The sequence below is a fragment of the Podarcis filfolensis genome, assembly GCF_964270895.1.
Source record: "Podarcis filfolensis genome assembly, chromosome: 3".
In the NCBI taxonomy this organism is placed as follows: domain Eukaryota; kingdom Metazoa; phylum Chordata; class Lepidosauria; order Squamata; family Lacertidae; genus Podarcis; species Podarcis filfolensis.
In genome coordinates, this window is record NC_139606.1 from 100444357 (window position 1) to 100516445 (window position 72089).

Sequence of the window (72089 nt, forward strand, 5' to 3'; positions counted from 1 at the left end):
CTTCACTCTGCCTCATGGGTAGTCCTTCCAGAATCCAGCTTCCAAGCCATTTTGTGACTGGAAAATGCACCCTCATTCAACACACATTTAAAGCACATGACTTCCCCAAAGACTCCTGGGAACTGCAGTCTTTCCCTTACAGAGCCACACTTCCCAGCATCCTTAGCAAACTAGAGTTTGTAGTTTTCTCTGAGCGAAGCCATGTGCATTAAATGTGCTCTGCACATATGGTGCAACCAAACGGAAAGAAGGTGGATGTAGAGAAAAGATTGATCCCAATAATTTTTCAAGTATGGACCAGATACATATGGTGGAGGCATGGGGGTTCAAAGTTCAGCAGGACTGGAAAACTGCTTTTATTGTCTATTCAGGTTGTTCCTTAGAAAACGTAGGGCATGGTCATTCCCTCTGTGGGTACAGCTGTGCCCGCAGGAGGGGTTGGCACTGGCTTGGAAGAGGAACCTGGAGAGGCAAGCAAGTCGCTGCGACTCTGTGATTCCTGTGATTTGGGTGGGCCCCTGGCACCCACCCTTGGTCCAAACTACCTGGCGGCTTCCGCCATTGAACAAAACCTGCACCTTTCAAATGGGGGGTCTGTGAGGTTTCTATTTATTTTCACATCTTGTTTTGAAATCCTCGAGTGAACAGGACCAGAGAATTGCAAGTTAGAAATGAAGTCTATCTTTCACACTCTCCTATTTGCTCAAATAACACATTCGCCTCGAGTGCTGGCCTGGAGTGTTCTTTCAGCAAGCTCCATTACATTTTAATTGCCTTTTTCCACTATGCATAATGAACATGCTGGTTTTGAGGCCAGGGTTTTTAAACAAGGCGTGTGTTTTTACAGCGCACCTTTAAATATAAATATTTGGCCTGGGTTCCTTCTTCAGTTGTCTCTTATTCTGTGCGGAATAACATCGGGCATGTGTTTTCACCTTTCTGTGTCTGGTAAATGTTAGACGTGAGCCCTGTTTGGCCATCCTGCTCATGAGTAAAGCCAGCAGATGAGCAGGGGTGGCAGGAATAAGGCACAAAGCTCTGTCCTTTCCTGCCACCTTCTAACTCCTGGAGGGCAAAGTTCTGAAGCAAGGAACCTTCACTACTTGTAGAGTGAGGCGGGTTTCCCCCAGTAAATTTAGGTTTACCTGTTATGGGAATAACCCAATAAATGGGGGAAATCAGTCTCCAAACCACTGCATTTGGAGTCACAAACAATCCATTTCTGTCTTTTTGGGTGGATGGATCAATGGCCACTTTCTGCTACTCCTCTTTCCATGCCCATTACTTTGTCAATGGTTTCTTTTATTTTCCATCTGTACTCATTACTATTTCTGGGGCACTCCCAAATGGAGGACTTGCTTTTTCTTTTGATCCCTCAGATTTGCACAAAACTAGAAACTACCCAAGCAAACTACATAAAAAAACTCTATACCAGAAATCTTTGACAGAAATCTGAAAAGTGTGTGTGCTAAAAATATACAATTGCTTTCATTTCTTTTCCAGGAAGGAAGTATCACGAGCTTAGCCTATATATCTATATCTATCTACAGGTATATTTATATCTATATCTATATATCCTTTGATCGCTCAGATTTGCAGAAAACCAGGAAACTGAACAAGCAAAATTACAATTGCTTGACTGTGTGGTTTTGTGATTATTATTTTTTTAGAAAAACAAGGTGCATGTACACATGCCACATCAGTAGTTAATTGACATAATAGAATTGACAAACACAAAAGGGAACACCTACTGGTATGAACAGGAAAGACTGAAATTGTTCCTCATATATGTTCCTCAAATATGTTCTGGTGTGGAGAGCTAAATAATGCTCATATGTGGGCAAGCCCCTAATGACTTCTCTGCAGAACATTCTGGATCAGGCCAATGGCCCATCTAGTCCATCTAGCTCTCACAGTGGCCAACTAGATGCTTGTGGAAAACCCACAAGCAGACCCCCTCCTAGGATTAGGAGTTTCCTGTGTCAACAGCAGGTTCTTGCATGCCTTAACAGACTAATCATTTCTGCTTTCTGTTAACTCTTTTCCCAGCACTTTCAATCCCAATGGAATAAGTGGGATTGATCCAGCTCCTTCCCCCCTTGCTTTCTGAATAGTTCAATGGGCCTCCAAATGCCTCAACTCAGTCGTCTTTTCATTTATGGCGTGTCAGGCGAACTAATGCCAGTGTACTGGAAGAAGCAAAGATCATCAGTGTCGAAGCAATGATTCTTCAATATCAGCTTCACTGGACTGGTCATATTGTGCAGATGCCTGATTATCATCTTCCAAAGCAACTACTCTATTCCAAACTTAAAAATGGAAAGTGTAATGTTGGTGGTCAACAAAAGAGGTTCAAAGACTCTCTCACGGCAAATCTTAAAAAATTGTAGTATAAACACCAACAACTGGAAAACACTGGCCTGCGAGCGCTCCAGTTGGAGAACAGCCTTTACCAAAGGTGTTGTGGGTTTTGAAGATGGTCAAACTTAGGACGCAAGGGAGAAACGCACTAAGAGGAAGGCATACTTGGCAAACCTTTGTCCCCACTGTGGAAGGACGTGTGGATCCAAAACCGGCCTCCACAGACACTTATGGACTCACTTTTGAAAACCGTGTTTATGGAAGACATTCTTATTCGGTTACAAGTGATCGCCAAAGAAGAAGAAGAATTCTGTTGGGAAACATTTTTAAAAACAAGCTTTGTGGTTTTGAAAAGAGAGAGAATGAGAATATATGTGGTGAGCTTCCCTGCTGTGTTAAGAACATGAGGAGAGCATTGCTGGATTAGGCCAGTGGCCCATCTAGTCCCGCATCCTGTTCTCACAGTGGCCAACGAGATGCCTGTGGGAAGCCCTCAAGCCGGGACTTGAATGCAGCAACCCTTCCCCACTTCTGATCCCCAGCATTCTTCAGTCTCTTATAACTTCTCTTTAAGACCCTGGTTTCCCAAGCCCATCTGGGCTTGTGGAAAAAAGAGTGTCAACAGATGTGCCATTGTCTTCCTCCTAAAACCTTCATAAAGCCCAAGCTAAAAAACAATGGAGCCAAGAAGTGTAAACAAGTCCCATTCAGCTTTATGGGGGAGCAGTTAGCTTTGAAGCTCAATTACAATCCCCCTTTAAAACAACATTGTTAATGATTCCAGCACTTGCGGTCCCACTAAAAACTCAGAAGTAATGAACTTACTTCAGGTGGGGTGTTTTGTGTTCCTCCACTCCTGATTTACTGCTTCAGAAACAGGGCAGGGTGTGAATATTCTGTGACTTTTGATGGCTGGGGCGTTGCCTCTTGTTTGTCTGAACCAGGGTGGAAAAAAAGGGGGGCTGGGAGGTTTATTAGGATGAGCTAACGAACTACTGTTAGAACTTTCTGCCTTGGGTAAAACCGGTGACATTGCTTTAATGTGGGTCAGTGTGCAGATGAAAGTTTGATCGACCAATAAACATCCTTGAACAAACATCCTTGGGGGTTTTTACAACCAAGATTTTATTAATGGGACTGAGAATTTACACTTAAGGCTTGTGAGTATACAATCCAAGCCTCTTGCACTTATGCTGGTTTCGTAGGAAGGGAGTGGTTAGGAAGAAAATCAGACAACCAGTTAAGCCAGAGAACTAGTTAAAATGCCCCTTTTATTAATTTGTGGCTGAAACGACCAAAATTTCAACAGGCCATATATTAGTATTGAGAGATTAGGGTTCAAAAGCATTGATCTTTAAATACAATTACTTGGAAGCCTGTTATAAACTGCAGGCTTAGAGGGCAGCATCACTCACTGGTCTTTATTAAGGTATTCCCATTCTATTTTTTTATTTCATTTTATTTCGAAGGTTACATTGGGGAGAATTTGTTTGTCACTATGTTATGTATTTTTCTGATTTTATATCGTAAACTACCTTGTGATGAAGCGCAATATGGAAATTTAACAAATAATAGGATAATAGTAATAAACCAACGGAGGAAGGAACAGGCTAATTTCTCACAGAAATTTGAGGGGGGAAAGTGTCATCCAGAGCTGCTGCTAAGGAAACGCTTATTCTGGAGCATCCTTTTCTTCCTTAATTTTTTATTTTACTTACTGAGAACTTTTTATATTCCACCTTTCTTCCAAGGAGCTCGAGGTGGGTTTCCCTACCCACATCCACACCCACACAATTTATCCTCCTAACTAACAACCCTGTGTTAGTTTGCAGGAGAATCACTGGCCAATCAGCTTCCTGGTTCAGCCACTATTTGAACCTGGGTGACTGAATCTCCCATCATCCCTGACCGTTGGCCATAGTGGCTGAGACTGGTTGGAGCTGGGAGCTCAGAAACATCTCTAGCCCCTGCTCTCCAACCACACCACCATACTTGTTCTCTCAACTCCCTTTTATTTATTTATTTTTTAGATTCCAGAGGCAGCAGCAAAAGCCGGAGGACACGTATTAAAATTCGGCACATCTTTGCTGCGTTCCTTGCCCCGTGTTAGCCTCGCCTCTGTGCCTTGCCTCTTCTTCAGTGGGTTAGAGGAAACCCTCCTTGACAGCTGGCTGCGAAGTTAATATGAAGCTCTTGCCAAAGGTGTCATAATCTGTAGTTATGTTGCAGGCATCAGCCTGTTGGAACCTGGCATGCTGACGTCGGCAGGTCTGTCAAAGGCTTTGCTTAACACTCATTTCTCTCAGTCTGCTTCAACGCAGAAATGCTGGCAATGAAAACCTAGCCGGTCTTTTTTTAATCTCTCCGCCCTGCCCCCCCCCACTACCCCCACCGACTCACCACCCACCCATCTCTCCAGTCTCAGTTGCAACACATAAGAAGAGCTCTCAGCTGCTCAAACAGACATTCAGGAATTGCCTTCATTCAGAAGACGGATGAGAAGCGCATTGGATGGGGGAAACTTGGATTAGATGACAACAGTTTTAAAGTTATCTTCACTTAATTGAATTCTTTCTTCTTTTTTTGCCTGCTTTCCTGATTCATAGATAAGGTTGGGTTTAGGGGAAACAGTTAGGATTGTTTTTTAAAGGTAATGAAATCATTGCTCAGCAATTTTGTACTTAAAAATCACAGTGATGACAAATACAGCCTTCCAAGGGCAAGCACAATGGGTTCTTCACTTACAGGGTGAACCTAGTTTTCCAATTTGCCCTAGATATTAAAAGCTTGGTTGATGATGCAGAAATCTTTTGCTACCAGTTTTACGAATCAATAAATTGAATGATTGATTGATTGATTGATCAAATTAATAGTGAGCTGACCAGATATACCCAAAGCACCCCCTGTGTATTCTGAATGCGGGGTGATGAAACAGTGCCTATGCTTTTTGCAACTGCATGCAAACAATTTCTGGAATACAAGTGCACTTACAGAATTTAAGGCTTTGAATTTAAGGCAGGTCTGGACTTTAAAGCTCCGTGTCAGAGCAGGGTTTTTTCATGTCCCAGCACTTTCCCCAGGAAAACCCACATTTTACCACTGAATTGGAGCAAACCGCAATTCGCAGAAAACCCAATTGCCATCTGCTCCGATTCAGCAGTAAAATGCAGGTTTACATTGGGAAAGTGCTGGAACAAAAAACCCCACTCAGACACGGAACTATAAAGCCCAGACCTGTGCCTAGAAATGAGACTGAGATGAGCCCACTGTTAAGCTCAGACTATTATTGTGACCTTTCTTTGCAATTCTGGCCTGTATAGATTCTTTCAGCTGCTTCCTAGATTGCTCTGGCAATTTCCTTCTCTCTGGTCCATCTCTCTACTTTAAAAACCAGCTCTTATCATGTTAATCTTCCCTTTCCAAACAGCATTGCCTTTATATTTTTGTCTTTTCTTTCACCCCTAAGTTGCGGAGGGGAGGGGTGATGACCATGACTGGGGGTGTACTGAGTGGGAATAACTCTCTCACACACACAATGAGGGCTGGGGAAATGGGGAACGGCCCATTTGGCTCCAAAGTGCTAGAAGTCTGAAAGTAGAGTTGCTATGGTGGAAGCAGAACAACAGTGACTGGGTGCTACTAAATTGCCCCTGTCTGGAAGAACCCTTTGTAGAAAGTTTCCCTTGTAGTAAACCAGGGGTCAGCAATATGGTGCGCACAAATGCCAGTGTGCCTGCCACTACTCTTTCTGGAGCCTGTGAAAGCTCTCAGTAAAAGTCTCCTCAAAATTAAACAGCACAGGAAAGACTTTGCTCCTCCTTGCTCAGTTCCTGTTTCCACTGACTCAGCCTCTCCTACACTGAATACTCCCCTTTAAACATGCCCACATTTTACTGGATGGCAAAACTGGGCATCCATCTCTGAAAGAACATCTCTCTGTGAACAAGCACAGCAATGGCTGATGCTGGTGCATTTTGCCCATTGATGAGCAGGGTGTGAGGGATGCCAACATCATTTTGTGGTCTTTTTTGTCTCTTTCCTGCTATTTTAGATGTGGCCGCCATTTTGTATTGTGCCGCACATCCCCCCCACAGTGGCCATTTTGTGACTGGCGCCCATGCACTAAACTATTATCCATACTGCAGAAATGGTTCAGAGCTCCCATAATCCTTCTGTTCAGAGAAATAGCATTTCATGACGTCATGAACCCAGTTTGGCCAAGCACTCTGCATCCCAGACTTCTAGCAATCGGAAAACGGGAAAGACTCTGCAAGCAAATTTCACCCTACTTGCTTCAATAGCAAGGCACTGTGTGGAAGCTCTCAGCTGGGACCTATTATCCCAAGAAAAACTCTTAACTCCATGATAGCAAACTTTAAAGCCATCTGTTGCTCCAGTGTTGCGTCAATGAAGCAGGAATTACATGCCAGACTGCTCTGATAAAATATTTCCCTCTGTGAATCTGAGTCAGTCCCTCTTATCGCACACACAGCCCTAAAGTACAAAAACAACAACAACAACAAAAACCTCACATAAAGTTTAACGCCAGTGACCAGCAGGGACATTGCAGAAACTTGCTAACGAGTAGGCTAACAATATCTATGAGGTTATGGCCCCATGACAAAAAACATGAAACAACAACAAGGGGTGAGTCATCTGCTACTTGAGCCTGAGTTCAGGCTCAGGCAGTGTTTATTTTTCAGTTCAGCATCCTGTTTCTTATGTTTCTTTTGTTTCTAAGGAAGGTTTCTAGACCTCATGGCTGCAAAGAGAGGTCAGAAAGTATGGAGTCTCAAACTAGATGAGATGATGGGGATGAGATGATCACTTGTCTCTTTACATTTTGGCAGCAAGTAGATACCATACATTTTAAACACTTATACAGTGGTACTTCGGGTTAAGTACTTAATTCGTTCTGGAGGTCTGTTCTTAACCTGAAACTGTTCTTAACCTGAAGCACCACTTTAGCTAATGGGGCCTCCCGCTGCCGCTGCACCGCTGGAGCACAATTTCTGTTCTCATCCTGAAGCAAAGTTCTTAACCCAAGGTACTATTTCTGGGTTAGTGGAGTCTGTAACCTGAAGCATATGTAACCCGAGGTACCACTGTACCACTTTAGTAGGCACGGATCCCCCCCCCCGCAAAGAATCCTGGGAACTGTAGTTCGCAGAGCTACAATTCCCAGCACCCATAACAAACTACAGTTCCCAGGATTCTTTGGGGGTAAGCCATGACTGTTCAAGTGGTTAAGTAGTACTTTAAGTGTATAGTGTGAGTGCAGATAAAGCACATTGTGGGGAGGGCAGAGTGCAAAAGGTAAAAGAAACAAGAGATCCAATCCTATAGACCTCTGTCATCTCATCTAGTGTGGCCCTCAGAGGTGGTTCTGAATATAATTTTTCATTTATTGTTGGGAAAGCGGGGTGGGGGGGGAGAGAGAATCCAATTTCCTATATAGCTTCTGTGCTGCTCCTCATAATTAGCAGATGAAGAGCTTATAAGGGTTGCCATCAAGGCAGATCTTTGGGGCAAAATGAGAAGGAGAACACACACACACACACACACACACATTCATTCATAGGGCTTTCAGGTCAGAAGCATCCTATGTCGTGTGGTTTCAGGACCCAGTCCGGAGACCTAGGAGCAGACCACAGTCACTGAGAGCAAAACTAAAAAAAAGGTCTACCAAATGAGCAAGCAGGAGGACACTGGTTGGAAATTAAGACAGAAACCTTAGCTAAAAGGGGTGTTCATTGGCCTAACTGAAGTGAGGACCTCATACCTTCTCACCTGTTTAGGCAGCATGGGTAGGGAAGGTGCTTTTGCCTACTTGGAGATTCCAGCCCCTCCACCTGCCACCAGGGATGGGGGAAGGCAAGCCTGGAGACTTGAGGTCAGTCCTTGGAGTCTGGCAACCTACACAATTCTAGCAAGTCTGGCATGCCACATATTGAAGCAAGCAAAGTCAAGAGGTTGGGGGTGGGTGATTATAAGACTTCCACAGAGTCTGAAATGACCTCACTGCACCTCTGTGACTGATGATGCAGAAGAAGTAAACAGAATAAACCATCCTTCGTTTGAATCTACTGATATGGTAATGTTCCACATGTCCACGGCATCTGCTTTTTAGGTTGCCTTTCCCCTCCTGAAACGCTACACTGGGGTGGGCAGAATTGGTGCTGTCAGAAAGCCGAGAGGCAGAGGAAAGTGACAGGCTGCAGGGTTTTTTGTGCATCCGTGACCTTTTCATTGGGGAGAGGCCCCCGAATGCCCTGTCTCCCAAGGAACGGCTGATTCCGAAGCTTACCTAGTGATCAACAGGATGCAATGTAGTCTAAGGTCAATTATGCCGTTGTCACGGCACCGCTGAAACATAAGGAGAGGGGTTTAAGCATCATTTTAAAAAACATTGAACGGACAAAGCTCCAATGTGCCTAGGAAGCAGGCAGAACATTTCATATGGAAAGCAGCCAGTGACCTGGCAAAGAAGTTATTGGGGACCAGAGGTTAGGAGAACAGAAGCCCAAACAAGATCTCCAGGGGTGGACCAACCTCAGCACTGTAGGACCCACTTCTTCTTTAAAAAAAAACAACCAATACTCCATGGTCCACCAACCAGAGCCTGTCAACATGCAGAGGGCCGGGAGGCCAGCTGATAAGCGCCAGCTGTGCCGTCTCCTTCCATCGCCCGGTGCTCTGATGTAAATCAGCGACCCGGACTTCAGAAGCCAGGGCACGCTATTAGCAGAGTGTATTGCGCACACAGAATAGGTGTGAGGCTTGTGAAGTCATACTATTACTACAGATTTATTAAACCTAAATCAGAACAAAGAAACATGTCGTCTCTCTCTCATGTCTTCTCAGAGAGAACAGTAAAAGCAAAAGCTATACACAAATGGAAGTTCCCAGCATACTGTGCTGGAATGTAAACAGACATGTGACACACAACAATTCCACATGCCTGTTCCTTAAGGTAGAATGGAAATGTCAACAGAGCCAGGATCAAATTGTCCTTGGAAGGGGTGGAGCTTGATGCAAAATGGTGACTAAGGCGGTGGAGCCAATTGTTTACCATGATCCATACATTGGATAATGTTGTTGTGTGTTTAAGTCGCTAGGTGGCACTGGAGTTGGGTTTGAGACAAACTGACTACCTTACCTGGGTACAATTTGTACTTTCTTGGGCTCCATGATCACTGCAGATGGTGACAGCAGTCACGAAATTAAAAGACGCCTGCTTCTTGGGAGAAAAGCAATGACAAACCTAGACAGCATCTTAAAAAGCAGAGACATCACCTTGCCAACAAAGGTCCGTATAGTTAAAGCTATGGTTTTCCCAGTAGTGATGTATGGAAGTGAAAGCTGGACCATAAAGAAGGCTGATCGCCGAAGAATTTATGCTTTTGAATTATGGTGCTGGAGGAGAGTCCCATGGATTGCAGGAAGATCAAACCTATCCATTCTTAAGAAAATCAGCCCTGAGTGCTCACTGAAAGGACAGATCCTGAAGCTGAGGCTCCAATACTTTGGCCACCTCATGAGAAGAGAAGACTCCCTGGAAAAGACCCTGATGTTGGGAAAGATTGAGGGCACAAGGAGAAGGGGACAACAGAGGACGAGGTGGTTGGACAGTGTTCTCGAAGCTACCAGCATGAGTTTGACCAAACTGCGGGAGGCAGTGGAAGACAGGAGTGCCTGGCATGCTCTGGTCCATGGGGTCATGAAGAGTCAGACACGACTAAACGACTAAACAACAACAACCCTCACCTGGTTTAGCTGGCCAGTCAAAGCCGTTTCCTGGGGTGTGGCCGCTGTCACATGCTGACAGCTTCTAGGAGCCACAGGTGAGAGCTGAGTTCTGGGTGAGGACCAAAGGTGGACAATCTAGCCCAGAAGGAGCATGATATGTCCACCATCAGAGGTACTACTCCTGCCCTAACACCCCATACACCCCAAATCCACTATTATTGTGTCAATGAAATGTTACAGAAGACACTTACAAAAAACAACAACAACAACACACCAGTCTGGAGGGGCTCTCAGTGCAAGAAAGTGGGAACTGGATTGCCCCCAGTGTCTCCCCACATGTCAGGATTCTATCCAGACATTCCCAGATCATAATATGCCAAAGTGATTAATCCCATGTGTGTTCACTTCCACCTGACAAACTGCTGCAAACTTTTCTTCAAGCTCTCCCCCAGGGGGGAGTAGAACTCCGAGGAGAGATGTTGCTTTTGAATCGGGATCCCAGTGAAAATGATGGCCAAACTGTGCCTGAATTGCAATTCATGCATGCATGTTAGCAAAGGATGGCTCTCCTGACTGCTGAAAGCACAGGCATGGATTTTTTTGCAAAGAGCAGGGTGTTCCAGGGCTAGCTATGTGAGTGTCTTGTATGGCACTAAAACAAATGTTTTAAGATTTTTCTTTCAACAGCTTCCTGCTTGTGTTGAAAGTGAAGGGGAGAGGGGAGAATCCTCTTCTAGCAGAAACACAGCCTGGAAGTTTTTCTTAGAACAACTAGGCTGTGCAAGTTTACATTGAACTGCATTTGCCATGTTTTTGACCCATTCACTAAGTCTGGAAATATCCTTTCCATCTCCCCAGCAAATTTGTCTACTTCACTGCTCATGCCTAACTCTCAATCACTTGTGAAGAAATTTGCAAAAACAGATTACAAAAATGTATGTGGAGATGTTTCGTTTCTCGCCTCCCCATCCCAGTGCCACAGCTCCCATCTGAATCGCTGCTTTTATCATATCCTTCATTTTATAAAAACAAATGTATTTTAGCCAGAGTGGTGCTGTTTGGTTTTATTTTAGGATTATGGCTGCAGTTTTGTTTAATGGTTCAGATTGTTTAATGGCAGGACTATTTACTTGATTATTTTTTTTAAAAGTTTATATTTCACTGTTTTATTGTTCAGTTGGCTGTTTTAACTGGACAGATGTGTAAACTACCCTGTGGGGGTGTGCTTTTTGAAGGGTAGCTAAACATCACGTAAACAAATAAAAGATTCTTGCAGAGCAGGGGGAAATAAACGTCACAGCCCTTTAGATATCTGAAGATGGCTATCATCACTGCTTTTTTTCCTGGGGGGACACATACCCCTAAACATTTTGTGAATCTAAGTTTGGCCTCATTGAGGGGCAGTATTTCAATATGAATAGGAAAATGAGAGTACACATAAACATTTCTTTTAAGAAAAAAATCACTAGTTATCATATCCCCTCTCAGTCTCCTCTTTTCCAGGCTAAAGATATACAACTTCAGAAGTGCCAACTTGGCCCCACAACCATGGGTGCCCTGGGCCATGAGTGCCATGCAGCGTGAATGGCCCTGGCACCGAAATTTGTGGGTGCCCGGCCCCTTCATGGGGAATTTTGTGGGTGCTCCAGGGCCCCAGGGAGTTGGCACCTATGCTCACCTCTTTCAACCTTTCTCCATCAGGCCTTGTTTCCTTAATCATCTTGGTTGCCCTCCTCTGCACACTACACTTCCAATGATGATGCAGCCTACAATAGCATTAGCTGTTTTTGCCGCTGCATCACACAGTTGACTCGTGTTAAGCTTGTGTTCCGCTACGACCCCTTAGATCTTTTTCACATGTACTGCTGGCAAGCCAGGTGTCCCCCATCTCATATTTGTGCAGCTGGTGTTTCCTGTCTCAGGGCAGAGCCTTACATTTGCTCCTATTGAAATTCATTTCATTAAATAACTAAATAATAAATATACAGCGCCCAGACTTCCTTTTCTTGAAGGTGCTTTTGCTTTCCAGGAATGGTGAACTTGTAGAATGAGCTGTTGACCTTGGCTTGAGTGCAAATAAAGGGTTTAAATATAAAACACTCAAGGACCGTGGCTATCAGCCAATCCGCAGAGATCATTTGCTCACCCTGGTCCCAGTCATTGTCTATTCAACTGAAGCATCCTTTGGCTCCTTTGTCTCTGAAGGACCTTGGTCTTAGGGTGGGAACATTTCCCTTTTTTCATTCCCTAAATGGCCCCATTGTTTTTTCATGAGATTAGTGAACCTGCGGTGGAGGAAGAACGCTCAGAATATTTTATTGGTGTGAAATACTTGTAAACTGAGATCAACCTTTGCTATAACAACCCCTGTATGGCGGCAGTTAAACATGTGAAGCAATCTCCTCTGTGTTAAGCATAATTTGTGCTTTCTCTATCAGCCCTGAATAAACCACATTTTGCCTGAGTAAATGGTGCCACCTTTATCTTTACCCAGCTTCCAGCCCTTACTTGCCTAGCTACTGATTCACAAGGACTTGCACATACCTGTCAACTTTACCTAGTTAATAGTTACAATGTCTGTTTCCTCATTAAGTGTATGCATTGTTGGCATGGGCTCAATTTACACCTAGCGCTGGAGCTTACATGATGACTGTATCTATTTTGGCTCCTGTGTTGCTGCCCATTTATTTATTTATTCATAGAGTCGTAGAGTTGGAAGGGACTCCAAGGTTCATCTAGTCCACTTTTATTAAAAGCAGTTCCCCAGAGCTTGTAGAAACAAATAGTTCTTCACCTGCCAGTGGAAGGACAACAAGGAGAGTCTAACTTCTCCAAAGTCTGGGAGCAGCTATCTAGTATTATTAGTTCTAGTTACAGGTAGGTAGCCGTGTTGGTCTGCCGTAGTCGAAACAAAATAAAATAAATAAAATAAATTCCAGTAACACCTTAGAGACCAACTAAGTTAGTTATTGGTATGAGCTTTCGTGTGCATGTCTATGTTCTCTGTGGCATGCACCATGTCATTCATTTTATTTGTTTATATATTAAATTTATATCCCACCTATCCTCCTCAGATGTCCCCTTCTGGCTTTTCCTTTTTCTTTTTCGGGTCCTGCATTAGATTTATTTTTCCTGACATTGGAGATAGAAGCCATTGTGACCAGGGCTGGATTCACTAACATCACCCTTAATATTCATCCTAAGGTGTCGGTCCATTCTACTAAATTTTACTTAAATGCAGTAGTTAAAATGGCATTTCTCCATGGCCTGGCCTAAGGTACATGGTTCTTATAATATGATTTTGTTTTTGATGGTGCTGGTGCTGAGGGCAGGAAAGCAGAAATCGATTATGAAGTGGTCTGCCAGAAGCCCCTGGCAATTTCCAAGTGGTCCATGGTGATGGGAGTATGAGAATTGCCGGACTATAGGAGGACTGTGCCTCTGCCTTTATCCACGGCAAGAAGCCATTGAAGCGCCATGTTTGTTTTACGGATGATAGTTAGAGAGCTGGCGGTGATCAAAGGCTAGGGCAGGAGTATGCACAAAGGGAAATGGTTGGTTGGACTGTGTGTTCTTTTTAACAATGCCCTGTTTTGTTGTGTTAGGCAGCGTTCCACAAATTGTGAACCTGTCAGGCAAACAGCTTCTTCCTTTTTCAGTTCCCTTTATGTCAGAAACCAGGGGAGCTGGAACCCTCGGAAGGCAATTTTCAAACTGTAGGCAGACACACACACACGCACACACTTCCTCACATTCTTTGTGTGAGACAGCGGACAATATTGGAACAGCTCTGTTGACAGAAGCATTAATTTTAGACCTATTATTCTCTCACCTCGTGTGCTCGCCGAGTTTTATATTTGTCATAAGGCACATCTTTGCTTCATAAGCACTCCTGTCTTCCTGTTTCTCGTTTCCCTCGCTTGAAATTGTGCTGAACCAGAAATGCCTCTGTGGTGACTTTGGCCTTTTTTTTTTTTTTTTTTTTTTGAGGAGAGGAAGCAGTTCAGAGTTTGACCTGCTGAAGGAGGATGCTAGACGTTTAGGGCGCTACCCGCTTCCCCTTCCCCATCACAGTTCACTGTTGGGCACATGTGGAGAGGGTGTCTTCAGGCTCAGTGGAGGCCACCTCCTTCCATCCCTGTCCTTAGTTGGCCTCAGCTGAACATCATGTGCACTGTGGTTCTTGCATGTGTACCTGCCAATTGGTACAAATGTGACTGCATTCAGGTCCCATTTGCAAGCTTCCCGTGCTCAACTGCAGACCTTCCAAGTCTCCATACAACTGCAGACCTTCCATCGGAGAATTGTCAGAGGATATGGAGTTATGTGACCCCCGCCCCAGGAAATAAGTAACTACAGTGGCACCTCGGGTTAAGTACTTAATTTGCTCCGGAGGTCTGTTCTTAACCTGAAACTGTTCTTAACCTGAAGCACCACTTTAGCTAATGGGGCCTCCCGCTGCTGCCGCGCCGCCGGAGCACAATTTCTGTTCTCATCCTGAAGCAAAGTTCTTAACCTGAGGCAATATTTCTGGGTTAGCGGAGTCTGTAACCTGAAGCGTATGTAAGCTAAAGCGTATGTAACCCAAGGTACCACTGTATACAATCTTTAGAAGACATCTGAAGGCAGCCCTGTATAGGGAGGATTTTAATGTTTAATGTTTTATTACTTTTTAAATATATGTTGGAAGCTGTCCAGAGGGGCTGGGGCAACCCTGTCAGATGGACAGGGTATAAATAACAAAATTACTATTAGTATTATGGAATAGGACATCCTTTAAAACCACTTAAAAACATAAGAGAGCCAGGGCTCTTCTTGTGATATGTGCTTGCAATATATAGGTATATCCTGCCATCCCTCTCCCAAGAGGAGCCCTGATGGATCAGGCCAGAGGCCCATCTAGACCATCTGATCCCCTCTAAGACCTTTAAGTTACTCATTTTCCAAAGAGGACCAATCTGCAGGTGATGGGTCTAGAGAAGAGAAGAATGGCTGGATGCATGTCCAACCACAAATGTGGCCACAGCCAGATCCTGGTGACAGTATGTTTGCTAGTAGACATGCTGTTACCAATTGCATGGCTGCTGGCTGACCAGACCCAGACCTTCTTAGCTTCAGCAGGGTGGTGGCCTGATGTGCCTTCAGACGATATTATGGCTCATGGGGTCTCCCAAACACCTTGAACACTGTATGTGAGAAGTTTCATAGGAATGTACCTAATGTTATTTCACTTTCTGGAAGTTGCAAAAATGATCCCTATCCGTTCTTCTGGGAGTCAATTGAAATTGAGTGTGTGTGTGTGTGTGTGTGTGTGTAAGACAAAGTGTGCCTCCAGTTTTAATCCAGGAAAAAAAGCATACCCTCAGGGTTGCATAAATTTGGGGAACACAGCATATCAGGATCAAGTCATCTGTCTATAAAATTTGCTATAACTTGGGTTGTTTTTTTAAAAAAAAAAAGGTTCACAATACTGTTGATTCACAACAGCCATTGTTTTGGCTTTTGGGCATAGCCCAAACACTGGTGCTGTAATGAGGTGAAAAGGACAATGAAAGAAAACTAGAAGTTAAAGGTTTCTGTCATCAACCTAAAGCTGGTACTGACCAGACCCTGGACTTCCTCCCCCACCACATGATAAGCTCTTCCAGATCACCATTGTGTGCCACAACGCTACCATATTTATCATGATTTGAAGGGTGTGCGTGTATGCGTCTTCTTTTTTTCAACTGCTGATAAAGGTTTAGTGAAGTCCTGGAGAACTTTATTTGCTTAACTTTTAACTCTCTGGAAAAGCAGTTGGTTGCTTTGAACCTTTGAGCCTCTTGCTCTTAAAAAAAGTGTTGAAAGGAATGACTTTAAATCAGAGCTTTTATTGCAATTTTAAAAAATACAAATAGATGCCCTGGTTCTCAAGGTATCAACATCAAAGGGGCCAGAGAGTCTGGACTTTGTTATCTCTGAATTGGCCATTCACCATTAATCAGCTTATAAATCCCTCTGTATTAAGTAGGCTGTTTTACTGCTGAGACGGATGTTCGCTCAGCAGGCTGTTCGATAAACATAGAGCTGATGATAGCTCTGGTTGGCTTCAGCTGGAGCTACGGTCATCTAACTGGGAGAATATATGCGTGTCATCATCCCATCCCCCTCCTTGTTTTGGTTAACAGTTGACATGCTTTGCTATGTAATGTTTTGCTCCTGTGTGCAAATACATAGCTTGGTTTTCGTCTACGATCTTTTAAGGTGAATGTTCAGTACAAATGCACGGGCATCAGTTCATGATCTTATTTGTGAGAGCAGCAATTGTTGGACGCTTTCTGTGGAATTGTTCCACTGATTCAGATTCCTAGCGCAAGATGGCAGTTGCTGTGCCTCTATCCTTCGCTTGATGTTCTGAAAGTGGGTTTATAAAGGGACCCATTGGGTCCATTAATGCAGCGAGAGGTGGCTGCTTCTGGGAGATGGTTTTGAGTGGCTAGTTATTTAATTTATTGTTGTTGCCTTTTTACTTCCAGGGAAGGGGGAAGAAGCGATGGTGGGATTTTCTGCTTCAGCTGGCAAAATATCTTGGTTGGCCCTCACTGCTTTGAACTTGGGGCACTTCCAGAACTGTAGCAATCTCTGCATGGAATTCAATCACATACTGGAAATTCAAGTGGTGTAAATATAGTTGACTGGGAGGTCTTGCACAACAAATTCACTTTCCCCTAAAGATTGGATTTTTTGCATTCCCTTGAGTACCCCCTGAAAGAAAGAAAAGGCGCTAGGTATGCTATATGCAAATGTGGCCAGTGTGTCAAATCCATATTTGCAAGCTGTGCCTCATAGAGGGGTAGAAAGCCAGGATCGACTGTCACTACACTTGGAAACGGGGGTTTGCTGCTGTGCCCTGTCTGAAATGGCCCTCATTTGGATTTGCACACCTTTAATACAGGTGTCCTTTTCGCTGGGCTCTGTATCCTTTCATTTGATATTGATCAGGGGTGTCAACTTGAATAAAATATTGGGTGGGGGCAGGTAAGCCCCGCCCTGCATAATTGATCACATGACATGGGGCATGCACAAACCATTTGAATGGCAATGGTCATCAACTTTGGGTGGCCCCAGCCCCCTCAAATATTTTATTGGGGGTCCGAACCCCCCATGGCCCCTAGGAGTTGGCTGCTAAGGCATTGATGTCCTTATATAGTGTTGCTCGTGCGCATGGAAAGCCTTCATTGTTTAAAGTGCTGCTGAACTGACTGCAAGCAATAGGAGAAACGGCTGTGGGAAAACAGTGCTCCCATTTCTAAACAGGAACAAGGTTGAACAACAGCCTTCCTGCTTGCTATTGTTAGCGAGACCATTAGAAATATGGAAAGCAAAGCACCGTCCAGGCCCAAAAAATAAAATGAAAATGTGTTGCAGGATTAGCTTCTTTTTCATCGTCCACCTTGCCAACTGTTATTACAGGAACTATTAAACCAGATTCGGGAGTCTTTTAAAAGTCAAAATTACATGTTGCTTTACAGTTTTATGTATCCACTTATCACACTAGCTGCAGGCCCCCTCTGGATGCAAGGCTTTTTTCCTACATGGGCTTAGCTTCCGTGAAGGAAAATGAATATGCGCCATAATCCAGGGGTAGCCAACGTGGTTTCCTCCAGATGTTCTTGGACTACGATCAGTGCTATTTTTCTAGAAAAAGAGGTGCCGGAACTCTCCATGAACGCCTCCCTCGTTCTCTTAGAAAAACAATGGCACCCGCCTGAGAGGTGCCAGAACTGAGTCCCGGCGAGTTCCAGCTAAAAAAAGAGAGCCGTGACTACAACTCCGATCAGCCCTGGTAAAGTTGGTCAGTGGTTGGGGGTTTTGGTCATTTCACACCCAGTAGATCTTATGGACCATCTCTTCTCATATGTACCTGCCCATGGTAAAAAAGGTAAAGGACCCCTGGACAGTTAAGTCCAGTGAAAGGTGACTATGGGGTTGCGGTGCTCATCTCATTTCAGGTCGAGAGAGCCGGCGTTTGTCCGCAGACAACTTTCTGAGTCATGTGGCCAGCTGACTAAATTGCTTCTGGCGCAACGGGACACCGTGATGGAAACCAGAGTGCACAGAAAAGCCATTTACCTTCCCGCCACAGCCATACCTATTTATCTACTTGCACTGGTGTGCTTTCGAACTGCTAGGTCGGCAGGAGCTGGGACAGAGCAACGGGAGCTCACCCCGTAGTGTTGTTTCGAACCGCCGACCTTCTGATCAGCAAGCCCAAGAGGCTCAGTGGTTTAGACCACAGCGCCACCCGCTCCCACCTGCCCATGGAAGCCCTTCTGTGTGTGCCCTTTGCATGCTTTGATAAGGCCACAAGGGGTTGTGTCTTCTTAGCAGTGGCCCCTTGCCAAGTCAACAGCTTCTTTAGAGTCTGTCAGTCCTCTGTCTCCAGTTCCGTCTGAGATTCAAAGAACCCTTTTTCTTGGATAAGGCACACTTACAAATCTCAACCTGGATATTGATTTAGAAAACATCTGGCAGAGAATCACATGGTTTGCTATTTGGATCATGTTACCTAAAGGTGGGGGAAGGAGGATACTGAGCACGTAAAACAGGCTTGGAAACCCTGACTTCATTTAAATATATAGACATTTGGTCTTATCTTGGCTTTGGCGGATTAAAGATTTAACCCAAAGTGTTAGACTTTGAGCTACATCTAAGGTGACTTTCCTTTCAAACCATACCTGAGCAGGAAGGATTTGCCCATTTGCGTAGCAAGTACACATTGGGAAGAACTGGCCAAATATCGTGAGTCATTTATCATCTCTTAACTTGTGTTAAGAAGGCCCAATGAAATAATTGTTATTTAGCCTCCCTTGGTAGTTGTTGTAGTGGGAGTTCACTGTACATAAGCCCATCTTAAAAGCACAAACCAGTTGGTAGCAGTTTCTGCATGCCATGAAAAAGCTAGAATGGAAACAACAGCAGCGGATTCCCGCTGCAAATAGTACATTTCTGAACGTGAAAACTCAGTGCAAGAGACACAGCTGCAACCCCAATTTCACTTTAGCATTACAGGCAACTCCTCATTTCTACAGAGCTTATGTTCCGAGTGACCACTCATTTAAATGAAATCATGTATATTTGAAGCACCATTGGAAAAGTCAGCAAACACCCTCCAAACCTCTGGAAACCCTTTAAAAAACCAGCAGCATTTACCAGGTGCCAAACTCCACCAGAATCGCTCTATCCAAAACCTCCTTGCTCAAACTCCAACTCTCCACAAGCCTCAACTGTCAGTGCAAGGGCTCCTGGAATTGCATTTGCAAAGGCTTGTGGGATTCCTGAGCTCTCTTTTTTGTGCCTTTTTGCCCTTCCTGGGCTCTTTCAGGGCCATTTTTGCCATTTTTAAAGTCACTGCCATGCCGCTGCAAGCAACACGGAACACAACCGAGCAAGCGCTGGATCCTCTAATCTCTCATAATGCCAAGGAAAAGAAATAAGTACCGGTATATAAATAAAGCACCTACCCGCGTGATGCTGACACAAAACCCTACACGAACACTATGCAATAGAATGAAAGAACATTACCCCATGTCTCCCCCCGCAGCCGCCTTCCCTCTCTCTTTACCCCCAGCCACATGATGTCTTCGACGATACTGTCTCATACCGAACGTAAATGAACTGTGAAAAAGACTCTATGAATCGAAAATGGAGACCCTATATGTACTTTTCCTTGTTTTCTCATATGTTTTGTAGCACAAGAAAATCTTCAATAAAAACTAATTTAAAACAACAACAGCACAGTAATAGCAGAGCTATTTTGGTACTCAGAGGCTACCAAGAGGTGGCTTTCCCCAGCATTCATCATCTCCTGAAGCCATTCTGGACATGGTACTCATTAAACTTTTTCCACGCATGAACTCCAGTCCATAACATCATGCAGCAGCGTGCATTCAAAAGAGCAGAAGAACAGCAAGATTAGTCCGAAAGCCTGTCTAGTCCAGTGTCCTGTTTTCCCACAAACCGGAGGCTTCTGGAAAGCACAGGACATGCGCATAACAGCCCTCTTCTGCTGTTGTCCCCCAGCGACGAATATTTAGAGACATCACTGCTTTTGACCAGGAAGGTAACATACAGCCAGCATGACTTGTAGCCATTGATAGACTTCTTCTCCAAGCATTTCCCTAATCCCTTTTAATGCTGTGTGTACAAGCACTGATCACATCTTGTGGCGGTTAATTCCATAAATTAACTAAGCACTGTGTGAACACGGTCTGTCCTGAAGCTCCCAGAATTAAAATTCATCAGATGATCCAGGGATCTGGTGTTTGAGAGAGACAGGCAGGCAGAGATAGAGACCTTCTCCTTCTGGCTGAGAGTGAATCCTCAACTTGTATGGGTACAATTCCGCTTTTCTATTAAAAGAATACTCAAAATAGCCCACACACTTAGCACGCACACACAAATGCAATATAAAAACACTAGAATTTTATATTGACTACAACAATATAGCAATATAGCAAGAACAACAATGTGTTCCACAGCTGCTGCTTCTTTTACTGTACAGTGGACACTCAGGTTGCGAATGTAATCTGTGTGGGATGCACGTCCGCAACCCACAGCGCCCGCAACCTGCTGTGGCATGTCTGCGCACACGCAGGTTGTGATTCGGTGCTTCTACACATGCGCAAAGTGCGATTTAGCGCTTCTGCGCATGCATGACTGCCGAAACCCGGAAGTAACCCATTCCGGTACTTCTGGGTTTCAGCGGTCTGCAACCCGAAAAAAAGCAACCTGAAGTGTCTGTAACCCAAGGTATGACTGTATCCAGCCCTGAAACATTTCTGGAACTAGGATTTTCCAAAGGATCTCCACAAAAGAGTGTGTTCCTTTTGCAGTCATCTAAAGGCAATTACTCTACAGTGACATTGCAAGGGGAAAGCACTTTGCCACATCAGAGAGAGAGAGAGAGAGAGATCACTTTTGGATTTCCACGCTCAGTGGACAATTTGATTTCAATACATAATGATAACAATAGTAGCAGCAACCACAGGACTTTGATGCACACTCTTTGGATGCTTCATGATTCAACATCAAATAGTTTAACTTAATTTTACATTTCTATCCCACTTTTCCACCAATGTGCTGAAGGCGGCATACATAGTTCTCCTCTTCCCAACTTGATTCACACAACAATCCTGCGAAGTAGGTTAGGCTGAGAGTAAATGACTGGCCCTCAGTCACACATTGAGCTTCCTGGCTGAGAGAAGATATGAACCGTGGTTTCCCAAATCTTAGTCTAGCACTCTAATCACTACACCACACTCATACAATGGATATAAGAAATGCACAATGGGAATAAAGAAAATGGACTAGACTTCACAAAGGAAGAGAGTTTGCCATTCATTCCCCCATTCCAAGAAGATGCTTATCTATAAAAACAGTAGGTATGCCTCTCTGCCTGTTTGACCACTCATGGTGATATTTACAGAAGCACAAATGCACCAATTAAGCTTGTCAAAGGGACATTTTGCTGTTTTCCAAGGTATGAAGTCATACCTTTTGAACAGGGAGAAACGTTAGAGCAAATAATAATTACACTGCCAGGAAGGGAGTTTAGCTTAATGAGCCATGGATAACCCTTAGGCAACATTCTTCAGAAGGACCCCAAATAAAAGGGACTGCGAGACATTGCTGCAGAACGGTTTGTACATTTCTATTACTTGCTGTTGGACAATAAACTTGAAACAACCCTCATGCGCAGGAATGGTTTAGCTCCTCTGAATGCTGCACTCAAAGACCCTGTGCCCTTTCACCTTCCGGCATTCCCTGCTGGTTGAAACTAAGTCCACTGTAACACTCCGCAAGGAAGGCAGCATGAGGATTTCCATCACAAGGCTGCCATATCTCAAATTCCAAGGGTGGGTTGCCGACGTTGGCAGAAGGCACACCAGCAAACCTCAGGCTTGCAGGATTTCCTTTGCTTTTTGCCAAATGAGCCAGGTACAAAACTTAGAATTAAAAAAGAAGAAGAGTTTGGATTTGATATCCTGCTTTATCACTACCCTAAGGAGTCTCAAAGCGGCTAACAATCTCCTTTCCCTTCCTCCCCCACAACAAACACTCTGTGAGGTGAGTGGGGCTGAGAGACTTCAAAGAAGTGTGACTAGCCCAAGGTCACCCAGCAGCTGCATGTGGAGGAGCAGGGAATCAAACCCAGTTCACCAGATTATGAGTCTACCGCTCTTAACCACTACACCACACTGGCTCCAAGAACTCCAAGCCCGGGAAATTTGTTTTGAGTAGCATAACTCCTCTTCCACAACCCGGCTTGCCCATATTACTAGGCCGTGGTTGGTTTAAGACAAGGCAGATTTAAAAACACTACAAGTTTCCCCCCACAGATGATCATACAAACCATGGCTAATATTTCCAAAGTTTGGTTTGTTTGCCAGCTGCTCTTGCCTCATTCCTTTGTAGAATCCAGGGTGGGGCTGGACTCCCAAGGGACACCAGGCCACAGTTAAACAACAACAGTTACAACAACAAACCATGGCTTCAGATCATGGTTTGGTTGGCAGTAAACAAACCATTGTTAAGCCACTAGTTTGCACATTACCATACCATATGCTGTGGCTTAGTGTCATTTGCGAATCAGGCAAAATCAGAATCAGGCCTTGGCTTTCTTCATTTCAGTTGTATAATTGGGGAGGGAAGGAATCATTTTATCATGGCCATTTGTTCCAACAATTGAATGGATGTCAGAAATCCTTGTTGATCTACAGCAAATAACTCATAGAACTATCAGTACATCTCGATCTACTTCCTGCCTATCCCTGAAATATAGTGTTTTAAAAAGTAAAGAAGCCAGAACACATAAAAGTTAAGCTCTAACATGCAACTGTTAAAGCATAAAGTTCAACTACAAAATCAAAATTTGAGAGAAGGCAAGTCGGATCAGCACCTCGAGGGCATCATTTCAGCTCATAGGATGGGTTGTCTCTTCTTTGAGAAAGAGAAAAATCCTACACAAGCAGCATATGCAGGTTTCCCTGTGTCTGCATCCAGTCTTATGCATATTTACTGGGAAGTAAATTCCACTGAGTTGAATGGGACTTAAAGGTAAAGGTAAAGGGACCCCTGACCATTAGGTCCAGTCGCAGACGACTCTGGGGTTGCAGCGCTCATCTCGTTTTATTGGCTGAGGGAGCCGGCGTACAGCTTCCGGGTCATGTGGCCAGCATGACTAAGCCGCTTCTGGCGAACCAGAGCAGCGCACGGAAGCGCGGTTAACCTTCCCGCCGGAGCGGTACCTATGTATCTACTTGCACTTTTGATGTGCTTTCGAACTGCTAGGTTGGCAGGAGCAGAGACCGAGCAACGGGAGCTCACCCCATCGCGGGGATTTGAACCGCCGACCTTCTGATCGGCAAGTCCTAGGCTCTGTGGTTTAGACCACAGCACCACCCGCGTCCCTTACCCCTAGGTAAATGCCCATAGAGTTGCAAACACAGAGCTGTAGAATATCACACCCAAACTAAATGCAAAGCCACTCATACAATAAGCAATTGCATGAAACGCTCTAAAGAAATAAATAGCAGCCACAGGGGGGAAGGATCAGGACCCCAGCATGGGCAATAGATGTCTTTAACCCTTTGGCCCCCCCACTGAAGTCGCAATTCAGATTAGTCCCTCCCACACCTGCTATTTGTTTTGGAAATAACGCTCCTACTGATGCAAATAGGAGATGCAACACACACACCCCTCACCCTGGATCAGGACCATGATAGGATCAAAGGGTTAAAGTCCCCCCTCTTCAGCTCTGTGTCTGGGTTACTGTTCAGATCTCCCTCCCTTTTACACCTGCTAGGAACTTTTCCCAAAACCATTCAGGCAACTAGCAATTAACATCTCATTCAGTCGCAGCCCTCAGGGAGAAGGCTATGTGGCCTCCCTGACATGCTAGATTTTTGCGTGCAGGGATTTTTATGTTGCACAAAGAGGTATTCCATCGTGTCAGCTCCCATTTATAATGTCAAGGGGCATAGCAGACACAGGTTTACCACCTCAGAGTTAGGCCTCTACTAATATTATTTCATTTATTTATTCATTACATTTAACCTTTATCTGTTAAGGATCTCAAGATTGAATGCATGGTTCTCCTCCTCCCCATTTCATCCTCAGAACAACCCTGTGAGGTAGGTTAGGCTAGGAGACAGTGAGTGGCCCAAGCTCACCCAGTGAGCTTCATGGCTGCGTTGGGATTCGAACCCTGCTCTCCCAGGAATATTGTGTGTTTAAGCACCACAGTCTGCTGAGGCCTTTAAGAAGCTTACAAAATGACTGAGGAGGTGATTATTATTTTATTATTTTATTTTTTTAAAAAAAAATACAATGAAGGCTGTGTTGTGCTCTAAATGATACGATCTGAAATGTGGTTCAATTGCTTGTTCAGACCAGGTCTAGGCTAAGATTCAATTTCCTACCAACTTTGGCTCAGATCTTATCCTAGTAGTAACACCACTGAGTTCTAAGTGGCCATCCACACATTGCTGGAGGAATCAGTTCAGCAGCAACAGTATTGATTTCTTTAACAAGGTGGCAAAAAGAAAATACTGTTTCAGACCCTCCAAGTGTCCCTGTTTTCCAGGGACAGTCCTGGATTTACAATAGCTGACCCAGTTTCTGATTTGATCCCAGAATGCCGCATTTTTCCTTAGCATGTCCCTATTTTTACCCGAGAAATGTTGGAGGGTATAGAGTTCTGCGACGCCCGAGCCAAGGAGATAAGTAACTATACAACATTTAGATGACATCTGAAGGCAGCTCTGTAGAGCAGCGGTTCTCAACCTGTGGGTCCCCAGATGTTGTTGGACTACAACTCCCATCATCCCTGAGCTCTGGCCTTGCTAGCTAGGGATGATAGGAGTTGTAGTTCAACAACATCTGGGGACCCACAGGTTGAGAAAGGCTGCTGTAGAGGGAAGGGGTTTTTTTAATGCTTCATGTTTTATTGTGGTTTTTATATATGTTAGAAGCTGCCCAGAGTGGCTGAAGCAACCCAGTCAGATGGGTGGGGTAATGGTGGTGGTGAATAGGGCATCCCTCTTTTCATCAGGCAAACGTTGGCGGGTATGCAAATATCTGTGTGGATCAGAATGTTCTTCATGAAAGTTATTAATGGGAAGACAAATGCTCCTCACCAGGGAGAGCATTGCATAAGTAGGGAAGCCCCATTGAGGAGGCCTTGTCATTAATCAACAGTGGCTGGTCAGCCACCCTCAGCACAAACAGGGCCTCCTCTGCAGATAATAGGGCCTGAAATGATTGATAAAGGACAGTCCTCTATAAAGGTACACATGGCCACTGTACTCAAATTGCCCAAGTTTCTCCATGTACAGTCATACCTCATGTTACGTTTGCTTCATGTTACGTTTTTTCAGGTTGCATCCCACGGTGACTAGAAGGGTTACTTCTAGGTTTTGCTGCTTGCGCATGTGCACAAGCGCCAAATCACACCGCAAACCTGCGCAGATACGGCGCTTCAGGTTGCGGGCTTTTCATGTTGCGAACGGGCCTCCGGAATGGATCCTGTTCGCAACCAGAGGTACCACTGTGTTGTTGTTGTTGTTAGAATTTATATACCACGCTATACCCAGGGGTGTCAGAGCAGTTCACAAAATAAAATCAAGCTATAAAACCACAAAATACAGAGCACGTGGCTGGTTGGCTGTGAAACAAAACACTGGGATGTTTCAGCAAGTCACACTTGGCTCGATTCTTTGTAGAAGTTGTTTTATAGGCGGCCTACTCTTTGAAAAGCCATTTTAATGACTCACAGCCGTTGCCATTAGAGGTGACTTTGGGCACTTTTCAAAAGATAAACATTTCCAAGCATTTTCTTGGGACGCATTTTTGAGAACTGCACATGCAGGTACCGAGATTCTTCTTTCTCACCATCTGTCTGCAGTCAAAGTGAGAAGAGAGAGGCGAAGAACGAGAACTTTTTGCAATCAGAGTTTGGAATTTTTTTAAATGATGGTGTTGTGTGTGTGTGTGTGGTTTTTCTCCCAACAACAACCCTTTCTTTAGAAATTGGTCTTCAAGCAAGGAAGCCTGACACTCCCTGTGTGACAGATTTTGCCTAGCCTGCAGGCACTTTTGACTTTTCCATGAATGCTGCTAATATTCTACAGACATCCCCATCCAGAGGGACTTTTTTGGCAGAGCTGGCAAAGGAGAAGCAACTCTTGGGGATGAAACTGAAAAAGAAAGCAATGTTTTAATGAAGGGAAATGAGGCTACTTGCAAGGAAATAATGTCACCTTCTTAAAAAGTAGGGATACCCTAACAGCCTGCAACTCTCATAATTTAAACCCTGTTTTCCCCCACCCCACAAAAAACATTTTTTTTGCCAAGAAATGATTTGAGTAAAAACAGAAAAACAGTCAAAACAGGCAGAAGAGGGAATGACTAATAACCTCTTCTCTGAGGATTCAAATCATGCTTACTCTGAGGCAAGACTCTTAATCCATGCCTGGAGGGGAAGCCCGGCTTAGCATATGAAAGGGTTAACCAGATAGCAATTTGTCCATTGCCTCTCTATTAATATCAGTCACCAACTTAGCACTCAGCACCTTTTCCAAGCAGTCACCCTCCAGCTACAAGTGGCGCCATCAACAAACCAGATGGGATCTCCCCTCTGTTTTCTTTTCATAAACTCTTGAAAATTCATTGCAAAGCCCCCCTACCCTTAGTAATGAATTTTCGAGAGTTTATTAAAAAGTCTCTTCCTTCTCCCTGCCACCACTTCACCCCAAAGGAAGAAGGGAAAGAAGGCAAATGTTTATTTTGTAAAAAAATAAAAAATAAAAAAATGACAGTGCTTAAAGGGGTTGAAAGATGGTGTTTCCATCTGGATTTCTGGAGGTCGTGTATTTTTGTTAATAACAACCAAATCTACTACAGAAAGGGCTAGGAGAAAATGAATTTGACTTGTCTAAAGGACAAGAGTTGAACTGAATAAGAAGTACACAGAAGCTGATGTGGTGGTGATGGGGAGAAACAAACTAAATTGTAGATCTCTAGGTAAAGGTAAAGGATAAAGGGACCCTTGACCATTAGGTCCAGTCGTGACCGACTCTGGTGTTGCGGCACTCATCTCGCTTTATTGGCCGAGGGAGCCGGCGTTTGTCCACAGACAGCTTCCGGGTCATGTGGCCAGCATGACTAAGCCGCTTCTGGCGAATCAGAGCAGTGCACGGAAACGCCGTTTACCTTCCCGCTGGAGTGGTACCTGTTTATCTACTTGCACTTTGACGTGCTTTTGAACTGCTAGGTGGGCAGAAGCTGGGACAGAGCAACGGGAGCTCACCCCGTCACGGGGATTCGAACCACCAACCTTCTTATCGGCAAGTCCTAGGCTCTGTGGTTTAACCCACAGCGCCACCCGCGTCCAAAATAAGCAGCTGTCCCATATGGGGATTGAACCTGCAACCTTGACGCTATCAGCACCACGTTCTGGCCAACTGAGCTATCCAGGTGTGATTAAATGTCTCTCAGTCTTAACCATCTTCCATTTGTAATATGGGCATAAATAATACAGCTCTACGACACTGAGTTGTAGTATGAGTTACCAAGGTATTGTATGTGATGGCCTGAACAGAAATGTAAGGAAGATCCACACCAGACGTTCAAAGCGCATTCAACGCACATTTTAATCGCATCATTTCTCTCCAACAATCCTGGGACCTGAAGTTTCCCCCTCACAGAGCCACGATTTGCAGCACTCTTAAACTACAGGTCCCAGGATTAGTTAGCGGTAGTCACATGTCCATCAAATTTGCTTTAAATCTATGGCGTGGACTATTGGCAGCTCAATAAGCTTCTTGTTTTTGCAGCTTGCAAACAGTCTGGTGCAAAGCTAGTGGACTGCATTCAGCTTGATGGGTGTACCTGCAGTCTCAGAGGAAGCAGGAGAAGTAATCTACTGTTATACACAAGCATGTCTATATAGCTGTCAGATAACCTCCCCACCCGCCTTGAGTATACAATCTGGACCAGACCTCAAGAATTCACTGGCAGGAAACATCATTTCTGGTAAGAGGTCACATTTCCAGCCTGGGTCCACTAGGCTACCATTGATAAAGATGACTGCTTCAGGATGTGAAGGTTATTTTTTTCTTACCTCTCTCCCTGCCTGTCAACCTGGAATCTCCCTGATTCCTACCATAACATGTGAAATTGAAGCAGCCTGGACAGCAGTGGGCTTCGTGCTGGACCAGATGTTTGCAAGGCCTAGAATCACATAGGCCAAACACTCCAGGTGATTATTCACGCCCAGTTGTTGCCAGTGTGGGATAGTGGTTAGAGCATCAGACTAGGACCTGGGAAAGCAGGGCTCAAATCCTCTTTCAGTCATGAATCTCACATTGGGGCCCTCACTGCCTCTCGGCATAACCTGCCTCACAGGGTTGTTGTGGGGATTAAATGAGGGGACGCAGAACCATGTTGCGCTACCCTGAGCTTGTTGGATAAAAGGTGGGAGAGAAATGGAATAAATAAACACATTATTCCCTTCTGGGTGATGATCAGTGGCAAGGACGTCTACCTTTTACTCCTCCCGTGCAATTCCAAAACCTCTAAACCAACTTTTGCCAGTCTGGTGCCTTCTAGGTGTTTGGACAACAGGCCCAGCCAACTGCATTTCCACTGTGGCATAAGAAGCAACTTACCATGGCAAACAGACCCTCCAAGTGTCCCTATTTTCCAGGGACAGCCCCAGCTTTATAGAAGCCATCCTGGTTTCTGATTTGATCAAGGAATGTCCCATTTTCCCTTAAAAGGTAAAGGGACCCCTGACCATTAGGTCCAGTCATGACCAACTCTGGGGTTGCAGTGCTCATCTTGCTTTATTGGCCAAGGGAGCCGGCGTACAGCTTCCGGGTCATGTGGCCAGCATGACTAAGCCGCTTCTGGCGAACCAGAGCAGCGCACGGAAATGCCGTTTACCTTCCCTCCGGAGCAGTACTTATTTATCTACTTGCACTTTGACATGCTTTCGAACTGCTAGGTTGGCAGGAGCAGGGACCGAGCAATGGGAACTCACCCCGTCGCGGGGATTCGAGTTGCCGACCTTCTGATCGGCAAGTCCTAGGCTCTGTGGTTTAACCCACAGCGCCACCCGCGTCCCTGCGCCATCTGCCATTTTCCCTTAGGCATTCCTATTTTCATCAGAGAAATGACGGAGGGTATGGAGTTATGCAACCCCCAAGTCAAGGAGATAAGTAACTGTATAAGCTTTAGAAGACATCTGTATATGGAAGTTTTTAAATGTTTAATGTTTTATTATGTCTTTATATATGTTGGAAGCTGCCCAGTGTGGCTGGGGCAACCCAGTCAGATGGGCGGGGTATAAATAATAAAATTCTTGTTGTTGTTGTTTGTTTGTTTGTTGTTGTTGTTGTTGTTGTTAAGAATATCCCTATTTTCACTGGAGAAATGTTGGAGGGCATGATGGTAATGAAGATGGGAGCACTTGAAGCAGAACGAACAAACTATACAGCATTTTGAACACTAGCTGCCCAATGAACTCACAATCTCACTTGTTCCATTTTGCTTTAATGTTATAGTTGGCCTTCTAACAGTTGAAGAACATCCTGGCTCCTTATCTTCAGATCCTTGTGCTGCAAAAAGTGTGTTAAACAACTTCCCGCGTTTCCTTCTATAGGCATTTACATTTGGCCAATCAATCTGATTAGAACAGAAACAGAGGAAACCAATTTATGTGGGTGGCTTTGTTCCTTCAAGTTATGGCCTATTATCTCCCCCAGCCTGTGTTTACGGAATGCCATGGTTAACGTTGCCCAGATGCTCTATCTGTGGGAAACCTAGAAACCACACAATACTGGCCTACGGTGTTTTCCAAACTCGGAGCCGCCTTATCCTACGCTTGCTGGGCTCTGTTTGTGTAGACTTGGGCTTTTCCCACAGAAAAGGGTGTGCTGTCAGTTAGGCCTGGGCCGAGATATCATTGCTACAGATGTTTGTATGTCTTGCTTGGGGCCTCTTAGCAGCCTCTCAGCAAACATATTGGAACAAAATGATATTGGGGTGAGAGATGGGGTGGGTGTGTTGGCAGCCCTTCTGCCAAAATGTAGTTAAAGCGAGAAGCTGGGGAATGAAGAGCCAGAATAAGTGACAAAGCCAGACAGGAGCAGTTTTTCCCAGCACCCTGAGCAAGCTACAGTTCCCAGGATTCTTTAAGAGGAAAAGAAAAATGCTTTAAACACGTGGTGTGTGCACAGATTAGTTCACTGGCTTCACTGGGTCTGATGAAAGGTCTCATTTTTTTCCTGGTGTGCAACAGGTGTGCTACTTGTGAAGGCTTTTATGTGATGTGAAGACTGCAATGTGCCAATGAAAGGCTTTGTCATTAGAATTTCTACCTGCCGTATAGCACAGGAGGCCTGTCAAAGAAAAGGTAGTTGCGGGGATATGTTTATCCCCCTCCCACCGCTGTATCAGCGTCTACAGAGTTTCATTTGCACAGAAAGCAGCATTTCATACCTAAAAGTCATACAAAAGAGCTGGTGAGGTTCAATTCCCAAAATAACAAGGTCCTTGTATTCCCTTCCCGGAGCTACAATTTCCAGAGTTCCTTGTGATGAGGGATTGTTAAACAACTCTGGAAAATGTGGCTCTCGGAGGGCAATAAGGGTCACCTAAAAACTCTCCGCCCCCTTAACCAGTGTTGTTGTTTTTTAAGGGAAAAAAGGTGCCGGGACTCACCATAAAGTTGTTAAAGTGGCACACTTCTAAAATTTGGGGGGGCAGGGTGCTGGTACGATATGATACGATACTATACAATAATCTTTATTGTCATTGTCCCATACAGAACAACGAAATTGAAGATCTACATCAGACATTCAGAAACCAACAAGCCTGCTATCCCAGCTATCCCAGCCTGGTTAGCCCCCTAAAAGCTCTGATACCCCATAATTAAATACAATATACTCCAACTGAGACTACCTTACACTGCGTTTAAAACCAAAATCACATTTGAATAGAAACTGTTTCTCAGGCAGCTAGTCCTAGTCTTTATAACCCTGTACCTTGTTCCAGAAGGCAGAAGCTGAAAGAGACCATTTCCGGAGTATCCCCAGGGGGGAAAAGCCTTTCCCTTAACAAACTACATGACCCAGAATTCTTTGGGGGAAGCCATGACTGTTTAAAGTGGTATCATGGTTCTTTGAAAGTGTGGTGTACATGTGACCTAGATAGCAAAAAGCAGAGAAATAATTGTGTATGGTATGTGCAATAATTGTGGGTGCATGTGGGTGCGTGTAATAACTACTACAACCTCAGGCTTCTTATGTGGTATGCAAGGGGACTGCATTTAAGACCTGGGTGTTAGATGCTGCACCAAGAAGCCACCTGTTCCCAGTCTGGAAGAGGACCACAGCATGGAAGTCGCTCTCCCTTACCCTCATCCTGCTCACACCGCCGCCACATTTTCCTTGCTGGATCACAAAAAGCAGCATTTAGCTCATACTGCCATTTCTCTAGCGAGTGTTGTCCTTTCTGAATGTATCAAAGAGCCAGCACCCGTGCTAATTTATAGGAAGCACAAAAATCCTTTTTGCCCTGAACATTTTAATTTTGTTACCCTTGACATCTGTGGTGGCAACTTTTGCACTGTAGGGTTGTTTCTGCTTCAGTGTTTCGAGTTGATTTGGCTGAGCGAGTGAAAGAAAAGAAACCACCACGTTGCAAACTTTGAGGTTTGGTGCTTATTGTTCAGCTTCTACACTCATGTCTTTTCTAGGGTGACTAGCTTGCAACCAAGAAAAGCGGTGTGCTAATTTGCTTGAGTCAGTAACAAGATGTGACTGTCCTATTAACTGTTTCCGATAATTTGACACTATATTTAACTATAATTAAATATCATTTTTTCCAAAAAGAGTGAAAACCGCTTAAAACAACTTCTTTTTGGAACACAGCCATCCCTTTGAAAAAGAATCTGCCGGCCTTCGTAAATTTAGTGTGTGTGTGTGTGTGTGTGTGTGTGTGTGAGTGAAATGTGTTAGGGGAAAAAATGCAGAATATGCAAAAGCTGTTATGCATTTTGGGGGCAATCCATGGTGAATTAAATGCTTAACTCTTGCTGACATCAGTGGGACTCTGAGCACTTAACTGCTTTGGGTCATTGTCTTCTTTGATTATTAACCTCCAGGACAAAGAGTTCTCAAGCTCTGGTATTCAAAGGAGGTTATGGGGCTAAGCACTGGCTCACAGCAAGCTCTTTGCTGGGCTTATTCAGGGAATCCAATGTGGTTCTTTTAGTTCCTTAAAAGGAGCAGCTTCCTCTACCACATGGGGTGTGTGGTATTCATATATTTATAAAAACCTGAGTCACGTTTAGCTAGTACAGTGCTAAAAGAGCCATACAAATTAAGGATTTATTTATTTATTTTTTAAAAGCATCATTACTAAACAAATATCAAATTAAGCAAAACAGTCTGCAAAATCATATCGGTCAAAAGTTAACCTAAGCCTACACTAATTCAAGATATGTGACGCAGCAACTTTAATAATAATAATAATTGTTGTTGTTGTTGTTGTTTTAGTTGTACCCCACCTATCTGACTGGGTTGCCCTAGCCGCTCTGGGCAGCTTCCAGCATATACAAAAACATAATAAAACATTAAACATTTCCCCTTTGTTGTAACTTTGCTGAAGCTAATCAGGTCTAGTAGGCCAAGTCATTGTTTGTCTGAGAAAGCACATACATAGGAGCTGAATCAGTAAAGTGCCTTGAATTTTATGATGGGCCGGGGGGAAGTGGAGCTATAAACACTATTGCATATCCTAGGAACAGCGGCGCAGAAAACCTAGCAGCATGGGGATTTCAGGCTTCCTAGAGAAGAGTAGTAACAACAACAACAACAACAACAACAACAACAACAACAACAACAACAACATCTAGCTGGGTTTCCCCAGCCGATGTTTTCACACGGCACAGAAAAGTTTTTCGTAAGTCTCAAATTGATGGACAATGACTGAAACTGAACATTGCAAGATTCAGGACAGCAGGCAGTGATGTCCACTAGATGACTATAAAGATGATAAAGCTATCAGCTACTGGCGATGATGACAAAGCTTTGGAAACTGCAGGGCGAGTGTTCTTGTATTCAAATCCTACTTGCGGGTTTCCCACAAGCATCTGGTTGGCCACTGTGAGAACAGTCCGCTGGACTAGATGGGCCATTGGCCTGGCTCACCTTATATTATTGTGGTCTTATGACCTAGAGAGCAGAGACGTGCACTGGTAGCTCTTCGGGGAGTGAGTGGGTGCCACCACTGGGAAGTCCCTGGCTGGTTCCTATTCCGGCATTTATTCTATATGTCAGGGGTCAGCAAACTTTTTCAGCAGGGGGCCGGTCCACTGTCCCTTAGACCTTGTGGGGGGGGGCGGACTATATTTTGGGGGGGAAATATATGACTGAATTCATATGCCCCACAAATAACCCAGAGATGCATTTTAAATAAAAGGACACATTCTACTCATGTAAAAACACGCTGATTCCCGGACCATCCGTGGGCCAGATTTAGAAGGCGATCGGGCCGGATCCTTAGTTTGCCTGCCTACGCTATATGTGGAGGAGGCTGCTCACACCATTCTTCTTGAGTTGAGGGGGAAGATCTAGAGAGGGGTGTTGTAATCATGTTTGTTTGTTTTTTTAATGACAATGTTTATTGTTTGGCCATAAAAAATGTTACTTGACGAAACCTTTAAAAAGCAAGCAAACAAAACCGGACAACTAAATTTCTTAGCACAGTCAAAAAACAACAACAACTCCCCCCCCCAAAAAAATAGTTATTCTCTCATTTCTCCATCTTCTTCTTCTTCTTCCACACCCCTTATATAAAGGACATTATTGCACCTTATCAGAACTTCACCAAGGTGTCCAGATAATGCACCATCAATATATTCTTCTGTATTTGCAAGCTGCATGTTCATGTAGCCATCCACGGAGACGAGGTAGCCTTTGTATTCCATCCCCCACTTCAGCTTCACCATCACTGGCTTCCCAGTCAGCCCGTTTAGGAAGGGCTTGGGATTGAGAGGCAGACTCATAACAACCAGACCAACCTAAGGGCGGCTGCGGCAACAAAAAAATTACTCGCAGGCCGTGTTGTAATCATGTTGAGCTGAACATGTTTTCAGCCTTCCTTGTGACTGGGGGATCTTGTGCTATCAAAATGGGGACTATATCTACCTTGAGCTATGTGGTGTACTGGTTGGTGTTAGACTAGGACCTGGGAAGCCAGGGTTCATATCCCCACACAGCTGTTAAGTTCACTGGGTGATCTTGGCCACTGTCTCCCAGCCTAAGCTACCCCACAGGGTGGCTGAGAAGATAAAATGAGGAGTGGGTTTGAGCTTCTTGAAGGAAAATGGGATACAAATGGAAAAGGTGGTGATGAAGATGAGGATGATGTGTAGTGATATGTCATTTTGTCAAGATATTCTTCTTGCCTGAGCATCGTATGTACTATTATTTATTAAATAATATTTGTGTCCCATCCTTCCAGCAGAAAATTCAGGGAATTTGTCCCTCCCTACTCTCCTGTTTGGACGCCGGTGGCACTGTGGATTAAACCACAGAGCCTAGGACTTGCCGATCAGAAGGTCGGCGGTTCAAATCCCTGTGACGGGGTGAGCTCCTGTTGCTCTGTCCCTGCTCCTGCCAATTTAGCAGTTTGAAAGCACGTCAAAGTGCAAGTAGATAAATAGGTACCACTCCGGCGGGAAGGTAAACGGCATTTCCGTGCGCTGCTCCGGTTCGCCAGAAGCGGCTTAGTCATGCTGGTCACATGACCCAGAAGGCTCCCTCGGCCAATAAAGCGAGATGAGCGCCGGCCTTTCTCCTGGGCATGGTAGGCCAATTGGTGTCAAGGAAAGATAGGACGTTCCTTATGTATGCTACAACAGCAGCAAGAGTTCTTTTAGCAAAGTATTGGAAGACACAAGAACTACCCACGCTGGAAGAGTGGCAGACGAAGGTGATAGACTATATGGGACTGGCTGAGATGACTGGCAGAATCCGTGACCAAGGAAAAGAGACGGTGGAAGAAGATTGGAAGAAATTTAAAATTTATCTTAAGAACTGTTGTAAAATTGATGAGTGCTAAAATGTTATGGGTAATGTAAAACAGAATTGCAGTGATAAATAATTGGGTAAGAGAAAAGGATTAAAGAAAGTGAATCATAAGTAATTGAAATTAGGGGTTGCTGGAAAAGTTTAAAACAGGGATGCAGAAAAGGGAGGTACGGGGAAGTCGTTGAAATAAGGTTTAAGAAAAAGAGGTTATGAAATTATATGTGTTTGTATGTTTGTTTGTTTGTGTATTGTCAGTTGTGTTGTGTTTTAATATATGTTGGAAAATTAATAAAAAATTTATTCAGAAAAAAAAATAAAAAAAAAATAAAGCGAGATGAGCGCTGCAACCCCAGAGTCGGTCACGACTGGACCTAATGGTCAGGGGTCCCTTTACCTTTACTCCCATTTATCCTCACCAGATCCTTGTGAGATGGTCTAGGAGGGAGACAGTAATGGATACAACGTCACCGTCGTGACTGAGGAAGAATTTGAAGAGAGGTCTCACCAGGCTACGTCCAGCATGTTATCCGTCTTAACACCTGTCGCAAACTGGTAACTAAAAATGTCTTCCTAGGAGGGCCAGCAACCCATGTGTTTTTAATACAGTCCTTGAGGAAGGGAGCCCTGGCCAATTGCTTATTCTCTGGCACATGGACACATTTTTCACATCAATGTTCCCTCTTTCAAGGCAATTGCTTCTCTCTCCTTTACATAATGGTTCCTGCCATGTGAACTGCACATGCATGGTAAATATGGGAAACCACCGCATGGTAGAATTTCCTGTTTTGGCAAGGCTGCATGACTAACACAAGTAAGTTGAACAGTTTGCATTAAGCCACAGGTCATGGCATCACAATGTTCTGGGGCGGGGAGATGCTAAACTTAACAAAAATCCAAACAGATGAAATGCACTTGGTAGACAGTGCTAAGGTTTTGTCTTTAGATTCCAAAAGTGTTCTGAGTTGATTTAGAATTATAGCAATATTCCACCCACCCACCCAATTGCCCAGTCAAACCATTTTTAATTTGTCTTGTCTGCTAGCAAGTATCTCAGTGTCTGATGAGTGGGAAGGAATGAGAGATCCTGTCCAAGTTCTGAGCCAACAGATGGTTGCTTCACCGGGCATATATGTTACATCAGTGTATTAGGTAGCAAGGAAGATATTCCACTCTGCCTGGCCACAGAGGCAGATCTGAGATGTTGTGATTGACTTTTAAAATCTCTGTAGATATTCCTATACTCCTTTTGTGGCAGCAGTGGTGGGACAGAGAATGTAGAATCATTTAAAGTTGTACCATTTCACTTCAGTGATGAAAACCACAGTCATTCAACCTGGCCAGCTTGTGATAAACACTAAAATATTGCTTGGTTTTGGGAGTGGGTCAATGAACCAACAGCAGGAAGGGATTTTTAAAATAAAACCGCAAGAATCCTGTTCAGGAGGTTGCATCTTTAAAACTGCCCACAGATATCTGAGAGGCAGGCAATATCGTTAGGTGGCATCCAAGCACAATTCAAAGTGTTGGTCTGAGCTTTAAAGCCCTAAACGGCCTCAGTCCAGTATACCTGAAGGAGCATCTCCACCCCCATCGTTCAGCCCGGACACTAAGGTCCAGCACCGAGGGCCTTCTGGCGGTTCCCTCACTGCAAGAAGCGAAGTTACAGGGAACCAGGCAGAGGGCCTTCTCGGTAGTGGCACCCGCCCTGTGGAAAGCCCTCCCACCAGATGTCAAAGAGAACAACAACTACCAGACTTTTAGATGACATCTGTAGGCAGCCCTGTTTAGGGAAGCTTTTAATGTTTGATGGACTACAGTATTTCAATATTTTGTTGGAAGATGCCCAGAGTGGCTGGGGAAACCCAGCCAGATGGGTGGGGTATAAATGAGTTGTTGTTGTTGTTGTTGACAGTCAGTATGGTTAGAGTGCCAGACTAGGGCCTGGGAGACCAGAGTTCAAATCACCACTCAGCCATTAAGCTTACTGGCTGACCTTGAGCCAGTCACTGTCTCTCAGCCTAAACTACCTCACAGGGTTGTTGTGGGGATTTAATGAGGAGGGGGAGGAAAAAAACCATGAATGCAACCTTGATCTCCTTGGAGAAAATGGTGAGATTTAATTTCAATAATTAAAATAAGTGTGCATGCACACGAAAGCTCATACCAGTAACTAACTTAGTTGGTCTCTAAGGCGGTACTGGAAGGATTTATTATTATTATTATTATTATTTGTTTTGTTTTGTTTTGTTTTGTTTTAAAATAATACATATTTCCCTTGCCATCCTATTATTGCATCCTGGGTCTGCCCCCTGGCGTGCTAGCTCCTTCCATACTATTTGTTAGTTGATCTATCACAATGGTCAATCTGTTACAATTCAGGAAACACAGGCCATTTCCACACCTTAAGCAGTTCTTGTTCCAATGAGCTTTGCAATGCAAATGCAAAACCCACATTGGCTAGAGTGTTCATTTGCATTACAAACATTCCTCCTCCACTTTTGCCTATGTGTGAATAATCATAAGTGGTGAATGTAGGCAGCCACAGAGAAAAGCAGCTTAGAGTTTTTGCGCCCCTCTGCTGAAAATGGCTTCAGGGCGAGTGACTTCTGTTGTGCTTTAGCAGCCACTTATCCAAGTATTCATAAGCCTAGAGGCTTCTCAGCTTTAACATGTTATTACCAGGCACTTCCACACAGGGAAGTTTATTGCGGACTTGGCAATAAACTTGGATTGCTTGTACAGTACACCCAAATTTTGCTTTAGCATCCACACAATATTGTCCTTTCAAAATGTCTGTTGTTGTTGTTGTTGTTTAGTCGTTTAGTCGTGTCCAACTCTTCGTGACCCCATGGACCAGAGCATGCCAGGCACTCCTGTCTTCCACTGCCTCCCGCAGTTTGGTCAAACTCATGCTGGTAGCTTCGAGAACGCTGTCCAACCATCTCGTCCTCTGTCGTCCCCTTCTCTTTGTGCCCTCCATCTTTCCCAGCATCAGGGTCTTTTCCAGGGAGTCTTCTCTTCCCATGAGGTGGCCAAAGTATTGGAGCCTCAGCTTCACGATCTGTCCTTCCAGTGAGCACTCAGGGCTGATTTCCTTCAGAATGGATACGTTTGATCTTCTTGCAGTCCATGGGACTCTCAAGAGTCTCCTCCAGCACCATAATTCAAAAGCACCAATTCTTCAGCGATCAGCCTTCTTTATGGTCCAGCTCTCACTTCCATACATCACTACTGGGAAAACCATAGCTTTTACTATATGGACCTTTGTTGGCAAGGTGATGTCTCTACTTTTTAAGATGCTACAAATGCTCTAAGTAAGCAAGTAAATAAGAAAGTAAATAAAGGCCAACTTTCTCCATGTTCTCTCAAACTAACAAGCACACTTTAAAATAATTGCATCTAATCCTCACACCTATTATCTTAAGTGGAGCTGTCACTTTCCTTGTCACTGATTATTTAATCAAACAATTAAATTTAAATACATTTGCATATTTCCAAAACCTCAATTTGAAATGTCTACTTTGGAAATCAAAGGGAGGGTTTTTTTAAGGTATTCTTCCCCAACCTGGTGCCCTCCAGATGTGTTGCAATACAGTACCCCTAGGCCCCAGACGGCATAGCTGTCGTCCAAAACATCTGGAGGGCACTAGGCTGGGCATAGTGTGGCATGTCAAGACTGTGGCTGTGACATTGCTGAAAAGGTGAAAGGGGTTATTTAGCTGTGATTCCTGCGTTGCAGGGAGTTAGACATGGGACTCAGCTATACAGCTGCAAATAAAACATTTTAAATGTGTTGTAAAGTGCAATATAGGGATGCGGGTGGCACTGTGGGTTAAACCACAGAGCCTAGGACTTGCCGATCAGAAGGTCGGTGGTTCGAATCCCCGTGACGGGGTGAGCTCCCATTGCTTGGTCCCTGCTCCTGCCAACCTAGCAGTTCGAAAGCATGTCAAAGTGCAAGTAGATAAATAGGTACCGCTCCGGCGGGAAGGTAAACAGCATTTCCGTGCGCTGCTCTGGTTCACCAGAAGCGGCTTAGTCATGCTGGTCAAATGACCCGGAAGCTGTACGCCGGCTCCCTCGGCCAGTAAAGCGAGATGAGCGCCAAAATCCCAGCTTCGGTCGCGGCTGGACCTAATGGTCAGGGGTCCCTTTATGTGACACTAGATGGTGAAACTGAACTATGTAAAATTCAATGTATTTTTCAAAACTTTTTTATATTTAAAAAAGAGCATTTTCACAGTGTTTTTTATAAAGTATGTGTGCAGATTCCACCCTAGATGACCCTCAGGATATCTTAGAATCATAGAATCATAGAGTTGGAAGAGACCACTAGGGCCATCGAGTCCAACCCCCTGCCAAGCAGGAAACACCATCACAGCACTCCTGACATATGGTTGTCAAGCCTCTGCTTAAAGACCTCCAAAGAAGGAGACTCCACCACACTCCTTGGCAGCAAATTCCACTGTCGAACAGCTCTTACTGTCAGGAAGTTCTTCCTAATGTTTAGGTGGAATCTTCTTTCTTGTAGTTTGGATCCATTGCTCCGTGTCCGCTTCTCTGGAGCAACAGAAAACAACCTTTCTCCCTCCTCTATGTGACATCCTTTTATATATTTGAACATGGCTATCATATCACCCCTTAACCTCCTCTTCTCCAGGCTAAACATGCCCAGCTCCCTTAGCCATTCCTCATAAGGCATCGTTTCCAGGCCTTTGACCATTTTGGTTGCCCTCCTCTGGACACGTTCCAGTTTGTCAGTGTCCTTCTTGAACTGTGGTGCCCAGAACTGGACACAGTACTCCAGGTGAGGTCTGACCAGAGCAGAATACAGTGGCACTATTACTTCCCTTGATCTAGATGCTATACTCCTATTGATGCAGCCCAGAATTGCATTGGCTTTTTTAGCTGCCGCGTCACACTGTTGGCTCATGTCAAGTTTGTGGTCAACCAAGACTCCTAGATCCTTTTCACATGTACTGCTCTCAAGCCAGGTGTCACCCATCTTGTATTTGTGCCTCTCATTTTTTTTGCCCACGTGCAATACTTTACATTTCTCCCTGTTAAAATTCATCTTGTTTGTTTTGGCCCAGTTCTCTAATCTGTCAAGGTCGTTTTGAAGTGTGATCCTGTCCTCTTGGGTGTTAGCCACCCCTCCCAGTTTGGTGTCATCTGCAAATTTGATCAGGATGCCCTTGAGTCCATCATCCAAGTCGTTGATAAAGATGTTGAATAAGACCGGGCCCAAGACAGAACCCTGTGACACCCCACTAGTCACTCTTCTCCAGGATGAAGAGGAACCATTGATGAGCACCCTTTGGGTTCGGTCAGTCAGCCAGTTACAAATCCACAGAGTGGTACCATAGTCAAGACCGCATTTTACCAGCTTCTTTACAAGAATATCATGGGGCACCTATCTTCCAACTCTACAATTCTGATTCTAGAAGGCTTCCCTTCTGCAATCCTATACATTCCTTCCTATTACTTTGGAATAAGAATCGCTCAACTCGGTGGGACTTGCTTCCATGTGAACACTCGCCATTCATTAATTCACGGATTAATCCAGTTTGCAGGAACAGGGCTGGTATGTCATGTCACCACCCGTCGAAAGGATGCTTTGTTTTTTTGAAATGTACAAAAAAGAAAAGCCACGCTGCACAGAGAAACATTTTTTGCCCGGCACATACTAAATAGAAACGCCACATCGTTAGAGATGCTTTCATATATTTCAGGTATTCCTGTTCCTGCGCAGGGGGAAAGGTGAGCCCATTAACACCTTGGATCAAAACACACTCGCTTCCTTCCAACACAGAATACGCTATTTTCCATGTGGGCCCTTAATGCCTCTGCTGTGTTCACACTTCTGCGTTTTCATACTCTGCAGCACAGATCACCCTTTATGAATGACTGCCTAGGCCATGTGGATGAGGTCACGAGTCTCTGTTTAAAATTCCCTTCCCTCGTCCTGCCGTCCATCGCATTTTACCACCCTGCCTGACAAATTCTGCAGATGCCGCCAGGGCAGTGAGACCTCCTTCTTCTTGCTGGCCTGGTGAAAGAGGGCTTTTCTTCCTTCCTTTTAAATCACCCGTGTGTGTGTGTGTGTGTGTGTGTGTGTGTGTGTGTGTGTGCTGCCTACAGCTCCGAGAACATTTGGCAACACCTTATAAATGCTAATATTTCACAGCTGGGATCTCAGCTCTCCCTATGGGAAACGATATTATTGTTGTTGTTGTTGTTGTTTTTAAATACTAGCAGGGTCATTTAGAGCATCCAGGCAGGCAGAATGGAAGGAGAACTATCTGGGAAGGGCTGCCACTACGTGGTATGAGCCTCTGCTTTCCAAGCATGCAGGCCAAGGTTCTAGCAGAAATCTCCAGGTGGATTTGTGAGAGACCCCTTGTCTGATATCCTGGAGAGCAACCACCAAGCAGTGTCAGCAATACTGAGGCAGATGTGTCTGATTTTATCTAACACATCTCCCAAGGTTCTCTAGCTATGCAGAAAGGGCCAGTTTCTGAACTTTTCCAGAGTATTGCTCCTGAAGAATATTGAAGGCAGCTCTGGGCAATGTGGACATGGTCCTATTATTATTATTATTATTATTATTATTATTATTAGACACGGGTGGCGCTGTGGTCTAAACCACCGAGCCTCTTGGGCTTCCTGATCAGAAGGTCGGTGGTTTGAATCCCCGCAATGGGTTGAGCTGCCATCTCCTGCCAACCTAGCAGTTTGAAAGCATGCTAGTACAAGTAGATAAATAGGTACCGCTGTGGCGGGAACGTAAATGGCGTTTTCGGTTTTGTCATACTAGCCACGTGACCCAGAAAGCTATCTGTGGACAAATGCCAGCTCCCTCAAAATCTGAAAGCGAGATGAGTGCCGCAACCCCATAGTCGCCTTTGACTGGAAGTAACCATCCGGGGTCCTTTACCTTTTTTTACATTATTATTATTATTATTATTATTATTATTATTATTATTATTATTTTCTTGGTTTACAAAAGTACATGCCTTGTCTCTTTTTTCAGGTTGTACAGTCTTTCTTACAAATCAGTTACATTTGTTGTGAGGCAGTCTAAGGTTGGGGGGAAAGAGTGGGGAGAGGAGGGGTGGGGTGGCGAGGTTTATATTCTTTTATATAGTGTACGTGTGGGGTTTTGTGTCAGGATGTGGTCCTTTTCGCTGGTGTTGTGGGATTCCTTCCTTGCTGAAATGCAAGAGGCCCATTCATACGGACATGCCCCTGGCTTCTGAAGAAGTACCTGTTTACGCAGGAATTGCCTTGCTCCCTCGACCCTAGTCGCCTGCTTTAATTGGTGCACTGTTTTCATGGGATTGTTTTATTGTATATTTTAATGCTGCAATGAGATTGCTTCCTTGTACATTTTAATCATTGTGTTTCTGTTACGGCGTTGCCTTTAATTATTTTGTATTTTCATGTTTTGCAGTCGGTTTTTATGTTTTGTAAATTGCTTAGAACTCATCTGAACTTTAAGCAGTGTGTGTGTGTGTGTGTGTGTGTGTGTGTGTGTGTACCGTATTTTTCGCTCCATAGGGCGCACCTAGTTTTTAGGGGGGGTAATAAAGGGGGGGAATTATTTTTCCCCCCCAGCCCCAAAGAGCAAAGAAGCCAAGACAGCGAGCAGCATCCATACACACACACATACACATATTTATTACAAAGCTCATCATTGCAAGAGACAGCTCTAAGCTAGATGAACCAGCAGCATGACTCAGGTCAGATAACGTTTGATTGCATTCAGCCACAGGGCATTGCAACTATTCAGCCTACCGAGTGATGATGAAAGCAGCGAGTAATTACAGAGTTAAACATTATCTCCCATTTTTATGGGTTGCAAGGAAGATGCCATCTTTTAGCTGTGTGTGTGTGTAATTTCCACCCTCCCTTCCCTACAGGTGGGCGGGGTTTGTGGCACTGAGAAGGGGTTCACCTGGACGGGTGCCTGCCACCTGCTTGGGTTGGCCTTTGACCTGCCCTCGGCCAGGGAGGACAATGGACGGCCGGCTGCAGGGGGGCTAAGGCCAAGAAAAGAGGCTGACCCTTTTGACCAAGCCTCACCTGGTTTTCTTCCTTCCAGGATCACCCACCCACCCTCCCTCAAATTAATAATTTCTTGCCTCCAAATAATTTCATCCTAGGTCAGCGGTCATCAAGTTAACAATACTTTGTCCTTACAGACTAATATTTTGTATTCCAGGTCAGCGGGCGCTGCTGCGGTCGTAAGATGGTTGCTGTATTCAGAACTGGGAAGGAATTCCCTGTAGCATTTCGTCACAACTTTTAGGCCTTGGCAAGGTATCCTTTAGTCTATCATCAAGTTGCGGGGGATGCATTCATGCTCCCCTCCCAAGCGGCGGCACTTGCAGGGCCTGTTAAAGGGCAAAAAACGGGAGTCCCTGGCCCTAGAGCAGTGGCATGTAGGTCAAACTCCCGGGACGAGGTTAGTGGAAGGGCATGATGTAAGTTTGTGCTTTACAGTCCCTTTTCACTGGACTTCATCTGCCTGCATATCCTCAGTTACCTGCCAAGGCCTGTGCCAAGTTTCCCATTTCTGAAGCTCAATAAAGTTGTGGCCAATTTGAACCCATACTCTGGTCTCTTGTCTCATTCATTGGGGAAAAGGGTAGGCACCACAGAGAGGGTTTAGCACATGTGCCCGCAATTTTTATTCTCCTGTGTAGTTTTGCCTGTTAGCCTCTATATCAGCAACCAGCCTCTTGTTCTAAGCCTACAGAGTAACCTTGCCTTATATTAAATAAGAACTTAACAGGGGCACCAACAAAAATATGATCATGTCAGCCCCTGAAAAAACTGAGGAATTTAATCCTTAAACAGAATAATGGCAGAAATATGTGGGAAAACTGGGGCCCCTTTTCCTTGCTAATGAAATAACTGAGGGTGATGAAAAGCAAAATTTCTCAGTGTTTTTTGGCGGTAAAACTTACTCCCCTTTTAAGAAGTTTAGTGCAACCACAGAAGCCAGGAATTTGGCCGAGTTGCAAAAGATCTTGTCTGACCACCCTATTCCAAGGCCAAGCATAATTGTGGAATTTTCCAAATTCCTTAATAGGAGGGAGGAGGTGGATCTATATCAGAGAACATAGCTGATCTCAAAAAAAAACTTACCAAACACCTTATTGTACTTTGTGGGGCTACCCTTGTTCCTGGCCTGGAATCTCCACCTGTGCAAAATGATACAGCTACACTGTTATTTAATTAATTAATGACTTTATTAACATTTCTGCATCACTAGATTGAAAACAACAACAAAACAGTTTACACACAAAAAATAACACAAGAAAACCAAGGAAAATGTACAACCCTACCTTAAAACATAACAAAAGTTAAAGTACTGAAGCAGATAAAATTGCCTCAACTTTCTTTTTTATTATTATTATTAAAAGCACATTTATTCAAAAGTTACACTTCAGCTTTGTCCGCTGTCATAACACCACAGAACAATCACTCCAGTCCTCAAATCCTCATCACGGTCATGTTGGCTTGCCAAATACCCTCAACAGGAACCCAACTACTGACCTGGTTTACTCGACATTTTCAATCAACTTTCTAAGCATTCGGGGAGGCTCGTCTAAACAAGAATGTTTTTTAGCAGGGAGTTCCCAAGTGTAGCTGCTGCCACACTCAACGCAAGCGTGTTCTTAAAAATGAGCAGGTATTATGTGGCACCCAAAGTAGGGCCAACTCTTCCAATCAAAGTGATTGGCTGGGCACATGTGGGGTAAGGAGACCCCCTAGTTAAAGTGGTCACAAGTTGTTAAGGGCTTTATATACTAACAGTAACACCTTGAACTGGGCCACTAGCAAATCAGCAACCAGGGCAGATCTCTGAGCACAGGAGTTATATTCTGACAAGGCCTCACTCCTGCCAGCAATCGTGCTGCAGCATTCTGCACTAACGGCAGCTTCCAGATCAAGCACAAAGGACTCAACTACATTAGTAAAAATAAAACGTTATAAATGTGTTTGAACACTGTGACACCAGATGGCGCTGTAGAGCTGAAATTGGAACTCTATGAAATTTCCCATTGTGAGCTTTAAAACGGGGGTTTTCCAGAGCGTTTCCAGAGCGTTTTTTTTATAGCTGTGTAGATGCAGCCATAGAGTCTGTCACATAGGGGCAGACCACTGTGACCGGCACCCTCCTTGAACTTTAGACGAGGGACCAAGACTTTCTTGTTCCAGCAGGCATTTTAAGGCAGTGTTTGTTTTTATGATAGTTTTCTCTGTTGTGAAGGATAGCTCAGTTGGTTGAGCATGAGACTCTTAATCTCAGGGCTGTGGGTTTGAGCCCCACCTTAGGCAAAAGATTCCTGCCGTCCAGGGGGTTGAACTAGATGACCTTTGTGGTTCCTTCCAGCTCTATGATTGTGTGATTCTGTGATTCAATACCCCATTTTCTCTGGATTGTTTGGAAAAGTGAATAATTAAGTAGCATATAAATGTCTTAAATGAACAAATAGGCAACAACAGAAGGTCTGTGAGTGTGTGTTTTTGTGTATAGAGAAAGATACTATCGGGTTACATTACCTTCAGGTAATGTAACTTCCAGTTTGCGAATGTGGCAAACCTGGAAGTGTATACTTCCAGGTTTCACCCTGTGCGCATGCGCAGAAGCGCTATATGCGCCGTGTGCATGTGTGCGTGCGCAAAAGCGGTGCCTCATGTTGCAGACCTTTTAAAAATTAGTTTTTCCTTTAATACTCACAAGTATATCTTTACATCATAACTTTAGTTGTTGTTGTTGTTGTTTAGTCATTTAGTCGTGTCCGACTCTTCGTGACCCCATGGACCAGAGCACGCCAGGCACTCCTGTCTTCCACTGCCTCCCGCAGTTTGGTCAAACTCATGCTGGTAGCTTCGAAGACACTATCCAGCCATCTCGTCCTCTGTCGTCCCCTTCTCCTTGTGCCCTCCATCTTTCCCAGCATCAGGGTCTTTTCCAGGGAGTCTTCTCTTCTCATGAGGTGGCCAAAGTATTGGAGTTTCAGCTTCAGGATCTGTCCTTCCAGTGAGCACTCAGGGCTGATTTCCTTAAGAATGGATATGTTTGATCTTCTTGCAGTCCATGGGACTCTCAAGAGTCTCCTTCAGCACCATAATTCAAAAGCATCTATTCTTCGGCGATCAACCTTCTTTATGGTCCAGCTCTCACTTCCATACATCACTACTGGGAAAACCATAGCTTTTACTATACGGACCTTTGTTGGCAAGGTGATGTCTCTACTTTACAATTATACATATTCCTGTTTTCAAAGTAGGTTCATAATTATTATTATCATAGATCGGCAAGCATTAGTGTACACAAAAAAGAAAAAAGATGTAATTTTAAAATCATAACATTCCTCATAAATCAGTGACTTCCCATCTCTTCCATTTTGTACTAATAAACTTATTGCCTATATTTGTCCATTGTCTTTTTATTTATAATATTTTCTTATCTATCAGTTTCCCTTTTAAAATTGTTATCCACAGAAACTACTCAAAGGCCCTCACCGGTGACATGTTGAGGACTTTTCTGGGTACGTAAGGACCCCCGGAACAAATTAAGTTCCTATTCTGTGTATCTTCTGTGTGTATATTGTGTGTATATATATTCTGTGTGTATATTGTGTGTATATTCTGTGTCCACTGTGTATCTTCATTTCTGCACTCCCAGCTTGACATTAAAGAGGCTGAACAAAAGCCTGACCAGCTGCCATTCCCATGTGCAAAAGGGCCATTTTATGTCCTGACTTGGACACAACCTTTTACCAAGCCAAAAATTGCACTGGGATAAGTTCGGCCAGTGCATTTGCATGTACCCCTGCATCTTCTTGACTCAGGTCCATGTAATGACAGAACTCATTAAGCCTTGATTAGTCACAGAAGGACATTTGACTTATGGTAACTTGCAGGCTCACTGGCTATTAACAATGTAAATGTGCCGCTAATGCTTGAGGACTCCCCACCAACACCAAGGCAAGTGGGGGCTTCCCCAGGAGGTTTTCCTGGCATATGGTTACTGCCATAGCTGGTAACAGCTAGGCAACAATTGCTTGGACTTGCCCATGTTTGTCCTGGAATGACTCTATTTTATAATGCAAATGAGGTTGCAAACTCAGGTAGTTTGGACTTGGGGGTCATGGATAGTACAAGGTGCCAGCTCCACTTCCCTGGTCAAAACAACCCTGGCAGATCTTGACTTGACCATCAGCAAGATAAAAAATAATAATACATTCTTCTCCTTCCTTCCCCCACCCTCAGTCTAGAAAAAAACAAACATGGGCAAGATTATGTTCTTGCTTCCAGCATCAGGATAATTATGCACGCACAAGGGTACAAAATACAAACGCTAAGCAGCACTTTGTCATTTTCTTTCTTTATCACATTTGTTTGTCGCTTTTTACACACACACACACAAATGGGATGCGGGTGGCGCTGTGGTCTAAACCACTGAGCCTAGGCTTGTCAATCGGAAGGTCGGCGGTTCGAATCCCGTTGCTCCTGTTGTTTGGTCCCTGCTCCTGCCAACCTAGCAGTTCGAAAGCATGTCAAAGTGCAAGTAGATAAATAGGTACCACTCCGGCGGGAAGGTAAACGGCGTTTCCGTGCGCTGCTCTGGTTCGCTAGAAGCGGCTTAGTCCTGCTGGCCACATGACCCGGAAGCTGTCTGCGGACAAACGTCAGCTCCCTCGGGCAGTAAAGCGAGATGAGCGCCGCAACCACAGAGTCATCCGCAACTGGACTTAACGGTCAGGGGTCCATTTACCTTTACCTTTTCTTTTCTTTTTTTACACAAAAGTGCCTCAAGCAACTGACATCATAAAGAACAGAAATAACTGAAATGTTAAAGCCAACTGTTTTCAAAAAAGCAATAAAACAAGACCTAACAAGAAATATAAAGGAACATCCCATCCCAAGCATGAACAAGGAAAAGGCCACAGTCATAACTTGCTGCTCTCTCAATTAGGAATCCAAAGGCCTGGATAAATAGAATAAGAGTTGTAGAGTTGAAATGGACCATGAGTGTCATCTAGGCCAACCCTCTGCAATCCAGGAATCTTTTGCCCAGTGTGGGGCTTGAACCCACCACCCGGAGATTAAGAGTCTCATGTTGTACCAACTGAGCAACCCCAGGCCTGATGTCTGAACACAATTATGGTGCCAGGTGTGCTCCACCGGGGACAGCATTCCACAAGTGGGGAGCCACCACTGAAAAGGCCCTTTCTTCCTCTCACCCTCTTCGTCATCTCTCTCAGAGAGGGCACACAGGGAAGGGCCTCCGGTGATGAATGCAGGGTCCGGGCTGGCCTGTGTGGGGAGAGGCAGGGCTTGAGTTATTGGGGTCCACAGCTGCATAAGGATTTATAGGTCAAAACCAGCACTTTGAATCAAGCCTGGAAACTAATTGGTAGCCATTGCAGTTTTGCCAGGACTGGTGTTATATGCTCAGACCATCTTTCCCCGGTCATTAATCTTGCTGTTGAACCCGCTGCAGTTTCCCAACCATCTTTGAAAGCAGCCCCAACCACTTTTAGAAATAAGTGGTTGTGTATTTGCTTCTTATTGCGCCACCTCCGCTGCAGTAGTAAGTCTCTCTCTCCCACACTGTCTCACACAACAATTTCACACACAGATGCCAGCAGATAAGGAAAGCTCTGACATGTCACGCCCCACAAATGAGGTGACTGTCACCTACACTACTTTTGCCAGACCCTCCAAGTGTCCCTATTTTCCAGGGTTGTCCCTGATTTAGAGAAGCTGTCCCGGTTTCTGATTTGATCCTGGAATGTCCCACTTTTCCTTAGGAAGTACCGGTACCTATTTTCATCAGAGAAATGTTGGACGGTATGGAGTTATCCGACCCCCCAAGCTGTCTAAAAGCAGCCGTGTATAGGGAAGGTTTTTTAAATGCTTAATGTTTTATTATGTTTTTATATGTGTTGGAAACTGCCCGGAGTGGCTGGGGTAACCCAGTAAGTTGTGTGGAATAAAAATAGTAAAATTTTCTTTTTCTTTTTAAAAATATTTTTATTAAGCAATTTCAACATAACAAATTATCAGACCATATAATCACATATGTTATTTTTTTCCCTTTTTCCCACCCCCCTTAAATCCCCCCCCCACCAAGGACTTCCATCAGCTCCTCTCTCTGATTTCTCTACACATATTATTCTCTGCATGTTATAAAATTATACATATCCTTGCCTTATCTATCATGTAATCAAGCAATAAATTTGTGGATGTTTACTCAAAACCTGCCAAGGAGTCCAGTTCATTTTGTTGTTTTTTAGGTAATTTGTAAAAAGTTCCCATTCTTCCTTAAAGTCACAGTTGTCCTTATCACACAGTTTGTATGTCAATTTAGCCAACTCTGCATAGCTCGTCAATTTTTCTTGCCACTGCTCTTTCGTTGGGATTTCCTCATTCTTCCATCTTTGTGCTATCAAGACTCTTGCCGCTAAAATAGTAAAATTTTCAATGGAACGTCCCAATTTTCATCAGAGAAATGTTGGAGGATATGCTTTTTTCCAGGTTGCTTTTCAAAAACCCTGATATTCAATCTCTCTCTCTGTCTCAACTTGTATTTTAGAAGATACTTGCAGAGCATTGAGTATAACAGTGACATCACAGTTGTGGAGTAATTCATCAGGGAAGGGCTGGTACAGCACATGCAGAATGCCCTAAGAGACCAGGGTTCAAATCCCCACATAGCCATGAAGCTCACTAGGTGACCTTGGGCCAACCTCTCAGTCTAACCTACCTCACAGGGTTGTTGTGTGGACTAAATGAGGAGGGGGAAGAACCACGTATGCTACCTTCAGCTCCTTGAAGGGAAAGGTCGGGTATAAATGCAATAAATAAATAAAAACGTTGCTGTAAATAGTGATGTACAGTGGTACCTCAGGTTAAGTACTTAATTCGTTCTGGAGGTCCGTTCTTAACCTGAAACTGTTCTTAACCTGAAGCACCACTTTAGCTAATGGGGCTCCCGCTGCTGCTGTGCCGCCACGGCAAGATTTCGGTTCTCATATTTCTGGGTTAGCGGAGTCTGAAACCTGAAGCGAATGTAACCTGAAGTGTATGTAACCCAAGGTACCACTGTATTGGCAAAATATGTGTGACCCACACAGCTGAATGCAGTTCACCAGCCATGTGGTGTGGCTTGGTGTGCGTTTGGCAACGCCAGTCACTCTTTTTGCATTTGGCAGCTAGAGCAGCCAAGGGAACTGATAGACTGTTTGGCCAGGTGATTGCTGACCTAGGATGAAATAATTTGAAGGCAAGAAATTATTAATTGAGGGAGGGTGGGTGGGTGATTCTGGAAGGAAGAAAACCAAGTGAGACTTGATCAAAAGGGTCAGCCTCTTTTCTTTGGCCTTAGCCCCACCCCTGGCCGGCCGGCCATTGTTGTGAGAATAATAATAATAATAATTTTTATTTATACCCCGCCCTCCCCAGCCAAGGCCGGGCTCAGAATGGCTTACAAGCAATAATAAAAACAAGTTGAATGATTACAACTTAAAAACAAAATTAAAATACAACATTAAAATATTGAAACATTAAAAAATTAAAATGTAGCCTCATTGCAGGAGGAGAAGGAAAGGAAAAAAGAAAGAGAGGGAGGGAGGGAATCAAATTGGCTCCAAGCCAAAGGCCAGGCGGAATAACTCTGTCTTACAGGCCCTGCGGAAAGAAATCAGATCCTGCAGGACCCTGGTCTCATGAGAGAGAGCGTTCCACCAGGCCGGAGCCAGTGATGAAAAGGCCCTGGCTCTGGTTGAAGCCAATCTAACTTCCTTAGGGCCCGGGACCACTAGGGTGTTGCTATTTATGGACCTTGAGGCTCTCCGTGGGGCATACCGGGAGAGGCGGCCCCGTAGGTACGAGGGTCCTAGGCTGTGAAGGGCTTTAAAGGTCAAAAGCAGCACCTTAAATCTGACCCTGTACTCCACCGGGAGCCAGTGTAGCTTGAAAAGCACTGGGTGAATATGCTCCCATGGCAGAGACCCCGTGAGGAGCCTCGCTGCAGCATTCTGCAGCCTCTGGAGTTTCTGGGTCAGCTTCAAGGGCAGCCCCGCGTAGAGCGAATTACAGTAGTCAAGCCTGGAGGTGACCGTCGCATGGATCACTGTGGCCAGGTCGGGGCGGGAAAGGTAAGAAGAGGGTGGGAACTGCTCTTTGGGAAGGCGGTGATTTTTAGCTTTTTCCTGGGGAGTTTTTAGGCAGTGGTTGGGTAGCCATTTGTCATTGATGCTTTAGCTGAGATTCCTGTATTGCAGGGGGTTGGACTAGATGACCCTCAGGGTTCCTTCTGCGTCTACAGTTATGTGATTCTATGATTCTATGCATTCTTCCTTGAGCTCATTAGTGGAATGGTAAGCTATGAAGGTAATAATAATAATAATTAACCAATACAAATAAATCTTCAAAGTTGTTATTTATTTCATTTCTAAATAATTTCCCATGAGGCGAGTTACAGGACAATAAAAACATTCAGAGAACAACTGCATCATATAAAACACTGGTGCATATATAAAGAATATGATTCGGTGGTACCTTGGTTTTTGAATGTCTCGGAAGTCAAACGTTTCGGTTTTCGAATGCCGAAAACCCAGAAGTAATTGCTTCGGTTTTCAAACGTTTTTCAGGAGTCAAACGTACCACGCAGCTTCCGTATTGAGTTTTCCATTATTAAATGCTTTTGCAAGTAAATGCTTTGGTTTTCAAACGTTTCGGAAGTATAAAGGTCTTCCGGAACCGATTACGTTTGAAAACTGAGGTACCAATGCATTAAAAAAAAAAAGAGTTTAAAACAACCGCTACAAAGCTACATTTTCAGAGTGGTTTAACAATTAATCCTTCTTACAGTTTAGGGACCAAACAACTCTCTGTACAGTTCCCAGAATCCTTTGAGGGACGCCATGGCTGTTAATGTGGCATCCTAGTGCTTTAAATGTACCGTGCAGATGCGCCTTTTAGTCCTGTGGCTTTTTCCAGCCACCCGGCTACAGCTGCCTCGGCCCGTTGTGATATGAAAAACCCACAGCAAGCTGTTTGGCATGCAGTCGAAGTTCCGCTCTTCCATCTCATTCTGCGATGTTTGTCAGCGAGCTCTCGCCCACCAAGCTGCTAAGTTCACATCACTGTTCTTCTAGGAAACCTGCTCATTAAACTGCGCCACTCCAAGAAGTTTAATTTACAGTAGGGCGGAAGGACGTCAGCCTGTTTCCCTTTGCACAAACATCAGGCTCTTGCCAGGGAAATAAAATCAAGATAACACATGGCATGGAACAAGCATGGCTTTGTGAGCAGATCCCGGCGTGAAGACTCATGAAACCAGCTGATCGTGATTATTAGACACAAAATGCATTTGCTGGTTGATTTTAGACAGGAAGGAGGGGAAGAGGTTCGGTCCTAGGAAATGGTCAAGAGTTCCTTGAGCATGCACAGAGTGCATTGCCTCACCACTAGATGACTTTCTTCTAGGCTGCCTTGCTCAGGTGGGGATGGGGCTGCCACTTTGTGTTTTGGGGGGGCAGTTCTTTAACAGGGATAAGGAACCGGTAGCTTTTCTGATGTTATTGGACCACAACTCCCATCAGCCTATTGGCCACACTGACTGGGGTTGATGGGAGTTGGAGTACAACAATATCGGGAGGACCACAGGTTCTCAATGCTGGTTCTAGAAGCATGTGCTGGGAAACAGCTTTTATGCCCTGTGACCTTTGGCTTATGCGGTTCCAAGTTCCATCTAGCCTCCCATTCTATTTCTCCCACAGCAGTGTGGTGCAGTGGTTAGAGCGCTGGATTAGGACCAGGGAGACCAGCCATGAAGCTCACTGGGTGACCTTGGGCCTGTCACCTAACTTACATCACGAGGTCGTTGGGAGGATAAAAAGGAGACGAGGAGAAGTATGTATGCCAGCCTTGTGCTCTTTGGAGAAAAGGTGGGATATAAATACAATAATAAGGAAATAAATAAACATGCTTATGTGTGAAAGTGTTGGGGAAGGTTGTTCACTGGAGATTTGACACGATGCTAATTTGCTGGTATCTGAATAGTGTTTGGATGGTTTCCCAAGCAATATATTTTATGACGCTTTGGCTTATTTTTACTGTTTGTCCTTAGGCGTCAAGGTGAGAGAAAGCCTGGTGACAAAAGGAAGTAAATAACTGTGAAGCAAGCCAGCAACCTGACACATGGGGAAGAGTGGCAACTGTTAGCTTTTTCCCATGCAGGTAGGTTATCTTTCCATCTGTCTGCTCTGACTTGCCATAGTTCTACAGCCAAGCCACCTTACCTCCCACCTACAAGTTGCTGGGGATTGCATCCAGGACCTTCTGCATCCAAAGCATGTGCTCCAGCTCTCCCTTCTGACTAGCCACCCAAGGGCCACGCGCCACTGGTGGGAGGAGCCAGAGACAAAAGTGGGCAGAGCAATGGGTTTAAATTTTACCTTTGTACATCAGGCTAGTTTCTACACACAAACTCAGACAACCCTGTCTATTTCCATCCCGAAAAGCAAGAAGCATACAGTGGTACTTCTGGTTGCGAATGGGATCCGTCCCGGAGGCCCGTTCACAACATGAGCAGAACGCAACCTGCATCTGCGCATGCACGGGTTGCGATTTGCCGCGTCTGCCATGCGCGTGATGTCATTTTGCGCGTGTGTAAGAGTGGCAAAACCCGGAAGTAACCCTTTCCGGTACTTCCAGGTCACCGCGGGATGCAACCTGAAAACGCTCAACCTGACGTATGACTGTACAGTGGTACCTCGGGTTAAGTACTTAATTCGTTCCGGAGGTCCGTTCTTAACCTGAAACTGTTCTTAACCTGAAGCACCACTTTAGCTAATGTGGCCTCCTGCTGCTGCCGTGCCGCTGGAGCACGATTTCTGTTCTCATCCTGAAGCAAAGTTCTTAACCCAAGGTACTATTTCTGGGTTAGCGGAGTCTGTAACCTGAAGCGTATGTAACCCGAAGTACTACTGTACTTCTTAATTGTATTTCAGTTCAACAATTACTTTGATAAAATACATATTTGTTATGTGCAAATGGCTTTAGATACCTACTGGGTCCATAAATTACCATATAGCATATATTCAACATAAAAAACAGCGACAATTTGTTGTTGACAAAGGGCAGCTGGACATATAAAGAGCCCCATTACCTTCAGTAGCTTAAGGCCTCATCAAACCTAAATCCGGCCCTGGGCAAGTTACACTCTCTTATCCTAACCTTCTTCACAAGGTTGTTGTGAGCAGTGGCAGAGCTTCATGCTCCAGCACCAGGGGTGGAGGGGCCGAGAGCAGGCGGAGGTGGGGCTGGTGCACGTCCTGGGGGCATGACATGCCACCTGCAGGGGCGTGGCGCCCAGTGCGGGCAGGGGGCAGCCGCGATGGCACCCCACTGGGATCACGCTGCCGGGGGCGGTGTGCTCCCCCCGCACTCCTCTTCCTCCGCCACTGGTTGTGAGGATGAAAGTTGTGTATTCTGCACAGTTTTCCTTGAAGGAAGGGTAGGTTTCAAGATGTAATAAATAATAAAGACATAATGACTTCTTTCAACAGAGTTCTTTCTTCCATATGAAAGGAGGCACCTCCCTTGCATTAAATATCGGACCAATTTATATAACAAAGAAATATGCATTACGCAGAAATGCAAAGAGCCCAAGAAAAACCCAAAATGAATACATAAATGGTCTACTCCTTTATTGTAAACATTGTTAATCTTTGTAAAACCACATCAGATTATTTAAGAAATGCATGCTGGATTGCTGCATAATTGGCCGTGTATTTCCCACATTTTTTGCAACAGCAGGGCTTTTCCTAGATCTTTATCCAGGAAGCTCTATGTGTAGGAATCAGAAGGGATCTAGAATCTTGCTCTGTGGTATTTCAAGATGCATTCTCACATGAGTGCTTTGCATTTACCAGATGTATTCATTTATGGAAGTAACATTCCCATTGTGCAAAACATTACATCAGAGCAAGGATGTGTTTTGGTCCCAGGTCCCACTGGGATAAATATGGGACTCGTTTGTTAGTTATTTGGCTGTTATTTAACTGTCTTCAGATAGAGACACGTTGACTCTGTTCGGGATCTCCTGGGAAATTTAAGGAGAGCAGAAAACTGATTCCATGCAACACAGCATCGACTTACACTAGCCAGATAATTGTTAACAGGGTTCGCCATTGATTTGCAGTGTCTTGCATTCTGATCTGCACGCTTGGTCAGATTGCTGGTTACTGGGCTTAACCAGCGAAGCAACTCCCACAAAACATGATGCGTTAGAAGCGCTGCACACAAGTGACACCAACAGTTTTGGCAGATATACGCCTGCCCATATGTTTAGCAACATTTCACACTGATGGTGGACCACAAGCTTAACATGAGTCCACAGTATGATGCAGCAGCAAAAAAAGCTAATGTTATTCTAGGCTGCATCAACAGAAGTACCGTATAGTGTCCAGATCAAGGGAAATAATAGTACCACTCTATTCTGCCTTGCTCAGACCACACCTGGAATACTGTATCCATTTCTAGGCACCACAATTTAAGAATGATGTTGACAAGCTGGAACTTGTGCAGAGGACAACCAAGATGATCAAGGGTCTGGAAACTAAGCCTTATGAAGAGCACTTGAAGGAGCTGGGTATGTTTTGTCACGGCTAAAAATTGGCCACTGTTTCTTTAATGCTAAAAGAACTAAGTCAGCATAAGTCAGCAGCCTACAATGACTCATGCAACCTTTCACCAAATTGTACCTGTATATATAGAGTGGTCAATGTTAGTGGTAGTATGGGTTGGTTGGATGGTAGAAAGCTGGTTGCATTTGGTGTGTGTAAAAGCTGTTGGTCGTGGTTGGAGAAGAAGACTTTTTAAGAATAAAAGCAGCAATACTCTGCAAGAATGCTCTTTCTCAAAGACTCTTTTGTGCCAACTAAGGTCTGAGGACTCGGCAAAGGAGTAAAAAGGAGTAAGAGCCTTTTCTTTTTCAAACACTGACATGTTTAGCGTGGAAAACAGGAGACTGATAGGAGGCATAGCTGTCAACTTTTCCCTTTTCTTGCGAGGAATCCTATTCGGAATAAGGGAATTTCACTTTTAAAAAGGGAAACGTTGACAGCTATGAAAGGAGGTATGATGGCCATCTTCAAATATCTTAAAGGGCTGTCACATGGAAGAGGGAGCATGCTTGTTTTCTCCTGCTCTGGAGGGTAGGACTCGAACCAATGGCTTCAAGTTACAAGAAAGGAGATTCAAACTAAACATTTGGAAAAACTTTCTGACAGTAAGAACTGTTCGGCAGTGGAACAGACTCCCAAGAGAGGTGGAGAACTCTCCTTCCTTGGAGGTTTTTAAGCAGAGGTTGGATGGCCATCTGTCATGGATGCTTTAGCTCTGATTCCTGCATTGCAGGGGGTTGGACTAGATGGCCCTTGAGTCCCTTCCAACTCTATGATTGGTGCTGACCTTTAAAGCCCTAAACCGCCTCGGTCCAGTATACCTGAAGGAGTGTCTCCACCCCCATCGTTCTACCCAGACACTAAGGTCCAGTGCCGAGGGCCTTCTGGCGGATCCCTCACTGGGAGAAGCCAAGTTACAGGGAACCAGGCAGAGGGCCTTCTTGGTAGTGGCACCCGCCCTGTGGAACGCCCTCCCACCAGATGTCAAAGAGAAAAACAACTACCAGACTTTTAGAAGACATCTGAAGGCAGCCCTGTTTAGGGAAGCTTTTAACATTTGATGCATTACTGTATTTTAGTATTTTGTTGAAAGCTGCCCAGAGTGGCTGGGGAAGCCCAGCCAGATAGCGGGGTATAAATAATAAATTATTATTATTATTATTATTATTATTATTATTATTATTATTATTCTATGATACACCAGTCAATGGGTTGGATGTTTTCGACCAGTTAATTGATGGTCTCTTAGGAGCATAGGAAGCTGCCATATACTGAATCAGACCATTGGTCCTTCTCACTTACTGCTGTCTGCACTGACTGGCAGCAGCTCCCCAGGGTATCAGGCAAGGAGTCTCTACCAGCCCTTCCTGGAGATGCTCGGGATTGAACATGGAACCTTCTGCCTACAAACCAGATGCTCTACCGATGAGCTACGGCCCGTCTCCATTTCAGAAGCATTGAGCTGTTCATTCCCTGCCAGCTTGGGCAATAGCCAACCATGATGGGAGTTATAGAATTGTAGACTTGGAAGGCACCACGAGGGTCATTAATCCCACCCCCCTAATGTAGGAATCTTCCACCCAACGTGGGGCTTGAACCCACAACCCCGAGATTAAGAGTCTCTTATGCTCTACCGACTCAACTATCCAGCAGCTACGGCAGCTTCTGGAGGGCACTACATTGGTGCCCCTGGCTTATATAATCCCGTTGATGGCAGCGTGTCACTAACAAACCATCCTCTGGTGCCTCTCTCCCAGCTAAATTTGCTGTTTTGCTCTCATTCATTCATTGCTATACTTGGCTCCCTCCCAGCTCTCCCCTCTCTCCCTCCACGCACTGTTGGCCCCTTGATGGTGTGCACCTTGGTTCTTATGCAACAGTATGTTCCCAGTACGTTTCCGAGCACAATTCAAAGTATTGGTGCTGACCTTTAAAGCCCTAAACGGCCTCGGTCCAGTATACCTGAAGGAGCGTCTCACCCCCATCGTTCTGCCCGGACACTGAGGTCCAGCGCTGAGGGCCTTCTGGCGGTTCCCTCACTGCAAGAAGTGAAGTTACAGGGAACCAGGCAGAGGGCCTTCTTGGTAGTGGCACCCGCCCTGTGAAACGCCCTCCCACCAGATGTCAAAGAGAACAACAACTACCAGACTTCTACCAGACTTCTAGAAGACATCTGAAGGCAGCCCTGTTTAGGGAAGCTTTTAATGTTTAACAGACCACTGTGTTTTAATACTTTGTTGGAAGCCTCCCAGAGTGGCTGGGGAAACCCAGCCAGATGGGCGGGGTTTAAATAATAAATTATTATTATTATTATTTAGTATGCAACATTCTCTCCATGCAGAAGCTCAAGGTTTCCATGCACATCTCTCTCTCCATCCATCCATCCATCCATCCATCCATTCAGGTAAGCAAGGGACATCATCACATTTCAAGAGTGCGGTGTGGATCGCGGCCCAGGGAGGGGGCATGGCTTGGCACGAGTGCCAAGGCACAGAAAAGGAAGCCTAAACAACCACAGTCCTGCCAGTGCCGGGGCCAGTGCAGATGTCTATTTTCATTAGACATTCGCAAATACCTGCCTCGTTTTTTTGTGTTTTTTGTGTACTTGTGTTTGTTTTGGTGGTCGGTGGTTAGAGTGTCAGGGTAGGGCTTTGGACAACCAGGGTTCAACCCCATAACTCAGCCATGAAGCTCCCTTGGGGCAAGTCACAGTCTCTCCACCTAGCCCACCTCACAGGGTTGTTGTGTGGATAAAATGGGGGTTTTACACCACCTTGAGCTGCTTGGAGGAAAGGGTAGGCAATGAATGCAATTATATATATTCATTTTTGGTAAATAAACAAACAAAATGCGATTGGAGTTTTTAAAACGTTAAGTTGTCTCTCTGTCAAACTTCTTTGCCCAAAGGAGGAAATGTGTTGTGGGTTGTTGTTTTTAAATCCAGCATTTAATGAGTTATTAGATTCATTTCATTGATGGGTCAATACCTATTAACTGCCTGAACTGCTAAGGATATTTGGCGTCTTCCCAGCAATGATGGGAAAAGCATTCTCTCTCTCTTTCTCTTGCTTACACTTGAAAAGCCTCTTGATTCACAATGGGAGCATTTTTGGAAGTCCATTCACCCAGCCATTGACAAAACTGATGGAGGAGACAGTTGACTGCTTTGCATGACAAGAGGACTTCAGAGATGATTGCTTGGATAAAGCATTAGACAGTCATCATGCAATTTGCTGACTTCCCGCAAAGCTCTCAGCTAATCTGCACAACAACCACTTTTCACAATCATCCTTCTTAGCCTAGTGCAATTTCTTAGCCTCTTTGGTGCCATTAAAAAAATAAATAACAAAAATCTTGCACCTAAGCACTTGAGTGCTTAACTTCTCAACAGTTTTTGGGGGGCTTTTATGCTGTCTAGTCCCAAAAAGCCTTTGGATGTGATTCATTTGTGCCCTTTTGAACGTACCATGTACCTTTTACAATTCCTTTTTTAAAACTTCCAGAAACAACACCACAGTACTGATGAACAAGACTGGGCCTTTTAACCTAATTCAGCAAGGTTTTTCTTAATGCTCTCATGGCCCCTTCACACAGCCAGATGGACGGGGTATAAATAAAATAATAATAATAATAATACTTTCCTCTCCCACACAGACTTACATTTCTCTTTTAAAAAAAATTCTCCTTAAGATTTTTTGCATGTTTACCAATAAACAAAAACACAAATGCCAGCTGTACCTATTTACTAGGAACTGTCCATTTTTCAGCCACTGCCCGTAGTAAATCACAGTGCAAACCTATAGGGAAGTGTTGTTGTTGTTGTTTTTTAAAAAAAGAAGAAGTTTAAATAGTTTTTATTAAAGATTTTCTTGGGTTACAAAAGTACGTGCATTGTCTCTATTTTCAGGTTGAAATTCTACAGGGAAGTTTGTTTGATGTTTTACTGGGGTCTTATAATTTATTGGAAGCCACCTAGAGTGGCTGGCTTAATAATATTATGGATGACTACTTCTTCTTCTTCTTCTTCTTCTTCTTCTTCTTCTTCTTCTTCTTCTTCTTCTTCTTCTTCTTCTTCTTCTCCTCCTCCTCCTCCTCCTCCTCCTCCTCCTCCTCCAGTGCACACATAACCAAATTCATCAATGAAAATGCAAAGCTGTCATGCACTACAGTCCACAACTCTCATCTTTCCAGTTACATTTTCCTTAACATTCTCATCTACTCCAGAAAATGACTGGCAGTGGCTCTTCAGGGTTTCAGATGGAGTTTTTTTCTGGCCACATGCACACACAAACACACTCTTCAAAGCCGAGATCTTAAGAGTTATGAGGACTGCATCCTTGCCAGTTGAATCACCGTGTCTTGTTAAGGAAGATATATTTGTTTGTGTATCTTTAATCGGGAGTGTACATACCCTCTTCGCTTTTAAATACTGCCAAACAGGCCACGACAGAGTCAATGAAAATTGTGTAAAGCTGATGGGAGTACTAACGCACAGTGATCCTAAGGTCATGAGCTCCCTTGTCATCTGTGTGTGTGTGCCTCTATTTTGACCTGCGAAAGCTTGCAGAGTTTTTGCAAAGCAGCTTTCCTCAGCTTGGTAGCTCCAGATGTTTCAGACTATAATCCTCATCAGGTCTGGCCAGCCTGGGATGATGGGAAGAATAGTTTGATGACATATGGAGGCCGCCAGGTTGGGGAAGGCTGGTGCAAATGGCAAATGCAACGAAGATGTTAGAAATAAAATAAATAAAAAAGACAAATGTGCAAAGACATGAATCCTATAGGTATAAATGGCAGAGCGATCTGGTCCAAGTCTTACTTAATCCACTAGCACAACTAATTGGTAATCCGCAGAAGGCCACCCAGACTCTGATTTAAAACCTCTAATGAAGGAGAGCTGGACCATAAAGAAGGCTGATCGCCGAAGAATTGATGCTTTTGAATTATGGTGCTGGAGGAGACTCTTGAGAGTCCCATGGACTGCAAGAAGATCAAACCTCTCCATTCTGAAGGAAATCAGCCCTGAGTGCTCACTGGAAGGACAGATTGTGAAGCTGAGGCTCCAATACTTTGGCCACCTCATGAGAAGAGAAGACTCCCTTAAAAAGACCCTGATGTTGGGAAAGATGGAGGGCACAAGGAGAAGGGACGACAGAGGACGAGATGGTTGGACAGTGTTCTCGAAGCTACCAGCATGAGTTTGACCAAACTGCGGGAGGCAGTGGAAGACAGAAGTGCCTGGTGTGCTCTGGTCCAGGGGGTCACGAAGAGTCGGACACGACTAAACGACCAAACAACAACAATGAAGCAGAATCCATAACTGGCTGCAGCTCTTGCTGCTGTGTAATGCAGGGACGGGGCACACACAGGGCCAAATGCAATGCATCAGAGCTCTTTATCTGACCCACCCCAGATCGGATGTCCTCCCAAACCACACCCCTCACCCTCCCTTGCTTTGCACCGTCCTCGAGTGTTTTTTGCCAGGCACAAATGTGTCCTAGGAATCTGCTCCTGCTCATTGCTTCCCTGGATAAAGGATAAGAGAGGGGTGTTTGAACGTGAAGAAACCATGCTACTGCATAAAGGTAAAATTCAGCTTTATTGCTCTTCTCACTTTTGCCTCTGGCCTCACCTGCCGCAGGCCTGCATCCCTCAGAAGCTTTCCCAGAAGGGAAAGTGGGCCTCAGGCCAAATTCTTTCCCCGGTCCTACAGTAATATCTGAAATGGCCATAAGACAAAGATGCTCTCAAGTTGAGGCCATGGTATTTCTTTTTTTCTTTTTTTTAAAAAGAGAAGAAGCTTTTCTTGTCTTTCAGTTTGGGAACCCACAGAAATGTCACTTGCTGTGTTGTCTGAGGGGAAATATCCCAGCTGGAAAACACTCTCTGGAATCATAAATGAAGGATATAGATCAGATCTTGCAGGACTCTTCAGCTTGCAGTTTCCTTCTCATAACAGTTTCCATAGCCTTTGATATTCTATCTACTTTATCATTTCTCTTTCCCCCCGCAACCCGTCCCAATTTTGTGGAGAAACAGCTGTGAAAATAAAATGCCAACAGAGCCCATCTTTTATCCCGCCTGTCACTGGATTCAGTACATCTGCAAAGACAGAGAAAACGCTTGTTTGGAGCCTTCATCTTGCTTCATTTAGGAGGCTAAAGATGCATTGCCATCTGACCCAGCGGGGTCAAAGGTCACCCCCAAGGGGAGTCAGCGAGTTGTTCAGTCTATTCATGGTTTAATTCCTGATGAGTGGCTCTCAGTAAAAGATTCCTTTATTCTAGTGGGTGGATATATATATATATATATATATATATGAGTTAACAAGCCTGATAAGAAATCCATGACTCAGGCAAATCCTTAAGGATCAAGGGTGGAGAGAGAAGGGAATAAGTTAGAGCATGTTAATCCACAAGCCTGAAAAAATGCTGCCAAATCTTTTAAACACTTTTAAAAGAAGGGGGGGGGGGAGAAAGCCTTCACTGTAGCTTGTTAGTACCAATTATGGCAGAAAATGATGGGACAGGATTTGGTGCTTTCCTAACTTAGGGGTTTTTCACCGCTCTCCAAGAAACATGAACAAGAAAGTAATGGAATCATAGAATTGTAGCATTGGAAGGAATTCCGAGGGCCATCTAGTCCACCCCCCGGCAATGCAACTAAAACCTCCATGACAAATGGCCATTTCCATTGAGATAACGAAGTGATCCTGTTATAGGGCAGCGCAACCAGTTCCCCTGGAGTGGGCACCAAACTGGGGTGGGGAAGGGCAACATGGGGCATTGTAAGTACAACGTAGTACAACGTAGTACATGCGCAGAATGAAAGGTGAGAGGCAGGGGGTGAAAATTTCTGGGCTGGCACAGGGGTCCACTGAAATTTGGAAGACCAATGTCTGTGCCCAACCCCAACCCCACCCGGCCTCTGCTCTTTAATGCATAACCTGAGAAAGAAAAAGAGGCACGTAAAGGAACAGTACACTAAAAGGCTTTGGTGAAGTAGAAGCTTTACTCAATTTGCAGCTGTGTTTCTTCACAATGTTCAAATTGACATGCTTGCCTTGAGATCAGCCAACAAATCAGAATGTAAAACAGTGGACTGAAGCAACTCCAAAAACCATGGTTTTTCCCAAAGTGTGGTTTGGCATGACACCCAAACAGTGGTGTAGTGGTAGATTTTGAAGCAAAGGAGCTTATTGTAACAGCTCACATAGCCATATCAGCAAAGAGTTTCTATAGTGATGCTCTCAAGGAAAGTCCAAAACTGCAGGCAGCTGTATGATATCTTAGAAATGGGAAAATATTGAGATTTATGAATGAATAATGTACTCGGTTAGTTTCTTGGGCTGTGCATTACTCCACAGGCAGCAGATTGGCCCACCCTCTTGATTCAAAATGGCACCCACCTGACAGTTTTCAAGCATAGACCCAAAACAGCTCCTCAATCTCAAGAACTGTCATACCAAATAGGGCAACAGTGTCTTCAGAGGCATCGACACAATTTGAAACAGTTGGGTCCACCATCTTGATTCAAAATGGCATCCGGTATCATCCAAATGTAGACCATAAACTATTCCTACATCTTGGGAACAGCCACACCAAATTGCATGACGCTATCCGCAGAGGTGTCCAAGTTTGAAATGGTTTGGTCGGCCATCTTGATTCAAAATGGTGCCCAGCAGTTTCCAAGCATAGACCAAATCCCACTCCTCACTCTTGGGAATTGTCACATCAAACTGGAATGGCAATACTGTATCTTCATAGGTGTCCAGATCAGCACATTTTGGCATCCTGCATCCATCCATAGACAAAAACCAGCTCCTCCACGTGGAAACCCTCATGCGAAATGGGGCAATTATATCTCACAATGTTTCCGAACCCATAGAGAACAGACAGGGAGGTGGATAAGCAGACAAATCACTTTCCAAAACATATAGTAGATTACATTATATTTATATCTTCAACAAAGCTCAAGGTCTCCCATTGAAACTTAATGGATGAGTGGGGATTTGAACCCTGGTCTTCCAAGTCCTAGTCCGATGCTCTAAACACTACACAAAACTGAATTCTGTTTTAACTATGTGGTATGGAAAGAGGAACTTCCTTTTGCCCACCATTCAGCTTCAATGGATGGTCCTGGGTTCTAGTATTACGCAAGAGGGGGACGCGGGTGGTACTCTCTTGGGCTTGCCAGTCGGAAGGTTGGTGGTTCGAATCCCCATGATGGGGTGAGCTCCCGTTGCTCAGTCCCAGCTCCTGCCAACCTAGCAGTTGGAAAGCACGTCAAAGTACAAGTAGATAAATAGGTACTGCTGTGGCGGGAAGGCAAACGGCGTTTCCATGTGCTCTGGCTTCCATCACGGTGTTCTGCTGTGCCAGAAGCGGTTTAGTCCTGCTGGCCACATGACCTGGAAAGCTGTCTGTGGACAAACGCCAGCTCCCTTGGCCTGAAAGTGAGATGAGCACCGCAACCCCATACTCGCCTTTGACTGGACTTAACTGTCCAGGGGCCCTTTACATTTTTTAGCTTTATTACATAAGAGCAGTGCTTTTTTTCTAAAAAAAAAAATGTTTAGGGTTACTCTCATTTTCCTAATCATATTGAAATACTGCCCCTCAATGAGGCCAAACTTAGATTCACAAAATGTTTAGGGGTATGCGTACCCCCAGAAAAAAGCACTGAATAAGAGAGATAAAAACTTATTTCTTCTGATTTTACCCACACTACACATCATTTAGTACACCTTCATCATATTACTTCTTACTCATACAGTATTTCCCCCCAAGCAAAGCAGATGAGAGATTGTGGCTGGCCATAACACGCAGTGGTATGTATGGATTTCTGTGTCTGTGTCTTCCTTGAGCTCCCAGGTCTTTTACCCATCAAATCCCAGGCCATCCTCTCTCTCACTTATTCCATGTTTTCATTGCTACCCAAACAACTCTGAGCTCATGCTTACATGTGCACAGTGTACAACTCGAATGATGTATAGTTTGTTTGTCTGATGTGCCAAAAATGGAAACCGCAACATGTACCAGCACTGGGAGCCCAGTGTCATGGCTGTGTAAGATTCCATAAACATGGGGAACTGGATCTAGTGAAGTGTGAGCAAAAGAAAATGTACTGTTTGTGCTGTTCTGCATGCAGGTGCACAGACCAGGCAAAGTCAAGCCCTGCTTGACCAGTGGATTGCAATGGGGAAGTTGAATCAACGGGTCTTAAAAGTGCTCCAGGTGACTTGAGTTGTGCCCTTTATGCAAAATGAGATGGTAGAAACAGGCCTTTTATCCAGAAAAAAATATCTGAATGCAGCTTTATTTTCTCTGCATGAAAGCCCTTGCATGAGTTGTTTGCATGAGAAACCTGAGCACTTCCTGTGGATGTCTATGTGTTAGATCTTGTCCCTGCAAGTTAAGGAAAGCATTTATAGCATTACACCTGCAAACAACTGTGGTCTTAGAATGCTGCTATCACAGGGCCAAAGGCCAAGCTTGCAGTTGTCTGTTGTTGAAGAGCTTCCAAATTATTTACTTTGAGAAGGGGGCGGGGTAACCCTCATTAGATAAGATTTTGGAAACATCTCTTGTTGTTTTGTCTGACAAAACAATTACTTCTAATTGATAAATGTGCACACATCTGCAAATGCTAAAGCTGGCCAGCTTGTAGTAGCAACGACAAAACAACAACAACAACAGAATTCCCTTTCTGTTAAATCCAGTGCAGAATCATATGATAGCTGAGCAGCTGTTTTCAGAGGGGTGTCTCTGTGCACCCTGACAAAAGTAGCACAACTTAAGCTGCTTCTCTTTTTCACCTAAGGGAGCTTCCCCAGCCTTGGACCTCCCAGATGTTTCATACTACAATTCCCATCAGCCCCAGGGAAGTGTAGTCGAAGTAAGGTTGCCATATGTCCTCTTTTTTCCAGGGCATGCCCTCTTTTTCATGGGTATGTAAAATGAGAGTCATCATAGAGATCCATAGTTTAAAAAAGTCGGCAAATGTGTCCTCTTTTTTGCTCTTCAAAATATCGCGACCCTAAGTCCAAGACATCGTCCAAAACATCGTGAGGACATCGTGAGGACTGAGGAAGGCTGAGCTAAGAAGTGATCATCTCTAGATATTCCAGTTCATGTTTCCCTTTGGCTTGACGTTTTGGTTCCACCAAAAGCCAAGGTTCCACCATAAGCCAAGGACTATAAAATAGCAACTCAGTATTAGACAAACTACCTAGATACTGAAGCCCTGCACTCTAGACCTTACCCACCGGATGTTGTGTAATTTCAGCATTTTGTTCTGCTTCGACGTAAAAGTTTCCAAAGAGGTAGCTTTACAAATCCGCTGCAGGAGAAACCGCTGCGATGCCTCGTGACAGCTTAAAGACGAACCCATTTAAAAGTTACTGTAAAATGTAAATATTAAGTTCAATGTGAAAAGTAGAACAGGACAACAGAACCACAGCCCACTCAGCCTTCAGTAAGTGGACCATTCTTAACCAATCCTCATACTTGACCAATGAGAGCATAAGGTGCACCTTGGATGCCTTGAAGTTCACTGAGCAAGTGTCTGGGACCCAAAGACATACAGGAACCACTGAGCCCTTGTGTTTAGCATTTGTGAAGTGATCAGACTTTGCTATCTGAAGCCCACCAAGATTAAACCAGCTTATTTCTTTGAGGTGCATTGGTGTATTATCAATGAAGAGAAGCTCTTGTGTAAGCCAAGCCAAGTTAAGCTGCAGGCTTCCCAGCTGTAGTGCATCCATTATATTCCTCTTTCGCTGCCTTTCCTTCAAAGACTCCAAGGAAACAAAAAAAGCTGAATACTTAAATACTTTTTCAACAGTCCTTCTTATTTCTTTTTATTTGTTGTTACTTTGCAAAAACCACTTCCAGACTCCCCACGGAGAAGTCCTCAGTCAAGGGAAAGCAGACTGCTATTTATATGTTCAGAATGCCATTAGGCCCAGCCCAAAGCAGGGCAGGGGGGCTGAATGGTCCCCCTTTTCTGCTTTAGGAAAGCAGCCAAGGGTGGAAGGATATGGAATTTGGACAGCAATCCATTTGGCCTTCCAGAATAGTTGCTTACACTTGGCAAATGTCAAAGCATCATACAATAGCAAGCCTTTTTCTTCTCTAGATAAACCCATTTATCCAAATGAATGGGAAGGCATTTAACACAGGGGTGAACAGTGTCTACGGGCCACTTCACACATTACAGTGCAACAAACTGAGGTTTGCTATCCCGTGTAAACTCAACAGGGAGCCACTATCAGTCATAGAATCAAAGAGTTGGAAGGGACCCTGAGGATCATCTAGTCCAACCCCCTACAATGCAGGAATATGCAGCTGTCCCTTACAGGGATCGAACCTGCAACCGTAGTGTTATCAGCACCACGTTCATCTTGTCCCCCTATTGCATCAGTGGCTCTCATGCCTGCTTTTTCACAAACTACTTGAACATAGGAACACGTTGGCTAAGTGAGGATTTGAACCCTAGTCTCCCACCTCCTAGTCCAACATTCTGGCCACTACGCTACATTGGCTGTCAAGATACAAGTGGTGGCAGTTTGCCCCATTCCCCCTGGTGGGGCTCCAATGCCTCACTCCAGCTTCTCAACCCCAGTGCAGTGAGCCACACTGGAGGCTGTTCCTGTCAGTATTTTAATAATTTGTTGGAAGCCGCCCAGGGTGTCTGGGGAGACCCAGCCAGATGGGCGGGGTATAAATAAATTATTATTATTATTATTATTATTATTATTATTATTATTATTATTATTATTATTTCTGTGACTGCGCTTATTGCATCACAAATGTGAGAAGCCCAAGGACAAGGCATATGGCCTGTTCGATAATCTGAGCTTGGTCAAAACAGCTTTGATCTCCATCATCATAAATAAACCAAGCATAGAACCAAGCCCAAATATTCTCAACGCTTCTGCAACCTTTCCATGGACCGCCTGACTGGGCATAGCGGGTCACCAGTGGACGACAGACCACTGTGCCCGCATGATACATGGCACACATGCAAATGTAATGTATGAAATGCTTTTCGAGAAAAGCAGCAAGAGAGCAAGCTAACCAAAGTTTTTATTACTTGTTTATTTTCTATGGAGGTTTAAACGATGAGCTAATGTTTGGCTACTAGTGTTTGTGTAATTGCATCCTGGTCCCACCTTGTTACATAAAATAGATCACGGTTTCTAGCTGTTCTGTTCATTCCCTCACATAAAACATGCTCTAGTAATTCATCATGGTTTAACAATCGGTTGCTCTTCCCTTGGAACTCTGGGAATTTCTAGCTCTGAAAGCAGAATAGTAGCTGTCTCTTAAGCACTCTTAGTACCCTTGACAAACTAGAGTGCCCAGAATTCTTTGGAGGAAGCCATTATTGTTTAATGTGGTGTTATAGTGTTTTAAATACATAGCTATACACCATACATTTAAAGCACATCCAGCACACATCGAAAGCACATGACTTCTCCCAAAGAACCCTGAGAGGTGTAACTTCCCCCTCAAGGAGTTACAATTTCCAGCATCATTAACCAATTACAGTTCCCAGGATTCTTTGGGGAAAGTTATGTGCATTGAATGTGCTTTGAATGTATTGTGTGTGCCCATTTGTTCTCCGCTCAGTTTGATGACAAGGAGTTCCCAGTCGTGTGGAAGATTATTGTCCAAACTGAACATGGTTATTATCCCCCTTCAGACATTCGGCACGCAGTTTGAGAGAGGAGCTGTCATGCACCAGGAACACCTGAAGAGGGCTACACTTGATGCAGAAAGCACCAAATTTAAAGCAGCGTCTTTTCCTATCTCACATACATGGGATCCTATGAAAATGTCACTCACTGTAGTGCCAGGTAACACCAGAGAAAATCTACCCTTCTGACAAATGGCTGGAATGATAGCGGGTCACTTAACAGGGCTGAAATGAATTTATTTATTTATTATAGGGAGTCCAAGGTCACATATATGGTTTTCCTCCTCCCCATTTTTATAGGCACAACAAACCTGTGAGATAGGCTAGGCTGAAAGGCTGCAGAGGTTAAAATGTTGACAGGAAGTTCATTGAAGATTGAGCATTTTCACCTCACAGCTAGGGAGAGGTTGGGTCCAGGGACACCTAGAAAACCTCACAGCTTAAAAAAGCAGTTTAAAAAACAATGTGGCTTTGGCCTCTATAAAAATAGAAGTGTTCAAGGGATACACATATCACAAAGCAGTTGATAACATGCTGTGGGAACATATACTGAGGGAGCCACAGATGGCCTTGGCGCCCTCATACATGTCCAGTGTGTTTGGAGATGTGCAGACCTCTCCTTATCTATATAGAGGGGAAAACAGGACTCCTGAGTGTATGCATGAATTATTATTATTTGGCTGCCCTATACCCGCAGGTCTCTGGGCAGTTCACAAGATAAAATCACAATATAAAAACACAAAATACATAATAATAAAAAAAAGCAACCCAAGGCCACATTCATGCCATACGTTTAAAGCACTGTGATACCACTTTAAACAGTTATGGCTTCCCCCAAAGAATTATGGGAGTTGGCTACGGATGCTCCTGCTCCCACCACAGAGCTGCAATCCCCAGGGGAAGATGGACTGGCTGTGGTTGTTAAACCACTCTGTGAGGGGTGTAGGGGTCTCCCGACAACTCTCAGCACCCTTAACAAACTACAGCTCCCAGAATTCTTTGGGGGAAGCCATGACTGTTTAAAGTGGGATCATGGCACTTTAAATATATGTCGTGAATATGGCCTCAACCATCACGCTGTTCACTTTCACCTCTGGCCCTGCTCACCATTGCACGTGGCCCCCAGAAGGCTCCCTATGAAGGGCATCAGCCCTCAGGATGGAGAAGGTTCCCAAGCTCTGCTGTAAGGCTTTGATTCTGTGCACATTTACTCGAGAGTATGGACCGCTGAACTCAGCGGGACTGACTTCCAGCTAAACCCACTGCAAGCAAATTGTTCATAGGATGTCCACATGTCGTATGCCAATGATTTGTTTTATTTGCTTGCTCGTTTGTTCTTTTAATTTGTATACTGCCCTTCATCTATAGATACAGTATAAAAGCACATAATACATAATAAAAAACAAGAGTTTATTATTAAATAAATAAACCCATATATTATTAAATAAATAAATCCATGTATTATTAAATAAATAAAGAAACCAAACTATTACTAAATAAATAAGCTGATATCCTACCCTTCCTCCCAGAGGTGTGCAGGGCAGCAAGCACCAAAATAATAAAGCAATTTAAAACAAAATAAAAAAGTTTAAAAACAGTTGCATCACATGCCCTCTCAGCTAATGATTTCAAGCCATCAAACACCTTGCTGAACAGGATTGTCTTTAAGTCAACTCCTGAGTCTTAATAATGAGAAAGTCTGAGGTGCCTAACCATCAGGGAGGGCATCCCACAAATGGGGACCCATCACTGAGGTGGCCCCGTCATGGGTCAACACCAACCAGGGCTGGCGCAGTATACAAACAGGCCCAACCCAGTGAATAAGAGGGGAAAGTTTGCAACTAGGTTTGTTTTCATAGAATTAAAGCAGCCGTGTTTTGTTCAGCTCTGACTCCTGCACCATAATCCAATTTGAACAGGTAACCTTTGGATTGTTCAGAATACTTATTATTGGCCTCTGCCCCTGTGCCCCAGTTGACCGCACCCATAATCCTCATACAGCTCAAAGGTAATTCTGTGCATTCTTATGCTTTTTATTACTTCCTGTACACCAGTATAATTACTCCTTTCAGGATGACATGCACAGGAATATCTTTCACTCATTCACAATTATCCTGGTAGCAAATGCTAAGGGCTTGTTTCTGAAGATGCAGCAATTTGATATTGCATCTGTCTTTCCATAAGGTCCCGGGTCTGGTTACAACAATATAAGTATGCAATCAAACACAAAGCATTTTTGTGATCATAAATATATAGACATTTGAATGATATATGACGTAATACCGTTTAATACATGAGAGCCCTAGACTAGGACTTGGGAAGGTAAAGGTAAAGGGACCCCTGACCATTAGGTCCAGTAGTGACCGACTCTGGGGTTGCGGCGCTCATCTCGCTTTATTAGCCGAGGGAGTCGGAGTACAGCTTCTGGGTCATGTGGCCAGCATGACTAAGCCGCTTCTGGCGAACCAGAGCAGCGCACGGAAACGCCGTTTACCTTCCTGCTGGAGCGGTACCTATTTATCTACTTGCACTTTGACGTTCTTTCAAACTGCTAGGTTGGCAGGAGCAGGGACCGAGCAACAGGAGCTCACCCCGTCGCGGGGATTCGAACTGCCACCTTCTGATCGGCAAGTCCTAGGCTCTGTGGTTTAACCCACAGTGCCACCTGCGTCCCGCAGGACTTGGGAAACCAAGGTTCAAATCGCCACTCAGCCAGGAAGCTTACTGCCTTGAGGCTCACTGCCTCTCAGCCAAACCTACCTCAGAGGGTTGTTGTGGAGATAAAATGGGGAGTGGGAGAATCATGTATGCTACCTCGAGTGCCTTGGTTAGAAAGGTGAGATATAAATGCAATAAATAAATATCTGAGAGAGAGAGAGAGAATTCTGCATGGTGTAATGATTAGAGGGTTGGACTACGACTCAGAAGACCCAGGGTTCAAATCCCCACTCAGCCATGAAGCTCACTGGGTGACCTTCTGTCTTTCAACCTTGCCTACCTCACAGGGTTGTTGTGAGTACAAAAATTGAGGAGTATTGGGGGAGCCAAGTAAATTGCTATGAGGTTCTGTGGCAAAAGGCTGGATATCAAGGTAATAACATTGCAATCTACCCGTTCTCCAGGCACAGAGGTCTGCAGCAAATCAGGGTTGCACGTCATGAAATGAAACCATTTCCACAACTCATACAGGAAAGAGATTTATATCAAGGTGGAAACCTTTAATGTAACTCTCCTAACAGTGCCAAGAGTGCTGTGGGGTTCTCCATCTGCCCACCCATGCAACCACAGACAGCCCAGGCCTACAGGAAATGAATATTAAGATGACCAGCATAATACAAGTCATTTGCCAGGGTGGTCCATAATCCCGGCTTCCTGTGGGCAGCTGAAGCATCAAACAGAGCCCCACACCCCGTGC

At 44.4% G+C, this 72089-nt stretch overlaps 1 protein-coding gene across 1 annotated transcript; it reads right to left on the reverse strand.

Moving 5' to 3' along the window:
• Positions 1 to 33828: 33828 nt before the first annotated feature.
• Positions 33829 to 34273, reverse strand: LOC310758978 (small nuclear ribonucleoprotein F). The gene has a single exon (XM_083605752.1). The coding sequence runs from the start codon at positions 34223 to 34225 to the stop codon at positions 33965 to 33967; it is 261 nt and encodes an 86-aa protein (XP_083461878.1). The 5' UTR covers positions 34226 to 34273; the 3' UTR covers positions 33829 to 33964.
• Between the last annotated feature and the right edge of the window lie 37816 nt (positions 34274 to 72089).

What these genes read in the sequence shown, in the direction of transcription:
- LOC310758978 (XM_083605752.1), bottom strand. Translation starts at nt 34,225, where the DNA reads ATGAGTCTGCCTCTCAATCCCAAGCCCTTCCTAAACGGGCTGACTGGG.